This window comes from Rutilus rutilus (genome assembly GCF_951802725.1).
Source record: "Rutilus rutilus genome assembly, chromosome: 1".
NCBI lineage: Eukaryota > Metazoa > Chordata > Actinopteri > Cypriniformes > Leuciscidae > Rutilus > Rutilus rutilus.
This window is the reverse complement of record NC_140209.1, coordinates 59,454,509-59,526,597: the sequence shown is the minus strand read 5'-3', so window position 1 is coordinate 59,526,597 and position 72,089 is coordinate 59,454,509. Positions and strand designations below refer to the sequence as shown.

Here is a 72,089-nt window from a genome sequence, read left to right as displayed (position 1 = left end):
TGTATTTCTGAACGCACCACTCTCGCCCACCGGCCTCTTTGGCCCTGCGGTCAGCGGAATTGTGGATCGGTTCTCTGAAGTGCAGAAGGCGTCGCAGGCGATGAACCTCTTCCTGCCCCGCCGTTCGAGCCCAGCCACAGGCCGCCCTCAAACTCAGCCTCCTGTGCGCAGCTCTAACCAGCGCTCTTCCAGGCCTCCCAGCGCTTCGCAGCGACGCCAGGGCAGTCGCCCCAGGTCGCGCTCGACCAGCCGTCACAGACCGCCGCCCCCACGGGGCCCGCGGCCCAAGATCGCGTTGAAGCCCGAGCCCGCGAAGTCCTCCTAGCATCCGCAAGGAGGAAAAGATGGTTGAGTCCCGCTACGGCCGGACCGCCATAAAAACGTACAGCTCTGTCAGTCCCCTATGTTCAGGCTACTGCAGCAGCACACACCGCAGCCAACGAGCCAGTATTAACACTCGCTCGCCTGCACACAAACGCCGTTTTCACGGCGACCCAGATAAATCTCAAAAAGAGTATAAGTGCTTTAAGTGTAGAAAATGTGCCCACACCCATGTGCTCACTGCTTCACACAAGTACAATCCCCATGGTAACGCGCCCAGAGCGCTCTCTCATAAAGCGGCCTCACACCGCTCGAGCACTAAATGTAGTAAATGTGCCCACACTTCCGTGCTCACACCTACTCGCTGCTCGCTCTGTCACTCAGTTACCTCAAGTTGCTACGGCTCAAGCCGCAGGGGTATTAAGTGTAGAAAAAGTGCCCACTCCCGTGTGCTCACTGCCTCACACAGACCAGGTTCCCATGGCAACGCGTCCAGAGCGCTATCTCTTAAAGCGGAAACTTTCCGCTCGAGCATCAAGTGTAGAAAATGTGCCCACAGCCTTGTGCTCACACCTGCCCACTACCCGCTCTGCCAGACAGGTTGCAAACCTCATAAAGCCCCCAAACACTGGCCGTGTCATAAGTGCAAATCCCGCGCCAGCTCACGAGCACGCGCACCCACTTTCAGACACCATAATCCCCACGCCGCTCTCGCGCCTGGGTTATTTGACAGCAGTTCACGCTCCATCGTCCGAGATCGAGCTACTAAAATCTGCACAGTCGGCCAGCCCTGTTCTTCTGCCCTCGTGTCCGAGCATCGGCGGCACGCGCGCCGCCCCCATCTTCTCTGATACAGGTTCCCCATCCCGCGCAACGCGGCGATCTGAACCCAGAGACCATTCGACCCCTAGCTATGCATGCAAAGGCATGGGAGGCTATTCAGGGCGCGTCAGAATGGGTGCTCAACACCATAAGACACGGTTATTCGCTCCAATTTGCTTGTCGCCCTCCGCGTTTTCTAGCGCAGACGGAAACGAAAGTGAGTTTGGAAACAGCACATCTGCTTCAAGCAGAAATAGCAAAGCTGCTGCGAAAAGGGGCCATAGAACAGGTTCATCCTTCCTTGAGCGAGTCAGGCTTTTACAGCCGTTACTTCCTCGTTCCCAAGAAGGACGGAGCATTAAGACCTATTTTAGATCTGAGACATCTGAACAAGGCTCTCATGAGACGGCCGTTCAGGATGATTACAACCAGACAGATCCTTGCGCAAATTCGCCCAGGAGACTGGTTTATCTCTCTCGATCTGAAAGACGCGTATTTCCAGATCCAGATAACTCCCCGTCACAGGCCATTCTTGAGATTCGCCTTCGACGGTCGAGCTTATCAATACACAGTCCTGCCGTTCGGCCTGTCTTTAGCACCCCGTACATTTACGAAATGCATGGACACGGCTCTCGCTCCCCTGAGGAGTCAGGGAATGCGAATTCTGAACTATCTGGACGATTGGCTCGTTCTAGCGCAGTCAGAGACAGAACTTGGGTCTCACAGAACAGCGCTACTCGACCACCTGGAGGGTCTGGGTCTAGCGGTCAACTGGACCAAGAGCTCGCTCTCGCCCCGGCAGTCGATTTCCTTTCTCGGAATAGAACTAGACTCGGTGGCGATGACGGCCAGATTGTCGGAGCAGCGCGCGCGCCGCATCCAGCGCCTCGCTGCATCCTTCAAGGAAGGCAACCGGGTTCCCCTGAAAGCATTTCAGCGCATTCTGGGGCATATGGCCTCAGCTGCAGCAGTGCTTCAGCTGGGTTTACTGCGCATGCGCCCGCTTCAACGCTGGCTGAGAACGCACGTATCCCATCGAGCCTGGGCGACCGGCGGCTCGCTAATCAGAGTGACTCAGGTCTGTGTCTCAGCCCTGCAGCCCTGGCTAGCAGCCGAATGGTATCACACGGGAGTGAATATGGGAGTGGTTTCACACCGGAAAGTTGTCTCAACAGACGCGTCCAACCTTGGTTGGGGAGCGCTCTTCGAAGGCAGACCGGTCTATGGCCACTGGTCAGACCAGGAGAATCTCCTACACATAAACTGTCTAGAGATGCTCGCGGTCGAGAAAGCGCTCATGCACTTCCTCCCATTCCTCCATGGTCACCATGTTCTAGTCTGCACGGACAACACTTCAGTAGTGGCCTATGTGAACCGCCAGGGCGGTGTCAGATCAAAGCAACTCTGCGCCCTGACGGAACGCCTCCTCGTATGGGCTCAGCACTCTCTGCGCTCTCTGAGAGCATCGCATGTGCCTGGCCATCTGAACGAGGGCCCCGACAGACTGTCCAGGGACAACGTTCCCCCTGGGGAGTGGTCTCTACACCCCCAAACAGTCCAGTCGCTGTGGCGCCGCTTTGGCAGAGCGAAAGTCGACCTCTTTGCGTCAAAAGACAACGCACACTGCCCAGTATTCTTTTCAAAGAGCGAGGACGCGCTGGCCCAGTCTTGGCCCAGCGGCCCGCTATATGCGTTTCCACCGGTCTCTCTGCTGCCTCAGGTCATCGAGAGAGTCAGGAAAGCGCGCCACACAGTGCTCCTCATAGCCCCGTTCTGGGAGAACCAAGCTTGGTTCCCGGAACTCATACAATTGGCAGACTCAGCCCCCTGGCCGATTCCGGTGCGGAGAGACCTTCTCTCTCAAGCCCGCGGCTCGATTTGGCATCCCCACCCAGAGCACTGGTCTCTGCATGCGTGGAGCCTCAACAATTACATGCTGATCTACCAGAAGGGGTGATGAACACGATCATACAATCTAGAGCCCCCTCCACGAGGCGGCTCTACACGTCTAAATGGTCGGTGTTTAACAAATGGTGCACTACCAGAGGGCTCAATCCACAGACATGTGGGGTCTCGCAAGTATTGTGCTTCCTTCAAGAGCTACTGGACGCGGGCAGGTCCCCCTCCACGCTCAAAGTCTATGTCGCGGCCATTTCAGCGCTCTCTGTCTCAGAGCCGGGCCGCGCATTAGGAAGGAACGAGTTTGTCATCCGCTTCCTTAGAGGAGCGAGGAGGATGAACCCCCCGCGACCCCCTTCGGTTCCTATGTGGGATCTTTCACTGGTCTTAGACGCACTGAAAGCACATCCCTTTGAACCCTTAGAAACTGTGGATATGAAATACCTCACGCTCAAAACCGTTTTTTTTCTGATAGCACTGTCTTCAGTAAAACGTGTGGGAGACCTGCCTCGAGTTCGGACCCAATGACTCTAAAGTTATTCTCAGACCGAGGCATGGGTACGTCCCCAAAATTTTGGGCACTCCCTTCAGATCGCAGGTCATTTCCCTTTCAGCCCTGCCGAATGCTGGCTGCGAGGCAGATAGTAATCTCCTCTGCCCAGTTAGGGCGCTGAGAAGCTATATTTCACGCTCCGCCGCCTTCAGGCGTTCAGAGCAGCTCTTTGTTTCGTTTGGTGGGCGCACCAAGGGTCTCGCCGCCTCGAAACACACCCTGTCCAGATGGATAGTTGATGCTATCGCAGCTGCTTACGCATCTAAAAACCTGCAGTGCCCTTTGGGCATTCGGGCACACTCCACCAGAGGCATGGCCTCATCGTGGGCGTGGTCCAGTGGGATTCCCATTCATTACATTTGTGCAGCGGCAGGCTGGGCCTCCCCCTCCACATTTGTTAGGTTTTACAACCTGGAAGTTCCCGCTTTGCAGGCCAAAGTGTTATCAGTCTAAGTCTCGCGTAAGCCAGCCCACTGTCTGTGCGCGGGCTACACTGCTGATTTAGCTCTACTGGTTGAGCTACACTATGTGGGAAGTGTTAGTTGGACCGGCTGTGCCGCTCCCTGCCCCATATTATGTGCTTGTGTACTGTGGTATCTTGGCCGCCCAGCTCCGCTTCGCGTTCCCTGGGCTCCCCATGGGATTCATTCAGGATGCTGGGCGCGCGCACGGCGTTGACAAGGGTGTTCCCGCAGCGTAAGCTAGCTTACGCAATACGAGAGAACCTCTCGTAAGAGAACGTACTCGGTTACTAACGTAACCTCTGTTCTCTCTAGAGAGGGAACGAGTATTGCGTAACCTGCCGTGCTCTCGCCACGAGCTCATTTTGCGTCATGCGACAGAAACCAGTGAAGCAGCCTCTGTTCCTTGCTTATATACGCTAGGCCACACCCCTAATGACGGGCTGTGACGCATTAAGTGCGCCAAGCGCGCTCATTGGACGTGACGTCACGCGCAAGGCTCAGCCATAGGCTGCTGCAGTTGCCGCAGAGCAGCCAATGGGCACGCGATTCGCCTGCCCTAGGTCTGCAGGCTGCCGCACTGCGTTGACAAGGTTAAAATTTTAAGGATAATTTTTGGCTTCAGTATCTCGAGAAAGGAGACTTTCCCGCAGCGTAAGCTAGCTTACGTAATACTCGTTCCCTCTCTAGAGAGAACAGAGGTTACGTTAGTAACCGAGTACGATTTATGGCAAAAGGTTTCACAAGACATCCTCTTTCCTGCAGATTTTAGGTGAAAGAGGTGTAGGAGTTAGTCATAATAACAACTTGTAAACTTGTCGTCATCTTTATCATCTCCTAATTACAGTAATTATTACAACATCTGGCGTGAACGCAACGCTCTGCTCCCCCAAACCTAATCAAACACACCTGAACAAGCTAATCAAGGTCTTCAAGAATAGACTACTTGAAAGCTACAGGCAGGTGAGGTTGATTAGTGTTGGAGTTACCCAGGCCTCCTTGGATCTTTAAAAACGCGTTTTCCAAAAAAAACACATACAGCAATATATATTGCGATTTGCGAGATTCAGCAGCACATGTTTCTGTTGTAGTTTTGTGCGCACGCCTGACGGTCTAATTCGTTGCGTTTTCCAGCAGAGTTGATTGTGAGATCGCAAGTCGAGAGGATGACAGCTCGAGTGTACTGCTCGTTTAGTTCTGTTTTATTGTGTCTGTATGCATGTTTGAGCACAACACACGCTGGAGTCGCAGGTGAGAAGATATTTTAGCTTCATTACACGGCCCGAAGAAGTGCCTTACAAAATATGACTTCTTTTGAACATGTAGCTACAGTACGTTTAGATGCAATAGTAAACTTGTGAAAAACATATTAACTGTCCATGTCTTCTATCTGCATTGTGCTTCTATTACACACCCCACCAGTAGTGGGGTAGGTTGTAACCGCACTCTTTGTCTTTAAAACTAATTGACAGTTAAGTGATAAATGGCAGTTCTACTTGATTTTAAGCTGATAAATAAAGTCAGACATGCATTTAAAAACCCCTGATTTCTAAATACTGAAACTGTTACAACTCTACTTGGTCCTCCTTAATGATCATCTTCTGTAGTGTCCGGTCAGTGTCCGGTGATGCTGACGGTCGTGCCGTCCCGCCGAGGATGTACTTCTGATAAAGACTGCTCTGGAGGACACAAATGCTGTCAATTCCCCTGTGGGCCCGCATGTGTGCCGCCTGTTTTCAGTGAGTTTCAATTAATGATGGATGCTAGAGGCCTCCCAAAAGAAACCCTGTGAATTTTCTTTTTTACAAACTTTCTCTCAGAAGTTGCTAGTAAACCTCACAAATCACTGCAAAGAAACAAGTAACCCATTGATGTAATCATGAATCTTTGTATAACAGCAAAGCCAGGAGAGTGTCCAAGCACCAAAACTGGAGGAGGAAATTGTGCTGAGATGTGTTACTATGGCAGTGACTGTCCGAACAATGAGAAATGCTGCAGCAATGGATGTGGACATGAGTGTATGGCTCCATATACAGGTAGTTGTATTATATTCGGTTATCTAGTGTTTGGGTCAGCTTTTTATTTTCCAGTGTGCCTTTTATAATTCGGTTGTCATATCCTACTCGATGACCAAAAATCCTGAATTTAGCACATGGCACAGTTTCACAGAATAGCTTTACTACTTTAATAAAGATGATGAATATTTAAAATGCATTTCACTCCGTAAGACTTGCTATTCATGATTTGAATTTTGTGCTGAATGCCACTGAAAGGAAAGACTAACTGTTCGTTCACACCAAACGCGAATAGCGCGTCAAATTCGCGCCTGCTGCGTCTAGTTATACGCTTAACCACTTTGTGTGCATTCGCGCAGAGGCGCGAAATCCGGAGGCGAAAGTTTCAAAACCTGTTGGCGGCCATCTTTTTTAGATGTTTATCGAGCATTAGCAGTAACATTAATCGAGAGAGTCACCGCTCGTATATGCTCTGGAGAGCAGAAACAGCTGCGTAGGGGACATCGTCGCTGTACTCGGGTCCACCCGACCCTCCGGAGGGTTTCAGGAGTTTCACAATTTGCTCCAGGAGGTAGGTTTGGTGGACCTAACAGTGAGGACGCTGACGAGGGCAGCGTAGGCCTTATAAGCCTCGGCCTCGAGTGGTCGCTGCCTGACGAGCCCGCGCTGTACAGCTCGGCGCGAGGTTCACCCTCGCCCGCACCTAATCTGTCATTTATTTTCGTTTTGATAATAAATGGAGCCAGCCTCCAAAAGTGAAACCTGTCCTGTGTTTTTTTTTTTTTTTTTTTTTTTTTTTTTTTTTTTTTTATACACTAAATTGTGTTTGTTGTCTTTACATTAGATTAATAAAGTTTCATATAATCTAGAATAGATATGGAATAAATAGCATTCAATAAAAAATAAGTATCTCTCATATTGAAATCGAGTTTTTATGTGAAAAATTTGCTTTGTTGTGCATTTTAGTCATATTACAAAATAATTTATTGAGGCCAAACATAAAATAACATTATAAACTGTCACTTCACCACGTGACAGCAGCAGCAAGCAGGCTCCTGATTGGTTAACGTGGAGCGAATTGATGCAGAAGTTCAGATTTTTCAATTCGGGCGGCAGACGCGAATTCGCGTCAAACGCGTGAATGCACAAAAAGCACTAATAAAATCATTCGCGCGTAACGCGCTTAACGCGCCAGACGCGCGAACTTGACGCGCGAATGAGGCATATTCGCGTCTACCGCGCCTCGCTCTACGCCTCATTCGTGCCGCAGGAATTTTTTACGCGCGTAACGCGTCTTTGCATTGACTTAACATTGAAATCACTCGCGCCTGACGCGCTATTCGCGTGCGGTGTGAACGCGCTATTCGCGTGCGGTGTGAACGCACCATAAAACTGACTATCTGTATCCCTCCAGTGAAGCCTGCGGCCGAACCTCCAAAGCCTCCAGTGAAGCCTGCGGCCGAATCTCCAAAGCCTCCCGTGAAGCCTGCGGCCGAACCTCCAAAGCCTCCCGTGAAGCCTGCGGCCGAACCTCCAAAGCCTCCAGTGAAGCCTGCGGCCGAACCTCCAAAGCCTCCAGTGAAACCTGCGGCAAAGCCTCCAGTGAAACCTGCGGCAAAGCCTCCAGTGAAGCCTGCGGCCGAACCTGTGACGCCTGCGGCCGAACCTCTAAAGCCTCCAGTGAAGCCTGCGGCTGAACCTCCAAAGCCTCCCGTGAAGCCTGCGGCCGAACCTCCAAAGCCTGCAGTTGAACTGCCGACGCAACCAGAGTGTGCCAGTCGCCACAGAGATCACGGTCACCACGGTCACGGAGATCAGGGGTCCCGGTGATCACGATTGCCAATGCAAGCCGTAACCATATTGATTTTGCCGAGCTCATGCTGGAGTTCTTTTATAGATCAATTCAATGCTTTATTCATTTGGAATGTTCCCTGTTTATCACCAAATAAATATATTTAATGTTTTTTGTTTTGCTTGATTGGAGCTTGTTTTGGTACTAAAAAACTTCTCCATTTCTGTGGTTGTCCTCTGTGCCACCAGAGAAGTTTCTTCCTCTGTATAGTCAAGGCAGTTGGTTTATCCTGTCTAATCAGTGAAGGTTGTGTGGTAAAAAAATAGGGTAAAAACAGTCTGCAGTGGCAGATTTGGCTCTCAGTCCTGCAGTGTGACTTTTCCTACAACGACCGTCAAATTGTCTTAGTTTTTCAAGACAAGCCATGACCAAAATTAATGTTAGAGATTTCTTTGTAGCCACCATTTCAATCCCGCTCACTATGAAGGAACGTGGCATTGATTGATGTAAAATTGCAGACAAGTTTTCTTGCGTGCATCCGTTTTTAATGCGTCTTGACTGTCGTACAGTTTGATATAAATGACAACAGATCTTACAGTGTGACATGGCTTACAGCAATGATCATGTTCGTACAGTCTGACAAGCAACAATCGTAAAGAACTATTATAAATCACACAGTGTGCACCTGTCTTTACAGTCATTATGTAGTATAGAGGACAATAACAGTACTGGATTGATGGGGGATAAAAAAGATAAAAATCACTCCGACCAGAGTAGCAGTGCTTCACCTTCTGAGAATATAGTTCCCAGTATGTATACGGTTAGAAGATGGCTGTGTCTCATGTGACCTTGTTATTTGTACATGCTGTGACTATACAAATCACAACATATAAATAGGAAAATGTTGGTGTTATTTTGTCACTTATTGGGAGCAGTATGCTAGCTGGAGCCATTTACCTCCAGTCTTTGTGCTAAGCTAGGCTAGCGGTGGGTGCGTCAGACAGAGTTACGGCACGCACGGAGATGAAAAAGGTATGTATGGACTTATCTAACTGGGGGATACGGTGAATAAGCTAAAGTCCCAAAAAGTCGGCGTGTTCATTTAAGATAAGTAGTATTTACTGCTATCATTTGTTAAGAGCACAGCAGAGATGAATGTCTGAATATGGTTGATTATGCAGATTGAGACGATCACATGACTGATAATGAACTACAGTGACTCAATGCCACATGAAAAATGACTATTATTTGATACAGTAACGTTACGATCTAAACTATGAGAAATACAATGCTCCTGATGGCCTGACATTCATATGATCCGACATCATGTGAATCTGGATTTTAAAGCTCATGCTGAAGTTCGTCTTCTAGCAGATGCAGTGAGCGGTGGAGATTTTCTTCAGTCCTGACACACAGGAAACTCCTGCTGTTGTAATCAGCTCTGTGTAAATCATCAGTTTCTGTGCTCTTTATATCTTTATATCATTCAACCACACGACCATTAACAGCAAATGTTCAGGGAATCTTCATCTGTACATGAACAGTAATAAAGGAGCAATAAATGAATTACAAATACTGGCAAGAAGAAAAGTAAAAAAAAAAAAAAAAAAAGAGCTTAAAATACTGTATATAGTTAGTAATGTAGTTAGTTTGTGACGTGTGTTTTTGCCTCTCTCTGTTTCTAACACTGATTTATGACGCGTTTTAAATATTTCAGAACATCAGGGGCTTTTTTTCTGATTACCTGAGTGAGCTAAGGAAACAAGCATGTTGCCGATACCGAAAAGCCTTTAGCAATAAGCATGTTGCCCTTACCCATTAACACCTAAACGAGTATGTTGCCAATACCCGCATAAGGCATAGCAACAAGCATGTTCTCACCAAATGAAAAAAGTCTTGAAATGAAGAAAGTGAAGATTAAGTTATCAAAATGAATCAGGCGCTGCTTGTTAATGGTTTGTATAACCGCAGTCCAAGTTCCAGTTGCTTTTGAGTGATGAATGCTGCTGCCTCCTTGTTCGGTTCTTTAAAAATCTCCCCACCGAACGGGGCGTCAGGAGAGGACACGTTGTTGTAACTCGTTGTGGTTTTTTATTTACTCTTATTAATTTTTCACATACAGTTGATTAGTCCACAAATAGCAGGTTATAAACCTGTAGAAATAGAAAAGCTATGGTGTAAACAACAATATTGATAGCCACATACATAATATACCATAAATTCTGAATAATATACAAATATAAATAAAATATAAATTTCAATATAGTCAGTATTTAATATTATAAATATTATAATATACTTAGTGTTTAAACTTAATGAATAAACAAAGCACATGCATCTAAACACAGAAATGCAACAATTTCACACACACCAAATGTACATCAATGTCAATGTTACACATTAAACCAATAGCCCTAAACCACAAAAGTGTTCTCAGTATGTTGGCTTAGAGTGAAAGACAGTGAGTGTAGTATTAAGTAGCAACGCTGAGCATAGCAATCCATTACCAATGTAAAGTGATTGACTACATTACCCATCCAGCACCGCAAACAGGAAGTAACTCGTGTGACAGTGAAACGCTCCAATTTCAAACATTTGCTGGAATATAGCCACGGATACTATCGAGCCGACAACGTTAAACATCAGACCGCAAACCAGGTTTTATCCGCGTGACCAAAGTAACAGTTATCAAGCATACAAATAGCGCACATATACAGCGGCAGCACAGTGGTAGCGCAAACAGACAAACAAACTTAAACCGCAGCTCAATGGATAGAAACAGCAGCTTACCGGTGGCGCATCTCTCCTGACGAGACAACATGCCAAAACTAGTACTCGCTCCCGCTTATAGCCCGTGCTCAATCAGGTAAGTGAACCTCCCACCTATTAACCTGCGTTACATTGCTGCTGAACACCTGTGACGTAGTGAACGCAACACCTCCCACTTGACCGACTGATCATGTGATTCAAGGCGGTCACAGACAAAACATTTCATTACACCACATAATATATAAATTTTTTTTTCTTTTTTTTCATCATCATGAAAAATAGAACTCCATTGTCACTGTTCAGGCACCTCCCCTGACAGATGTGTGGTATTCTGCCAGGTTTGGTCATATGGGGTATGTACTTTTCATTCTTCGTGAATGGTGGTGCAAGTAGTGGCAAAGGCAGCATAGATACGTACCAACCAGCGAGGGAGAAAGAGAGAGAGAGACCAAGAAAAAGAGAGAAAAAGAGAGGTATCCTGAGGTAATGCCTTCAGAATCAGGGGTTTGGGCGTTCTACCAGCTGAAGTGGTAGAACTGGTGACCGAAGAGATGAGGTCTAGGAGTCACTGGTCTTCCACAGGGATGAGGACTACCAGTCTTCTCGCGTCTCTCCGTAGGATGACTGACGTCAGCTGCTGAGGGTTCCTCTTAAGTTGCCCAACTATTAGGGAGGCAGGGGGGCCTGCACACGTCTTAACGTCTGCGTCTCTCACAAGTCCTTTCTTGTCGGGTACACAGCCTGGATCCGTCCAAGCCGGAACTGCCCTCGCAGTGCGTTTTGATCAGCAATCCAAACAATGTCACCAATTGCTACATTCCTTTGGGTCTGGTGCCACTTTGGCCGAATGAATAGGTTAGGTCCGGCTAGTTCACTCCACTTCTTCCAGAACATATCCACACCAATCTGGATGGCTCTTAGACGGCGCCAGGGATGAGTGCATAAATCAATTCCTCCTGTATCTCCTCCTTGCCTGGTTGTCCCGAGAAGCAGACTATTGGGGGTCAAATACTCTATAGAGTCTTCTCTATAGAGCCCTACCTTTCTTTGACAATGAAGAAGAAACTCCACTCCCAAACAAACAAGACATAAATCGCCACTCGTAATGTAGCGAAGGCAGGGAGGGACACGCGATTCAAATTGCTGTTTGGTTGCCATTATACTCTTGATATATATATATATATATATATATATATATATATATATATATATATATATATATATATATATATATATACATATATATATATATATATATAATATGATTGAGAAAATCAAACAATAAATAGACAAAGACAACTTCACACAGAGCTCTTGCTGAAGGCACAGAAGCTGACATTGTTTGGTCCAGGTGTGCTTTATAGCTTCCTGGTCATGACGTCTCCTGCCTATGACGTTCTGTCACGCTATTGGACTGTGATCGCACACGTGCTTCAAGTCACAATCCAGCAGAGCTGTTCCCACAGCATCATTCTCCACGCAGAGCTTGTTCCCTTGAAAGGGAATGTTGCTTTGTTTATTAAACTAAACTGACATTCAAGTATTGATAAAAAAAAGAAAGCATGAAGCTAGAATTACATTTGGAATTTATGTTGCTGCCTAAATGAATACATGATGTTAGTTAATTGCATGATCTATATTATCTTAGAACTGTACATTCTGACATATGGACATTACTTTGGCACAGTATTGTTCCACATATTACATACTGTATAACTACCTGGACAAAAACATGCAAGTAATTTCTTAAACCGGTTGAAATCGTATATGAACAAACTCTCAAGGTTCTAGATAAAAAGCCAAATAGTTTTCATTATTGTAGTATTTTCAGCCAAGTATTCCCTTTTAAGTTGGGAACATTTAATTCAATATGCTGATTTGGTACTTGTTTTTAAGATTCTAAATGGCCTTGCTCCCCCTGTTTTTAAGGATTATATTGATCAGATAACAGGATGGTATACACAAGGTGGTATTCGGGGTGATTGTAAGGTACCACTAAGAAGAACTACCTTTGGTCAGCTATCTTTGGCTTTTAGAGGAACACATGAGTGAAATAAACTTCCAACTAGTATTGGGTCCGAGTCCACCTTTGTCGAGTCCGAGTCGAGTCCAAGTCCTTGACGATCGAGTCCGAGTCCTTAACAGCCGAGTCCACAAAGATTACAGTTTTTCCCAATTGCTAAAACACAAAAAGTGAATGCCCAGATCAAAGCGTCAAAACCGTACCGTTTGCATGCATGTCTTACACACAGGCACCAAATGAATAAACACATTGTAGGCATTGCACTGCAAACAATTGTGCAACACACGGTGCAAAACACTACACACACAGTGTTGTATGTTACACACGTTGGAAAATGAGGAAACACTTTGCATACAGCACATCCATTCAATAATAAAAACACATGCGACAATAGCAACACCCCCGCACACACAGTAAAACACTTAACCGGTAATTGAACACCAATCAGTCACAGCTGTAGCACTATAAATAGAACTCAGGTATGCGCACCTGTCGTGATACAATTGCGAATATGGAGGCCGAAGGACCAAGGGGAAGGAGAAGACGAGGAAGAGACGGGGGAAGAGGGAGAGGAGAACGAGGAAGAGATGGAGGAAGAGGGAGAGGAGAACGAGGAAGAGACAGGGGAAGAGGCAGAGGAGAACGAGGAAGAGATGGAGGAAGAGGGAGAGGAGAACGAGATGGGGGAAGAGGGAGAGGAGAACGAGATGGGGGAAGAGGGAGAGGAGAACGAGGAAGAGACAGGGGAAGAGGGAGAGGAGAACGAGGAAGAGATGGAGGAAGAGGGAGAGGAGAACGAGGAAGAGATGGAGGAAGAGGGAGAGGAGAACGAGATGGGGGAAGAGGGAGAGGAGAACGGGATGGGGGAAGAGGGAGAGGAGAACGAGGAAGAGATGGAGGAAGAGGGAGAGGAGAACGAAATGGGGGAAGAGGGAGAGGAGAACGGGATGGGGGAAGAGGGAGAGGAGAACGAGGAAGAGACAGGGGAAGAGGGAGAGGAGAATGGCACCAACCTGAACGGGAACCAGGCAGACGCACAACTATCACTGACGACATCAGGGCCACTGTGGTGGACCATGTCATCAACCATGGCCTGACTATGAGGGAGGCCGGGCAGAGGGTTCGGCCCAACCTCAGCCGCTTCACGGTAGCCAGCATCATTCGGACATACCGACAAGAAAACAGGTATGTCCTGAATTAACGCCAAAGGACTGCACAGTACCCACACAGCAAATTGTCTAGTGTTAGTGTAGATTTTCCAGTGTTACAGTAATTTAACACTTTTACAGTGGTTTACATATAAACCCTGGGGGAGTGTTACATAATTTGACTAACTCTGAGAGTGTTAAATTTGCGTTTTCAAATTTGCTGTGCATCAGCGTTCTGGCTGAATCTGGTTATACAGTATTTCACCACGTACAGTATGACAGTACGGGATGGGGAACAGAACCTAACCATCGACACCAATCATGCATTGTTTGCAGAACTGCCAGGCGACCTGCCGTGGGAGGGAGGCAACGAGTGTTCACCCATGCCCAGGAACTGGCCGTTGTCAACCTTGTGGTGGCAAACAACACCATCACCCTGCGCCAATTGCGTGAGCGCATCCTCGAAGACCAGGCAATTTTCCACAATGTGCACAGTGTCAGTACGACGACACTCGCCCGGGTCCTGCGGGAACACCACGTCAGCATGAAACAACTTTACAAGGTTCCATTTGAGAGGAACAGTGTTGCAGTCAAGAACCTTCGCTATGACTATGTGCAGGTGAGTGCCACAGTACCACTACAATGGCAGTTGTGTGTTTACATGGATATATACCTTGCAGTCGCCCCCCTTCCATTGGTTGGAGGGACACTGCCAACATTTTGGTGATATCCGAATGTGTCCAACCCAATCCACAGTCATTGTGCGACATTGTAGAGGCAGTACCGCTGTATTCAGGAACACAATAGTGACATTTTGGTATATGCATGTTCTGTTACAGACTGTCCTGGCCTTCGATGCGGCAGCGCAGCAACATGAGTACATCTACATAGATGAAGCTGGGTTCAATCTGGCAAAAACCAGACGTCGGGGCCGGAACATCATCGGCCAAAGGGCCATCGTGAACATCCCCGGGCAGCGCGGGGGCAACATCACCATGTGTGCCGCCATTAGTGGTCAAGGGGTCCTCCATCACCATGCCACCCTAGGACCCTACAACACTGCACACCTACTGGCATTTCTCGATGCACTACATGCTGTGGTCACACAGGACAGACCAGGGCAGCCCATGTTTGTTGTCATCTGGGATAATGTCAGTTTCCACCGGGCTGCTCTGGTCCGGGACTGGTTTGCCAACCACGACCATTTCATAGTGTTGCACCTGCCCCCTTATTCCCCGTTCCTAAATCCGATCGAGGAATTCTTTTCGGCATGGCGGTGGAAGGTCTATGACCGCCTACCACATGTACGCGTGCCGCTCCTGCGAGCGATGGAGGAGGCATGTGGGGACATCGAGGTGGGGTCGATCCATGGGTGGATACGCCACACACGGAGATATTTTCCCCGTTGCCTGGCAAGGGAAGACATTGCCTGTGATGTGGACGAGGTGCTGTGGCCCGACCCCAATCGACGACGAGATCCCTGACATGGACCTGCAATAGAAACACCTACACCAGATGTTCAATACTTATAGTAGTTCTGCACCTGTACACTGAGTTTTGGTTGTGGAAATAAACACGGTTTACAGACTACAAATGTAGGCAGTGTCTTGAGTACAGTTGACCTGTGTGTTGTGTTTGCTTTGACTGTTTATATTGCATGTGCATGTGTGTTTCCTATCGATCCGAAGAGGGCCTTTTCAAGTTAGAGTGTTACGTTTTGATTGCAGAATGTTATTTTGCATTGGCAGTTAGATGTTGATCTCCAAGTGCTGTGTCAAGAAATCTTGTGTGTTGAGTTTTGACACAATGAGTCAAATTTTTTATTTTGTGTGTAAGCAATTGAAAAAAACTGTAAAATGATTTGAAATTGACCTTTCACAAAGAAAGTTACCCTGTTATCCCTCTTAGTTACTGTTGCTACGTCCGACAAACCATTCCGCTCTCACTCCACATGTTCTCACACAGTGAAAAATATATTGTGGAGCAAAGAGGACACTGACTGCGCCAACGGACAAGACAGAGCAGGCTACTTTTGGTATGAAATAAAGTCTCAGCTTTCAAATTTTGTCATTTTTATGAAATTCAAACAATACTGTTTCACGAGTTCACATCTACATATAATAGTACAATAAGTTTATGCGTATTTGGCGTGCTGTCCGGGGAGAGGGCTCCGAGCTCGGAGTTAGGCCCGAACCCAGAGTACTCCCCCCAGTTGGTAAGTGTAGATGGAACTGGAAGTGAGGAGATGGGGTGGAGGAGGGATGCTGACAAACTTTCAATGAACAGAGATAGGTCTGCTGTGAATTTATACTCTGTCATTGAGTTGATTACTGATTAATCTCCAGCTGTGCATGATTTGGTTAATTATCTGAACCTGCTCCTCCCGAACTTTGTTAATAAAACATCATTTTGTGGCACTTTAATGTGTAGGGCCTTGGTTCAAGCAGCACATTAACTGATAATCTATTCTAGTTATATCACGAATTAAACATGAATGACATCAGAACTGCAAAAAGACATCAGTACACACCATTTTTCAAGTTCAAGTCTGCTGACCTTAATCTACTAACTGGTTTGGTTTGTTTGTCGGACAAAAATGGTGGTTATCTGCATTATGATTGGTCAGATCGCCTGTCAATCAAATTCCAGCAAAAGGTCTCAACACTGAGCTCTTAAATTAATATTTTAACCCTTACAAAATGATTGCAATGTATAGTTACAGTCAGATGTTAACCTACTGTACATCTTTCAGAATCTGCAAGGTAATGCTCAAGAATGCAACACGGTGCATTAAGAGCCAGGGGTAAACTTTTGAGCAAGATGATGGTGATGTTTAATTTTTTTTATTTTGTTTTACATGCTAATATCTTATTTAGCCTCTGAAGGGCAGGACTAAATTAATTAATTATTTTTTTAAACAAAATAAGAACAATTTACACCAATGATCCAGTTAAAAAGTTTACACCCCCTGGCTCTTAATGCTTCCTTCTTGAGCATCACTAAATGTGTGCAGGGTTTGTAATAGTCATGTATGAGTTCCTCAGTTGTCACCAGTGTGAAAAATGGATCTCACAGTCACTGCTAGTAAGGAGTCAAATATGCAGAAGATACTTGAAAAGCAAAGAATGTGCAGGAGCTGGAGGATTTTTCTGAAGACCATTGGGCAGTTTAACTGTTCGGGACAAACAATGGACTCATGAACAACCATTAAAAAAAAACAAAAAAAAACCGGTTGTGGATCATTCAGGTAATGACACACAATGTATTTTGTCTTGTGGACTAGGCCAGGGGTTCCCAAACTTTTCCATGACAAGGCCCCCCAAATACCACTAGGTTCTGGCCAAGGCCCCCCTTTTGCAGGATGTGTTATTTGAACCCATCGACAATACTACGTCAAATGTAGAAATAAATAAATAAAACATCTAGGTGAACATCAGATTATGTGATGGTGTTTGATACCAGCCAATCAGAAAGATTATAAAGATGCACAGATTACAATTTTCTAGGCCATTCCTATTTTCCATTGAGTTTGACCGGCTGATGCAGATTTTAGCCGATTCCGATTTAATTTTTTCTAACCACCTTACAGCACACACAAATATTTATTATATATATATATATATTTATATATATATATATATATATATAAAACACTACTTTTACCCAAACTGATTAATAAAAACAAGCACAGAGGACAGAGAAACAGGTATGAACTGAGAGGGATTGATCACACAGAAATGAAAGTGTCTTTATTTACTCACTCATTTACTCATGTTGTTCCAAACCGGTTTGACTGAGTTTCTTCTGTGGAATATAAAAGATGATATTTAGAATAATGTCTCGTCTATTTTAGTTTATACATTGGAAGTGTGAAAGTCATTGTAAGTCAATGGAGTAAAAAAGTTTCAAGCTCCAAAAAGGAGACAAAAGCATAAAAGTAATCTAAACAACTAGTGGTTAAAGAAAGAAGTGCAATTAATTGTACTGATGTATTCAAATTAAAATGTTTAATTCCCTGTCATTGGTTTGTCCTCCAGAAACAGCTGAAGGAGACGCAAATGAAGATCCGTCAGAGAATCCAGCAGAGACATAAAGATCTTCAGCATCTGAGAGAGGCTGTGAAGTCTCATAAGGTGAGTCTGGAGAAGAAGAGAAGTTTGAGACGTCTCAGTTTGGACTCTGTCAGTCGTGCTGAAGCCACTGTGTGATTGTGATGTGTGTGTAACAGCGCTCTGCACAGACAGCAGTGGAGGACAGTGAGAAGATCTTCACTGAGATCATCCGCTCCATTGAGAGAAGCCGCTCTGAGGTCACACAGCGGATCAGAGATCAGGAAAAGACTGCAGTGAGTCAAGCTGAAGGACGACTGGAGCGACTGGAGCAGGAGATCAATGATCTGAGGAGGAGAGACGCTGAGCTGGAGCAGCTTTCACACACACAAGATCACATCCAGTTCCTGCAGGTAACAGAGATCTAGAAGAACAGGGTCATAGCGGACTTGAGCAAGATCCTGCACTGTAAAAAGTTTAACTATTATTTACTCAATTTTATTGGTGAAACATTTTTACACTCAAAAAAACGGAGTCAATTTTAAAGCTGTGAAATCAATTAAATATAGGCTACTGTATGAATTGAGTAAATGCAAGTAAAAAAAATACTTAAATCTGAGTAACTGCATCTGGATTAACAAATAAAATTGAGTAGAAATAATTTAACATTTAAAAAACAATATTTATGAATAATATTAACTTTATTTTCTCTAAACCTTTGTAAAATAGTATTCCACACAACCACCAGTATACATGACATTGGCCTTTATTGTCAATGAGTACAGGTGTCGAATTCAGTTCAGTCCAGTTCAGTTTATTATTTGTCATTGTTACAGGATAACAACGAAATGTTGTTAGAGCAAAAACAGACAGACAGGCATATAGTTTTAAGTTGTTCACCCATTTGCCTTATCAAGGCAGACTGCACATTAAGCAGCCTGACTGCATGGGGGTAAAGACTGTTGGCAAGCCTGCTGGTTTTGGCCCTGATGGACCTATATCTTCTCCCCAAAGGCAGTAGTTGGAAGAGGTGATGTGCTGGATGTAAATGGTCCTGGAGGATGTTCTTCACTCGGCTCATGCAGCGGGAGGTGTACACAGTTGGAATGTCTGGGAGGATGCCCCCAATGATATTTCCTGCGGCTCTCACCACTCTGTGTAGGGCCTCCTTCTCTGCGCTGGTGCAGGCAGCAAACCACACCAGTAACCCGTAGGTCAACACACTCTCCCCTGCACAGTGGTGAAAGTTGACCATGAGTCTCTGGGGCAGTTTTGCCCACCTCAGCTTCCTGAGGAAGAAGAGGCGCTGTTGGGCCTTCGCTGTGGCAGAGGCGATGGTTTTCCCCCACGACAGATCCTCCGTCACAGTCACACCTAAAAACTTAAAACTAGAGACCCTCTCCACCACCTCATTCCCAATGAGGAGTGGAGAGTGGTTTAACTGTCCAGTCTTGCGGAAATCCACAATGATTTCTTTGGTTTTCTTTGTGTTGAAGGTTAGGTTGTTGCTGCTGCACCATGCCGCCAGCAGTTGGACCTCTCGCCTGTATGCAGTCTCATTATTCCCGGTGATGAGGCCGAGCACTGTTGTGTCGTCGGCAAATTTTATTACGTAGTTGGATGGGGAGGAAGAACTGCAGTCGTGTGTGAAAAGTGTGTAGAGAAGTGGGCTGAGCACACAACCCTGGGGGGCCCCGGTGTTAATGATCAGGGTGGAGGACGTGTGCTTGCCTACTCTGACATATTGGGTGCGGTTTGTTAGAAAGTCCAGTATCCAGTTGCATAAGGTGATGCCTAGTCCAAGTCCATATAGTTTGTTACAGAGTTTGTTTGGCAAGATTGTATTAAATGCTGAGCTGAAATCGACAAAGAGAAGCCTTGCATATGTGTTCCTGTGCTCTAGATGTTCTAGCAAAGTGTGTAACACAATAGCTATGGCATCCTCTGTTGACCTGTTCTTCCTGTATGCAAACTGGTATTGATCTAGTGAGGGCGGTATGGCAGTTTTTATATGTGTAATGACCAGTCTCTCAAAACATTTTGCAATGATGGGGGTGAGTGCCACTGGCCTGTAGTCGTTCAGGCTTGTGACATTAGACTGCTTGGGGACTGGAACTATTATGGCCGATTTCAAGCATGCAGGGAGCCATGAGGTCGCCAGAGACAGTTTAAAGATGGTAGTGAAGACCGTTGTTAGCTCGGCTGCACAGTCTTTAAGCACCCAACCCTGTACTCCATCTGGTCCTGCTGCTTTCCTTGGGTTGATGTTGCGTAGGCAAAGTCTGACGTCATGAGTGCACAAGACTAGGGCCGCGTCATTAGGGGGGAGAGGGGGCAACACAGAGTCTTTGTTATCCCTGTCAAAGCGGGCATAAAAGATGTTAAGTTCTTCAACTAAGGTGGCACAACTGTTGACAGGGAGGGATGGCACTCCCTTGTAGTCTGTGATTGCCCTAATGCCCTCCCATACCTGCCGGGGGTTTGAGGAGTTGTAGAAGTGTGCCTCATCGCGGTTCTTGTATGCCAGTTTGGCATATCTGATGCCCCTTCTAAGAGCTGCCCTGGCTGCACTGTATGCCTCAGTGTCCCCTGATCTATATGCTATATTCCTGGCATTAATTAATGTTTTTAGTTTTGGTTTCATCCAGGGTTTTTGGTTTGGAGCTACACGGACCTGCTTCGAAGATGTCACGGTATCCACACAGAAGTTGATGTAATCCAAAACACATTCAGTGAATTCATCCAGAGAGCCCCGTGTCAGCACCTCCTGGCCTCTGAAGATGTCCCAGTCGGTGGAGTCGAAGCAATCCTGGAGTCTGGGGATTGCATCATCAGGCCATGTCCTGACAGACCTAACTAAGGGCCTAGTGGATCTGGCCTTCGGGGTATAGCAGGGGTATAAGAGGAGTGAAACATGGTCAGAGAGACCCAGGTGGGGGTACGCCTGAGCTCTGTATGCGTGTGCTATGTTAGCAGTGGTGGAAAGAGTACTAAAAAACTGTACTTGAGTAAAAGTATTGCTACTTAAGTAATAATTTAGTAGAAGTACTGAAAAATAATATGACTCAAGTAAGAGTAAATAAGTAGTTTGCTTAAAACCTACTCAAGTAGCCTAACTATTTTACAAAGTACTTTAATATTATTTTTCTATTTTTACCCAAAATGGGGAGATGATAGCGATATGGAGCGCTAAACACTCTCATGTCAATTCTGTTTCATTCATACTGGAAGCCCAGAACACACTGATTCATACCTCGCGCAGAAAGTCCAGAAGTGAGATTCATAGAAGAGATTCACTTATGACGTTTCAGGAAATGCCAATATGGATATAATAACATGCAAATAGAGATGAAACTGAAGACATGATAGCGATAATATATCTGTGTTCATCAAGCTATCTCAGGTATTTTCATAAGAATGATGTATGTCTTTAAAGGGATAGTTCACCCAAAAAGGAAAATTAGCCCCAGATTTATTCACCTCAAGTCATCCTAGGTGTATATGACATTCTTCTTTCAGACGTACACAATCAGAGTTATATTAAAAAATGTCCTGGCTCTTCCAAGCTTTATGGCAGTGAATGGCTGGAGAAAATTTGAAGCCCAAAAAAGTGCATCCATCCATGATAAATGTGCTCCACTTTTACTCCAGGGGGTTAATAAAGGCCTTTTGAAGTGAAGCCATGTGTTTGTGCCATCAGTTTGTTGCACAGCCCTATTTGTTTGAGCCGTGAGAGGCGTCTAAGCTCACGATACTCCTACAGTACATCCTACATCATACATGTGTCACAGGTTACTCTTGTGGCTCAAGTAAATTTGCGTAGGATGCCTCTGGCGGAAGCTAGTTATTTTAGATTATAAAGTTATAAATATGGGTATTTTTCAAAAACCCATGGCTTCGCTTCCGAAGGCCTTTATTAACCCACGGGAGCCGTGTGGAGTATTTTTTTTTAATCATGAATGGATGCACTTTTTGGGGTTTTAAATTTTTTCCAGTCATTCACTCCCATTATAAAGCTTAGAGGAGCCAGGACATTTATATTAATTAATATAACTATTCGTCTGAAAGAAGAATGTCATATACACCATGACTTGAGAGTAAATCATGGGCTAATTTTCATTTTTGGGTGAACTAACCCATTAATGCAATGTTAATCAACATAGCCTGTATTATAGAATTTAATAAAATAATATATTCTCACACATGAAACCACAGAAGTGATTTCAAGTCATTTTGATTTCGAAGCAAAACATGATATTAAACTCATAAATTGTAGTTTTTGACGGTATGTTAAGCAAACATACTAGCTTTCCCTGTTGTCAAGAGCAAATGTTTTATCACTAATCTTTAAATGTAAGTCCAGGTAAGATCATTTGAATCATTTCATAATTGAAAGCAAAGAAGGTTAAGTGATTTAAGTTAAGTCTGATAAAAAAGAGAGATGTAGTAGGCTATGAATAAAAAAAGTGCCAGTAAAAAATAAAATAAAAAACAAGTGGGGTATAACATTAAATGCTCTTTTTTTTCCGTTCTACCAAAAATGTGCTGGGAGCTGACTATTGCTATAGTAACGAACTACACTGTTACATGCATCTGATTGACAGATAAATCATGAAATCTCATTTCACTGTTGTTGAGGGTTTTTCAGCTTTGTACAAAGTTTGCTTCGTACATTTAGTTTAATTGTATTGTTAAAGAGGGTGAGCTTTACCTTTCAATTGAACTGTGTTAATGTTTTCAAGACACTTACATTGTTTTTGCTCCGTCCATGCAATAATGGTGTCCATGTTATGAGCCGAGTTTTTCTTTCATCAATGGGATGACCCATTTCAGGAGTTGTCACAATTACATTTTAAAATTAGAATATGAGCATAGCTCACACTTACATTCACTAAAATATGGAAACGTTAGCGATACAGATTCTAAACACGAGCGCCAGTGATTGAATGTCAAATCGCGGGTTGAACGCCCCGCCCCCCAGCTGAACTGGAAGTTTGACCTGTCTGTTATTGGCTGAAGCGCTTTCAGAAGTGTCTGTTACTGCATGAAGTGGAGGGCTGAGGGCTCAGCCTCCACCGCACGCAGTAGTTTGAAAAGTATTTGTGAAATGTTAGCTCGCCCTGTAGGTCCGTCGGCATCAAAGTACTCTGTACTTTTGGTGAATAATAAATGTAGCTAAGTTGAATACTTTATTTTTATTCTACTCAAGTAAAAGTAAAAGTACCACAATTGAATTATACTCAAGAAAGTAGAAAAAATAAAAAAATCTACTCAAGTACTGTAACGAAAGTATTTGTAATTAGTTACTTTCCACCACTGTATGTTAGTATATACCTGATCGAGTATATTATTCCCTCTGGTTGCACATCTCACATTACGATGGAACGTGTGAAGTAGGCTACAGTCTTTAAGTTGGCATGATTAAAATCCCCCGCCGCAATAAAGGTACTGTCAGGGTGTGCAACCAGACATTTGTGTATACAGTCATGAAGCCTTGTTAGTGCTAGTTTGGTATTTGCATCAGGCGGAATGTAGATCGCGCAAATGTAAACAACACTGAATTCACGGGGAATGTAAAATGGTCTGCATTTAAGCAGCAAGAATTCCACGTCAGTGCAGCAAAGCTGTTCAACTACAGTGCCCAGTGTCTGAATTGTTTGACCACTTTAGGCTACCAGATTTACTCTGTTTGACTGATCATTTTGAGCGTTGGGGTCGACGTGCTGCAATGTGGATACAGATATAACATTGCATTTAGCTCCAGTGTCTATTTTTAGCTTGACCTGTTTGTTACAGGTTGTTTTGAGAGTGGTGAATATTTCTCCTTAGTTTACAAGCAGGTCCGCATTTTCACAATGAAAATAATCTTGGTGGACTTCACTTTCCACTTCATTTTCTCTGTGGTAAATGGTCTACTTGTCGGTAAGGGTTGGTCTACTTCTCTGGACAACAAATGAACCTTGCTCAATATCTCCAATGCTACAAAACTACATAGATCTACAGTAGTGGGGCAGTTTTGAATATGGTAATGCAAAAACTTTTGCCATTTTTAATTTGACTTGTGACTGCATAAAAACACACAGAGTTTCATGATGTGCCCTCCCCCAAACTACCTGTACACGAACATGTTATCAGCAAAATACACTTATACACAACAGCCGTATCCTGATCATCCAGACAGATTTGATCATTGGTGGCAGGTGTTGTGTAGAGAGAGTGTGTGTGGACACTGTTACTGGGAGATTGAGTGGACTGGGAGTTGTGTGTGTATATCAGTGTCATATAAGAGCATCAGCAGGAAGGGAGATGGTTATGAGTGTGCGTTTGGATGTAATAAGTCCTGGAAGTTTGGACTGCTCTTCCTCCAGTTACACATTCATACACAATAAGATAGACACTGATCTCCCTGTAAAGTCCATCAGCAGAAGAATAGGAGTGTGTGTGGATCACAGTGCAGGAACTCTGTCCTTCTACAGCGTCTCTGACACAATGAGCCTCATCCACACAGTCCAGACCACATTCACTCAGACGCTCTATCCTGGGTTTTGGGTTAGTTCTGGATCATCAGTGAAACTGTGTTGATGTTTCAGAACAGATTGTAGAGAGATTTTACCCATAATACTTTGAGCTGCATGATAAATCATAACTGTGAGATACAGAGACTCTTATTTCCTCTTCATTACATTAATACTGATGAACTTCACTGAAATAACAGAATAAATGTATAAAATCCAGTAAGGACACTTTGTGTGTGTGTGTGTGTGTGTGTGTGTGTGTGCGTGTGTGCGTGCGTGCGAGCGTGTGTGTGTATGTGTGTGTGTGTGTGTGTGTGTGTGTGTGTTTGTGTGTAGCGTCCCGAGATAACAACAGAAAAGCAGATGGGAAATAATTAGCGTAGCTGCTGTTCATAATATTAATGCATTCGATCTGATTCAACTGTAGTATAAAAGGTAAGTATTATGTGAATGCTTGGCTAAAGAGATGTGTCTTTAATCTAGTTTTAAACTGGGACAGTGAGTCTGAGCCTCGAACAATATCAGGAAGGCCATTCCAGAGTTTAGGAGCTAAATGTGAAAACGCCCTTCCTCCTTTAGTGGACTTAGATATCCTAGGAATGACCAGAAGCCTTGAAGGAAACTCCTGCTGATATAATCAGCTCTGTGTAAATCATCAGTTTCTGTGCTCTTTATATCATTCAACCACACGAGCATTAACAGCAAATAATCAGGGAATCTTCATCTGTACATGAACAGCAATAAAGGAGCAATAATTGAATTAAAAATACTGGCAAGAAGAAAAGTAAAAAACAAAATGAGCTTAAAATACTGTATATAGTAGTGACGTAGTTAGTTTGTGACGTGTGTTTTTGCCTCTAACTGTTTCTAACACTGATTTGTGATGCATTTTAAATATTTCAGAACATCAGGGGCTTTTTTTCTGATTACCTGAGTGAGCTAAGGAAACAAGCATGTTCTCATGAATGCCATGCCGTCTTGAAATGAAGAAAGTGAAGATTAAGTTATCAAAATGACAGTCATTCCTCTCATGCAGGAGCAGATGTGCATGTTAGTTGCTGTAGTCTTGTGGTAAACCTTCATCCGTGCAAGTTATCGTTTAATAATATTTGCTCAAAATATGAAGATGGCTTCTCAATCGTGTCAGTACGAAACATGTCCTCATAATCACTCATCTCAGGAGCCTGTTGTTGTACAGCATGTACTTCTGGGATAAGTTGTATGAGATTTAACCTCATGCTGTCTGGTAAGCCTGAAAGGCTCTTAACATTTATATCCACTATGTGGAAATGCAGTTTCCCCCTGAAAGAACTAGAGTGGCAGTGCCCAGTGTCTGAATTGTTTGACCACCATAGGCTATCAGATTTACTCTGACTGATCAATCTGAGCGTTGGGATCAACGTGCTGCAATGTGGATACAGACATAACATTGCATTTAGCTCCAGTGTCTATTTTCAGCTTGACCTGTTTGTTGCAGGTTGCTTTGAGACTAGTGAATATTTCTCCTTTCTTTACAAGCAGGTCCGCACTTTCACAATGAAAATAATCTTGGTGGACTTCACTTCCACTTCATTTACTCTGTGGTAAATGGTCTACTTGTCGGTAAGGGTTGGTCTACTTCTCTGGACAACAAATTAACCTTGCTCAATATCTCCAATGCTACAAAACTACATAGATCTTACATTAGTGGGGCAGTTTTGAATATGGTAATGCAAAAACTTTTGCCATTTTAAATTTTACTTGTGACTGCATAAAAACACACATCATGAGTTTCATGATGTGCCCTCCCCCAAACTACCTGTACACGAATACGTTATCAGAAAAATACTATTAAGCTTACCTCTAATATGTCCGTGGCCGGTGAGCCCAATAGCGTTCCTTTTCAGATGTACTCTAGTCTGTTTTTTTTTGGTCCTTGACTTTACTAGGAACATAGAAGTCGTCTTCATCGAAATGTCTGCTACAGACACGGTAGCGCTTCTTCTTTAGCGTCTCGACAGGCGTCATGATGTCAATTTTGAGAACGACAAGCCACTGTTAGAAGCTCCGGGTCATTGCAGCGAAACGGCAGATCATGGAAGGTTTGAACCTTTTATCTTTTATACCGCAGCCGGGATAGATACATGTGTTTGGCATCTTGCCCTTTCTTTTAAATCACCGTGCAGTAGTCTGAAGTAACTGTGTCTGACTATCTCACAACAATGCTCTGCTCAGTCACAGTTGTTTCCGTCAACAAAGTTTCACGCGAGAGTATAAAAATGTTTAGCTGAATTTTGAAAGTTTTATAAATGCTTGTATTTTCAGAACAACACTTAAAAAGTATTTAGAATATCATCCAGTTATCAATCAATTTCTATGGAGTGTTAAATTCACTTACAGTTGTGAGGTTTGCACAGGACTTTTACACGCTTTTCCCAAAAAACGGAAGTGACCTCGACGGCCGGGTTAGCAGTAGCATGAGCCATCAGGCAAGTGTTATTTAAATAAACTCCTGATGTACTTACAAACTTTCCAATGCCTTGTTTTATGAGTACAGAACCTATTTTGTCTACTGTCAAAGTTTGGTACCATTCTGGGCATTATTAGTGGGGTAATTTACGAGATATATCCTTGGATCCATTAGCGCCTGCACTAAGCCATCCGGCTGATATCTCGAAATAAGCTCTAACTTTAAGTGTTAGGCTCAAGGTCATGGTGCAAAGGATCCTAGGTTGATTTTACTCCGAACCATTCCTTTAACATGCTATATAAAAATATCTGTGGGTATTTTGAGCTAAAACTTCACATACACACTCTGGGGACATCAAAGACATATTTTACATCTTCTAAAAAGGGCATTACACCACCCCTTTAATTTTTTCCATGATGCAGCATTCTCCATCTAAAGCTGATCTGGCAGACCGAACCTTAAGTCGTAGAGACTTGAAACTTTGTGGGCTAGTAGTACTCACTCTGCCTACAATGTCACCAAAGCCCGCCTCGATCGGCCTGACGGGGGCGCTACAGCGGTCAAAGGTATGAAATAGCTGATAACACTCCTAAACCGTTAGGTGTAGGCTCAAGTGTCTTATATCATTGGAATCCTTGGCTCAAGGCGGATTTTGCAGGCGACAATTTTGAGTAATTTTGGATTTTGTGAAAAACATACTTTTGCGCACTAGTCCTCGGCTTTTGGCCCGATCGGAACCAAACCAGTGCAGCAAGATTCTCTGGAGTCTGATTGTCAATAATTATCGAGACAATTCGAAATTTCGCTGCACGGTCGCTAGGGGGTGCCAAAATATTCTACTATTTTCTAAAACTCATGAACGGAACTAGACATTTTCACTAAACTCGGAACACATGTGTATGAGCTCAATCTGAGGTTACTTGCAAAAGGGGGCGGAGTTGGATTCTATTGCAGAGATAATCTACAATGCTCCATTGTTCTATCTAGGTCTGCCCCCAAAATGTTTGAAATCTTAATTTTAAAAATCCACTTTTCCAAAGATAAGTCACTAACAGTAGCTGCTTGTTATAGACCTCCTTCAGCTCCCAGTTGTGCTATAGATACATTATGCGAATTGATTGCCCCATATTTATCTTCTGAGTTCTTACTATTAGGAGATTTAAATTTGGACATGTTAAACGTCTCAAAAAATATACAGTCTAAGCTGGATGCACTCAACCTTACACAAATGATCAATGAACCCACTAGATACAATTTAAAATCTGTAAACAAAAGCACTTTAATTGATATAGCTCTGACTAATATGCCTTCCAAATATACTCCAGCGGTCTTCAGTCAGGATCTAAGTGATTACTGTCTCATCGCATGTGTTCGTAATGGGTCTGCAGTTAAAAGACCTCCCCTCATCACCATCAAACGCTCTCTAAAGCACTTCAGCGAACAAGCCTTTTTAACAGATCTTGCCCAGGTATCCTGGAAGGACATTGACCTGATATCATATGTGGAAGATGCCTGGTTCTTTTTTAAGGATGCTTTTATGTCTATCCTGAATAAGCATGCTCCTTTTTAAAAAGTTCAGAACTAAAAACAGATATAGTCCTTGGTTTACTCCGGAAATTGACCGCCCTCAGTAAGCACAAAAACATTATATGGCGGACTGCACTTGCCTCAATTAATCCTCATGATATGCAGCTTTTTCAGGAAACCAGAAACCGGTACACACAGGTAGTGAGGGAAGCTAAGGCTAGCTTCTATAAACATAAATTTGCTTCTTGCAGTACCAATTCTAAAAAGCTTTGGGACACAGTCAAATCAATGGAGAACAAGAACACCTCCGCCCAACTGCCCACAGCTTTAAAGCTAGGAGACATCGTCACCACCAACAAGTCCACTATAATAGAGGGATTCAATAAGCACTTCACTATGGCTGGCCATGCATTCCATCTGGCTGCATCCACCCAGCCCAACTACACAGCACCTACGTTAGCACCTGGCTTTAACCACCCACAATTCTCTTTTGCTGAAATTCATACTGAAGACGTCTTGAGAGAGCTACAAAACCTCAACCCATATAAATCAGCTGGACTTGACAATCTGGACCCCTTCTTTTTGAAGATGTCAGCTGCAATTATTGCCTCACCCATCACCAGCCTTTTTATCTCTCACGTGTTTCATCAGAGATACCTAAAGACTGGAAAGTTGCTTCAGTTGTCCCCCTATTTAAAGGGGGGGGACACTACAGACCCAAACTGTTACCGACCCATCTCGGTCCTGCCCTGCCTTTCAAAAGTCTTTGAAAGTCAAGTCAACAAACAGATAATAAGTCATCTTGAGTCCCATCATTTCCTCTCTGATATGCAATCTGGCTTCAGAGCTGGTCATGGGTGCACCTCAGCAACACTAAAGGTCGTAAACGATGTTATAACAGCTCTCGACCAAAAACAACATTGTGCTGCTGTTTTTATTGACTTGGCCAAAGCTTTCGATTCTGTTAATCACAGTATTCTTATTGGAAAACTTGGGTCCTGGGTCTCTCAAACACGTGCCTTTCCTGGTTTTCTAATTATTTCACTGACAGATTTCAGTGTGTTAAGTCTGAGGGTCTGCTGTCTGAGCCTCTGGCTGTATCTATGGGGGTGCCCCAAGGCTCGATCCTTGGCCTGATGTTATTTTCTGTTTATATTAATGATGTCGCTCGTGCTGCAGGCAACTCTCATATTCATCTCTACGCAGACGACACTGTTCTGTACACTTCAGGCTCAACATTGGAAAACGTTTTAGAAAAACTCCAAAAGTGTTTTGAAGACATTCAATTAGCCTTCTGTGATCTTCAATTGTCTCTAAACTCTAGTAAAACAAAATGCATGATTTTTAATCGGACACATTCTGTATCTTCGTGCCCAATAAACATCACCACCCTGAATGGGTCTAAGCTGGAATATGTGGAGAAATACAAATACCTAAGGGTCTGGCTAGACCCCTCGCTTCCCTTTCAAACCCACATAAACCATCTTCAGTCAAAGATCAAGTTCAGGATCGGGTTTCTATTTCGAAATAAAGCTTAATTTACCCTTCCTGCAAAACAGGCCCTTGTGAAAATGACCATCAACCCAATGTTTGACTTTAGTGATGTTGTCTACAGAACTGCTTCTAATTCTTTACTCAAGAAATTGGAAGTTGTTTACCACAGTGCTATTCGCTTTATTACTAAAGCCCCATACAACACCCACCACTGCACTCTTTACTCACTAGTTGGATGGCCTTCGTTACACAGCCGGCACCTAAATCACTGGTATCAGTTAATTTACAAGTCCATACTAGGCAAAACACCATCTTACCTAATTTCTTTAATAACCACATCAGTGCCTGTATTTAACCTGCGTTCGAGTAAATATATCTCTATAGACCCTACAAAAGCCCGCACCTCTTTTGGCTGCTCTTCTATTAAATTTTCTGCTGCAAATGATTGGAACACTTTACAAAAGTCTCTCAAATTAGAATCCATTGTTTCGATCACTACTTTTAAAGCTTTACTCTCAAATTTACTGACGGACCACTGTACATGTTGATGCTCTATTGATGTTGATGCTCTTTGCGAACAAAGCCTTATGTATTTTTGCACATATTCAACTGAATGGCTGTCATTGCATCTATATGCACATTACCAATTTACCCATGTTGGACTACACTATTATCCTACTGCCATTTCTCTTGCATTGCCATTTTACATTTTAAACTATCAAGTTTTTCAATTTTTATTTTTATACAATGTCTAGTACTTTTTAACTGAATCCGAACGTCTTCTATATTTATGACTGTGTATTTGAATGTTGGTATGTCATGTGTAATTTCATGTCGCCTTGTACCCTGCGCCTTATCTTGGCCAGGTCGCGGTTGCAAATGAGAACCTGTTCTCAACCGATTAACCTGGTTAAATAAAGGTAATAATAATAATTTTAACTTGGAAAAAATTGCGACGATTGCACACTTGGTGGCGCCAAAAAATATAAAAATGTCTATAACCACCCAACCATTAGTCCAAATGACTTGATAATTGGCATGTGCTGTCTTTCAACGAGGTGCCACGAACGAGGACACTGGTTTATCTAAAAAAAAATATGGCCGCCAATGAAATTTGAGTAGCTATCAGACAAGGTGAAGGTTAAGGTTAAGACTGATCAGAACGAAACTGTCACGGTTGATTTATGCACTGTTTCCTCTGTGTCTCGTGTCACTGTTTGTTTACATGTCTGTGAGTGTGCGCGAGTGGGCGTTGTCCCGCTCGCGTGATTGTTCAGTGCTCCAGCTGTCATCAATCACTCTCATTCCCTGTTTCAGGTGCAATCCATTCCCGCTCTCCATAAATACTCATTCACCTCTCCTTTCCAGTGTCCATCCGTTGTTTGCAGTACTGTGTGTGTGTGTTGTGCCGTCTCATCCGGATCTTGAACTTCCTGTGGATCGCGTCTTTTCTGTTTCACCGCACACGAGCACCGAGCACTGAGGATTTCACGGATTCACCGCACCCGAGCACTTCTTCACTTGACCATCGAAGTCCCTGCGAGAGTGAGCCTGATTGTCTTCCCCTGAGAGCGTCTGTTTGCCTGTTTCCTGAGAGCGTCTGTTTGCCGGTTTCCTGTGAGCATCGGATCGCCAGTCCCCAAGAGATCGTTCAGCATTGACTTTTGAGTGATATTACTTTTGATCTTGCTGTTCGAAATAAACACTATTTTACCTGCTATTGCTTCCAGTATTCTATCATGACAGAACGGATGGACCAAGACATGGAAGCAGCAGGTGGATCTTCAGCCTCATTGGAGGAGTTTATTTGAGTATGCATCGGCCGTATGGATGCACAGGAACGCAGCCAGGGGGAGACAGGACGAGCAATTCAGGCTCTTGCCTCGCAGGTGTCCGAGCTCACCCAGCGATTCCATCAGCTTCAACCTCCCACTGCGCCTCTCTCCCAGTCGGAGCCCAGACTCCCTACTCCTAAATCATACTCCGGTGAGCCCAACTTCTGTCGTCCATTTCTAACACGTTGCAGCATGCATTTCGCCCTACAACCTAAGACTTTCGAGAGAGAGGAGTCGAAAGTGGCGTTCGTATTGACGCTACTGTCTGGGAGAGCGGCGCTTTGGGGAACTGCCGTGTGGGAAAATCAAGACCAGTGCTGCTCCTCGTTCCAGGCGCTCGCGACGGAAATGAGGAGGGTCTTTGATCGTGCCGTCGCGGGAAGAGAGGCTGCCAGGGTTCTGGCAGAGCTACGCCAGGGAGATCGATCCGTCTCTGACTATTCCATTGAGTTCAAGACCCTGGCGGCCGAGTGTCGCTGGAACGAGGAGGCGCAGTGGGATTTATTCCTGCATGGGCTGGCCGAACGCGTCCAAAGGGAGATCTACGCCCTGGACCTGCCCCCATCACTAAACACGCTTATTGATCTGGCCTTGAGGGTGGACGCTCGTCTATCTCGGATCGGTCAACGAACGTCACCCACCAGAGTCCGTGGCAGCGTGGAACACCAGCGGTCCAGCGGCATGGACGCGTTCGGTCCCCACGATCCCGAGCCTATGCAGGTAGGGCGAGCTCGGCTTTCCCGGGAGGAAAGAGAAAGGCGGAGATCCCAGGGCCTTTGTCTATACTGTGGTGGCGCCGGACATTTCGCTCATTGTTGTCCAGTAAAAGGCCCAGCCCGACAGTAAGTATGAAGCTACTGTCGGGTGGGATCTCCGCAGAAAAGACCTCATCCACTTCCACCATCCTCCCGGTAAGACTGAGATGGTCAACTCACGATCACCACTGCAAGGCACTTATTGACTCGGGAGCCGAAGGTAACTTTATGGATTACAGTTTTGCTTTACAGTTTCATATTCCCCTCCGAACACTCCCTCAGACCATCACTGTAAATGCATTAAACGGACAAACACTACCAGCCATCTCTCAAGTCACCGAGAGCCTCACACTCATCACATCTGGTAATCACGCTGAGACCATTTCATTCTACATCATGGACTCCCACCTCACACCCATCGTTTTAGGACACCCCTGGTTAAGTTTGCATAACCCCCGTATTGACTGGAAACAGAGAACCATATCGGCTTGGAGCACTGAGTGTCATAATTCGTGTCTAGTGTCTGCTTGTTCTGTTGTTTCTGTCCCTGTGTTGCAGGAGGAAGCAGTGGATTTGTCAAACGTGCCCGTAGAGTACCACGACCTGAGGGCAGTGTTCAGTAAGTCAAGGGCTGCTTCTCTTCCTCCGCATCGTCCCTATGACTGTGCAATAGATTTACTGCCAGGTAAGTCTCCACCCAAGGGCAAGATTTATTCACTCTCGGTTCCGGATAGAGAGGCTATGGAGAAATATATTTCTGATTCTCTAGCAACCGGGTTCATCCGGCCTTCCTCTTCTCCAGCGGGGGCGGGGTTCTTTTTTGTGGGGAAGAAGGACGGCTCTCTGCGACCTTGCATTGACTACCGAGGGTTGAATAACATCACGGTGAAGAACACCTATCCTTTGCCATTGATGTCTTCAGCCTTCGAGAGGTTGCAGGGAGCGTCACTCTTCACAAAATTGGACTTACGTAATGCTTATCATTTGGTCCGCATCAGGAAGGGGGATGGATGGAAGACTGCTTTTAACACCCCTAGGGGGCACTTTGAATATTTGGTTATGCTGTTTGGTTTATCCAATAGTCCCGCAGTCTTCCAGGCACTCGTCAATGATGTGTTGCGAGACATGATCGATCAATTCATATATGTTTACCTGGATGACATATTGATTTTTTCTTCGTCTCTCCAGGAGCATGTGCAACATGTTCGACGAGTGCTTCAACGATTGCTAGAGAATGGGCTTTTTGTCAAGGCGGAGAAATGCGTTTTCCATGCACATTCGGTTCCTTTTTTGGCACACATCGTGTCGGTTGAAGGTATGCGTATGGATCCTGACAAAGTTAAGGCTGTGGTAGAGTGGCCAATCCCAGATTCCCGCAAGGCCCTGCAGCGATTTCTGGGATTCGCCAACTTCTATCGGCGGTTTATTCGCAACTTTGGCCAATTAGCCGCACCTCTGACCGCACTGACCTCCCCCAAAACTACGTTCAGGTGGTCAGACGCAGCTGAGGCTGCGTTTGCCAAACTAAAGAGCCGCTTTGTTTCAGCTCCCATCTTAATCGCCCCTGATACATCACGTCAGTTTGTGGTGGAGGTCGATGCGTCAGAGGTGGGGGGCAGGCGCAGTTCTTTCCCAACGCTCTCCTTCAGACGACAAGATGCATCCTTGCGCGTTTTTGTCACATCGTTTATCTCCTGCCGAACGTAATTATGACATTGGTAACCGAGAGTTGTTGGCGGTCAAGTTAGCTTTGGAGGAATGGCGTCACTGGTTGGAGGGATCTGGGGTACCCTTTATCGTCTGGACAGACCACAAGAATCTGGAGTATATTAGAACCGCCAAAAGATTGAACTCCAGGCAGGCCCGGTGGGCACTTTTTTTCGGTCGTTTCGATTTTACTCTTTCGTATCGTCCGGGGTCCAAAAACATCAAACCCGATTCTTTGTCGCGTATTTTTGATCGTCCCGAACACGAACCTTCTCCCGAGCGCATTTTTCCAGAGACCCTAATTATCTCTTCGCTCACATGGGAGGTCGAATCGAAGGTCAAGAAGGCCTTGGAAGGGGTAACGCCCCCGATCCAGTGCCCACCTAACCGCTTATTTGTGCCAGAGGGATTACGATCAGACGTTATCCAGTGGGGTCATTGCTCTAAACTAGCCTGCCATCCAGGGGTGAGTCGTACCATCTCTTTAGTTAAGCAGCGATTCTGGTGGCCACTTATGGCTCATGATGTTCACAGTTTTGTTTTGGCTTGCTCTAGTTGTGCCACTGGTAAGTCGTCCAATCGACCCCCAGATGGGTTTTTCAACCGCTGTCGGTGCCTTCGAGACCCTGGTCCCACATCGCTCTAGATTTTATAACCGCCCTCCCACCCTCCCAGGGTAACACGGTAGTTTTAACCGTGGTGGACCGGTTCTCGAAGGCGGCCCACTTTATTCCCTTGCCCAAATTGCCTTCAGCCAAGGAGACAGCGGTGGCAGTCGTAGACCACGTCTTTCGGTTACATGGCCTCCCGACAGACGTGGTTTCCGACAGGGGACCCCAATTTGTGTCCAAATTCTGGCGAGAGTTTTGTAAGTTGCTGGGGGCGATGGTCAGTCTGTCCGCTGGGTTCCATCCCCAGAGCAATGGTCAAACTGAGAGAGCCAACCAGGATTTGGAAAGAACACTACGATGTTTGTTCTCCAGGAATCCTTCCTCTTGGTGTCAACAACTTTCTATGGTGGAGTACGCCCACAATACGTTGCCAGTGTCATCCACGGGCCGGTCTCCGTTTGAGTGTAGTGTAGGGTACCAACCACCTGTTTTTCCTAGTACGGAATCCGAAGTCGCGGTCTCCTCCGCCCACGCCTTCATCCAGAGGTGTCACCGTACTTGGACGAGAGCCCGGGAGACACTCCTCCAAGTGCGGGAGCGCACCAAGGCCAAGGCCGATCGCCACCGGTCAAGGCCTCCTGTATACGTCGTCGGTTCCAAAGTGTGGCTTTCTACCAAGAACATTCCTCTCCGCTCCGTTTCGAATAAATTAGCTCCCAAATTTATTGGCCCGTTTTCTGTCACCAAGATTGTTAGTCCGGTGGCAGTCCGCCTCAACCTTCCTCCGGCGTACAGGAGAATTCATCCGGTTTTCCACGTTTCAAAAATAAAGCCCGTGTTTTTTTCACGTATTAATCCGCCAGTCCCGGTTCCCCCACCGCCGCGGCTCGTAGACGGGGAACCATCCTATTCGGTCCGTCGCATCCTGGATTCTAGGCGGAGGGGACGCGGGTTCCAGTACTTGGTGGATTGGGAAGGTTACGGTCCGAAGGAGAAAAGTTGGGTTCCTGCTCGTGACATCCTGGATCACTCCCTTATCGATGATTACAATCGACAGGTAAGGGGGTCTGGGAATGCCGTGAGGCATTCCTAGGAGAGGGGGTACTGTCACGGTTGATTTATGCACTGTTTCCTCTGTGTCTCGTGTCACTGTTTGTTTACATGTCTGTGAGTGTGCGCGAGTGGGCGTTGTCCCGCTCGCGTGATTGTTCAGTGCTCCAGCTGTCATCAATCACTCTCATTCCCTGTTTCAGGTGCAATCCATTCCCGCTCTCCATAAATACTCATTCACCTCTCCTTTCCAGTGTCCATCCGTTGTTTGCAGTACTGTGTGTGTGTGTGTTGTGCCGTCTCATCCGGATCTTGAACTTCCTGTGGATCGCGTCTTTTCTGTTTCACCGCACACGAGCACCGAGCACTGAGGATTTCACGGATTCACCGCACCCGAGCACTTCTTCACTTGACCATCGAAGTCCCTGCGAGAGTGAGCCTGATTGTCTTCCCCTGAGAGCGTCTGTTTGCCTGTTTCCTGAGAGCGTCTGTTTGCCGGTTTCCTGTGAGCATCGGATCGCCAGTCCCCAAGAGATCGTTCAGCATTGACTTTTGAGTGATATTACTTTTGATCTTGCTGTTCGAAATAAACACTATTTTACCTGCTATTGCTTCCAGTATTCTATCATGACAGAAACTCAGTGAGCATGTTCAACTCATGGCTCTAGATTTCTGTAAGAATTTTGAAAGAAATCGGCCCCTAGTTGGCGCTAACTAGTTTTATGTCTCTGTAATCACGTTGTTTTTCACACATACACACAATATTCATGCCATTTGCTCCATAGACAAAATAACAGCTGAAAAGTAATGTCAAACTAATGAGGGTGTTATGATGCTCGGGATCTGTAATGATCATAATTTGTGTGTAATCCTGAGTTTATCCTGATGGAAAAATAAAGAAGCCTTAAACTCCAACAATCTTTTGGAAACAGGGTGTTTTAAACACACAAACAGTTCAATTTAAATGAAGTGCCCATAGATTACAGCTCCATTTCAAGGGTGCAAATATCTTCAAAATTAATCAGATTCAGTTACCGCCCATGAGTGTAAAGCCTAACGTGATTGGTTGTAGTGAAAACGTGCTATGATTGGTCAGCTCAATTTGGCTATTATCTGATTGGCTTGAGTAAACGGTGGGTGAAGTCCACTTATTTGTGGATTTGTCTGCACATGGATGCTAGAACTGTTTCTAAATCCACAGATGCGTGAGGGGATTTAGGCTACAAATGCACAGAAAGCGGTTCACAAATAAATGCCAGAAGGAGTTGTGTTTGTGACAAAACACATTTTAATTTTAATTTTTTTTTTTGAAAATCTAATTTTATATATTTGTGAGTTTTATCATTTTTTTGTGAAACTCTTTACATTTATTTGTGGATCTTAATCTATTTATTTGTGAATTTGATACATTTTTGTGAATCTGTTTACATTTGTTTGTGAATCTCTCAATCTATTTAATTGGAATAATGCAACAATTCTAACCCCATAGTAGAAGCTACATATGTAAGTTTTACTCCTTCCAACAATGCTAAAAAATGTATGTTATAGCCAAATATGACGTGCTTCTGCAACACGCATCCCATGATCATCTGAGAATCTCTTCATCAAGCCGTGGAAGCCTTAAATTTAAGGAATTTAACAGATTGAATTATTCATGTTCTCAGAACTTGTAATTACGATGTTTTCGACTCCACTAGGGCACATAAACAGCAGTAAAGTGACTCTCCTTCACCAGGAATGAGGAAGCTGCTTTACAGACACTCCTGTTTTACACACGTCACTCAAACACAGAAGCAGGAAACTATTTCAACTCCTCAGTTCAGAGAAACAGAAACTGAAGTATTGTTGAGCTGTTGTGTGTTTGTGTCTCTCTGTATTCATGCAGTAAAATGGCAGAAGCCAGATTTTCTCAGAATGAGTTCACGTGTCCAGTGTGTCTGAATCTCATGAAGGATCCAGTGGCTATTCCCTGTGGACACAGTTACTGTAAGATCTGTATTACAGACTGCTGGGATCGGGAGGATGAGAAGAGAGTCTACAGCTGCCCTCAGTGCAGGCAGACCTTCAGTCCAAGACCTGCTTTAGCTAAAAACACCATTCTGGCTGAACTGGTGGAGAAACTGAAGAAGACTAAACTTCCTGCTGACTGTTACGCTGGAGCTGGAGACGTGCAGTGTGACGTCTGTACTGGAAGAAAATACAAAGCCGTCAAGTCCTGTCTGGTGTGTCAGGAATCTTACTGTCAAACTCATTTTGATCGTCATGAGGAATTTCACTCTCGTAAGCCACACAAAGTGATTGATGCCACTGGACGACTGCAGGACATGATCTGCCGTAAACATGATAAAGAGCTAGATATGTTCTGTATCACTGATCAACAGTGCATATGTGTGTGGTGTAAGGAGAGTGAACATAAAAACCACAACACTGTATCAACTGCAGCACAGAGGACAGAGAAACAGGTATGAACTGAGAGGGATTGATCACACAGAAATGAAAGTGTCTTTATTTACTCACTCATTTACTCATGTTGTTCCAAACCAGTTTGACTGAGTTTCTTCTGTGGAATATAAAAGATGATATTTTGAAGAATGTCTCGTCTATTTTAGTTTATACATTGAAAGTCAATGGAGTAAAAAAGTTCCAAGCTCCAAAAAGGAGAAAAAGCATAAAAGTAATCTAAACAACTAGTGGTTAAAGAAAGGAGTACACTTGAGTGTATTGACTTGCACTTGTAGTGTACTTCAAATTAAAAGTATATTTTAAAAAAACCTGTACTTGCAGATAATATAATATTAATGAAGTGAAAGGCCACTTAAGTGCACTTAAAGAGAGTCAACTTCCATGACTGTTTCATAAGTACACTTTAAAAAGTGTGTTTTTATCATTTAAAATGAAAGTTTTTCTTTAAAGTACTTTCTATTCAATTTAACTCAATAGAATTATGGGTAACACTTTAAAATACGGATCCTTCGTTAATGAATAACTACACAGGAACAAATGAGTAACACAATGTTAACAATCTAGTAACTACAGTTAACTAACAAGTAACTCTGATTAACGAATTAGTAAGTAATAGCACACAGATTTAAGTGGTAGTTCACTATTAACTAATCAATAACTACTATTTTTTAATACTTCCCAGAGAACTACTGATTTTTTTACAGATTTAAGTGGTAGTTCACTTATAACTAATCAATAACTACAATTTTTTAATACTTCCCAGAGAAATAATGAAAAAAATTCACAATTCATGCAAAACTTAATAACTAATGCAGGAAAAATTACTAGCACTAGATTAACATTACTGCTAGATACTGTACACTAATTATCAATATGTAATAGCGTAGCAGACTTATGATTTGGGAAAGCTGTCAATAATTAGCCTATGCACTGCTGTCTTTTAGAGAACTATTCATATTCAATTAGTGTACAGTATCTAGCAGTAATGTTAATCTAGTGCTAGTAATTTGTCCTGCATTAGTCATTAATTAGTTTTGCATGAATTGTGAATTTTTTTCATTATTTCTCTGGGAAGTATTGAAAAATAGTAGTTATTGATTAGTTATTAGTGAACTACCACTTAAATCTGTAAAAAAATTCAGTAGTTCTCTGTGAAGTATTAAAAAATAGTAGTTATTGATTAGTTAATAGTGAACTACCACTTAAATCTGTGTGCTATTACTTACTAATTCGTTAATCAGAGTTACTTGTTAGTTAACTGTAGTTACTAGATTGTTAACATTGTGTTACTCATTTGTTCCTGTGTAGTTATTCATTAACGAAGGATCCGTATTTTAAAGTGTTACCGAATTATGAAATTACATTATGTAACAACTGAGACAAGTCAGACACGAATATTTGTTATAGTTTAATTACCTGTCAGGGATCACTGGTGAACCTAGATTATTTTAGTTCAAAATATGTTTGAGCTTATATATCTCAATATTAATAACAGTCTGGTTAATTTTGAGTCTTGAACTATAAACTCTCAAGTGTTGGCTTTCTAAATGTATGTGTGTTATGTTTCTATTCAGAATTACTTATGAGCAGTAACCTTTTTATTTTGGGCATTTCATGTATGCAGCACTTGCCAAAATTGGGGGTGATGGGGAAGGGGTTAACAACTGATATTTAGAACTCACTCTGGGAATCTGCGTCCCATCCTCCAAACAGGACAAGACGGTCTCCGTTACCCAGACAACGATCAGATAAGGTTTTATGGGTGTTAAAGAATGTGGTCAAATGCAAGAGAGAGACCATGAAAAGACAGAAACAATCTTCCATGCAGACTTCGCTGCATTAGACAGAAACGAACTGATCTAGAAATGAACGTGCATTCCAGAAACTGTGTGAATGATTGTGATGTTTTGTGTACTATTATGTATACACCATGGTATGTATTTTATTATACAACCAACGGTCAGTGTAACTTTACCTGTATCATGTCTCCTATCTAATTACTCCTCATTTAATGACTCACACTTTGATGTACATCACCTTCTCTTAGAATGCAGTGTGGATTCGTCATATCTATCTGAGTATTAATGAACAGAAAATAGTACTTGAGACAGCGTCGTAAATCTCCCACAAAAAGGAAACTCCCGCCAGAAATTCCCTTTTTGAGCGCCTATTGAGATCAGAGGAGTGAGGTTTACTCGCACAGCAACTACCAGCTGGCCTCCGTTACACTGATACTGGGGGAAACCCCACCCCCATCCCTGGGGCCCTGGACCCTGGGCCCAGCAGGCCGGAGCACTGCCTGCCTCCCCAAAGGGAGACAGACTGCCTCTTCTTCAATCCAGAAAAACTGCAACTTTACCATCATTGAAATGGCAACGATCAACTCCTGGCCTTCTTGGCACTTCAGGAGGACGCACCGTCCAGCGTGCACTCAGCAGGCCAGGACAGCAGGCTTCGACTCACCACAGCCATGTGCTCGAAGCCACCATGCTAGCTCCGACCCACAACAGCTTCGGAACCACACGATGGCATATTGCACCATGACTTTTGACCCTCACGGACCCACCAACAGACTCATTTTTCAACGACTTCAAGAATTGTCCACGATTGCAACTGACCATGCAAGTATTTAATGAGGTGTTCTGAAAATGATCAGCTGATGGTTCTTTTCATACTAAAATAGATCTTGCTCCATAGATCTATTTCCTGCTTCCGGTTCCATAACACTCACCACTTGACCTATGCATGTATGTATGGATGGATGTATGTATGTTTGTTTGTTTGTTTTGTTTTGTTTTGTTTAGTTATGTTTGTGATTTAGTTAATAAAACTTGTGCACAATTATGCATTTGGTTTCTGATTCTCTGTTTGCATACAAAGTCCCTTTTACGATCTTGATCTTGTTACATGCTTTAAGCGTACAGGCTAGGTAATAATTATTTTTCAGTGACCATGAAAGATACATTGTTCTTAGAATAATTAATAATCAATCGGTTTGTTGGAACTGATTAATTGATTGTAATATTAATTTGGCTACCTCAAAGTTAATCTAATTAACCCAAATATTAATAATTAATCATAATTGGTAATTATGGATTATTATTAATATTTCCCCCTTTAAGCTATTATTATTACAATTATATACTTAAATCTTACTTAAGTGGGTCAAAAAGTCACTATTGAGTTCAGCTAATTCCTTTATATTTACATTTAAACTATAATACATATCATTTAATAGCAATTAACATGCAATTACGTCGTGTCTGAAAACATTCCGTTCAGTTCACACTTATTTCACAATTATATTCTTTTAAAGTATATCATTTCCAAAATAAGGGCAGTCTTTAAAATATGATACTTTTAAAAGAGCCAAATTTTTATTCACAAATCAAATCATTGATTAACTCATGTATGTGGAGCCCAAATCAAATATGACATCAAAAACATCAAACTTCACTGGTGTTTGTGTCATGACATCATGGTGTTTAGTCATGTGACTGTGACGTGAAAGAACCAATGAGGTTTGATGTTATTGACGTGTCACCATATTTTATTTGGCCTCTGTAAACCGCTGAGACATTCTTCTAAATATCTTCTGTTGTGTCTCACAATAGACAGAAAGTCATACAGGTTTGGAGCGACATGAGGGAGAGTAAATGATGATACTAATGATATAAAACTAGGCACTGATGAAATACTGCTGACATTCATTTCAGGAAACCATGAATCTGTGGTTTGAACCAGACAGTAAAAACTTACCATGCAAGATCTTTAACCACTTCACCAACTCTGGAATCATGTAACTTTAAAGTTTGTATGACAGTAGTTTATGTGTCATTCCCTGTCATTGGTTTGTCCTCCAGAAACAGCTGAAGGAGACGCAGATGAAGATCCGTCAGAGAATCCAGCAGAGACAGAAAGATCTTCAGCATCTGAGAGAGGCTGTGAAGTCTCATAAGGTGAGTCTGGAGAAGAAGAGAAGTTTGAGACGTCTCAGTTTGGACTCTGTCAGTCGTGCTGAAGCCACTGTGTGATTGTGATGTGTGTGTAACAGCGCTCTGCACAGACAGCAGTGGAGGACAGTGAGAGGATCTTCACTGAGATCATCCGCTCCATTGAGAGAAGCCGCTCTGAGGTCACACAGCGGATCAGAGATCAGGAAAAGACTGCAGTGAGTCGAGCTGAAGGACGACTGGAGCGACTGGAGCAGGAGATCAATGATCTGAGGAGGAGAGACGCTGAGCTGGAGCAGCTTTCACACACACAAGATCACATCCAGTTCCTGCAGGTAACAGAGATCTAGAAGAACAGGGTCATAGTGGACTTGAGCAAGATCCTGCTATGACAGAGAAACATTTCATGAGAGCAGAATGAGCCGTTGACTGAGATGTTGTCAGGAATTCAGTCAGATTCAGTCAAGTGTTGTGTTATCATATAATCATCAGTCAGACTCTCAGTCTCATCTGATCATCTTCTGTTTAAAGAGACACACTTACAAAGCCCTTGGAAATTTACCATTAAATATTAACTCATTTTTCCTTCTGGTTTCTTCTGTCTTGATGAAATCAGTGAACCTGATATTGATAATGTTGATAAAGTTAAACAAACAATTTTCTATAGAAATTACATTGAGTATATTTGAGTTTATCATACATGTGTGTCAGTTCATTATTATTAAGTGTCAAATACTGGAGTTTGTCGCATTAAATGATGAATATGAGGAGAATGTGCTGATTGTGTGAAAGTGCTGGATTGAAGCGAGTCACTGAAGAGAAGTCAAGTCAACAAGAGCCGCTCAGATCTGATATAGTGCAGGTTATTGGCTGAAGTGTGGAGATGATGAGTTTTGATTTCTGTTTTCTGTAGAGTTTCCAGTCTCTCTCAGCACCTCCTGAATCTACAGACGAACCCGACGTTTCCTTCAGTTCTCTCTCCTCTTTTGATGGCGTGAGAGAATCTGTCCGTCAGCTGAGAGTCAAACTGGAGGATTTCTGCAAAGAGGAGATCAAGAAGATCTCAGACGGAGGTAAAGTCCTGCGCCTCGTTTATACAGACGTGTGGAGAAAGATCCCAAATCTGAACGTACAACCGTTTCTGAAATGTTCCTACGATTTAAAAAAACATCCACAAAATGTCCTTAAATGCATCCCAGTTTTAAATCCCAGTTATTAATAAATTAAATTCAAGTCCATCAAATCCTCCTACAGAACGGCCACAAATATCTCTTGATGATTCAGAAATACGGACTCATCATCGTGGACAACCGTTTATATATACACATGACGGAGGATGAATTTAGGATCAATCCGATGTGTGTGTTTTATAAATGAAGCCCCTGGAGATTATTAATCTGCTCTCAGAAATGAGTCCATCATCTAATATTATAGAACATCTTATTAGAAATGTCTTAGAAATGAATGTATTTTATCTTGTAATTTCTCTTCACACTGTTCATGTGTGTTTATTTCCACAGTCACTTTCACCAACATGAATCCCAAGACCAGGAACGACTTCCTACAATGTGAGTCACTAGAAAACAAGCAGAAAAACTCACTGAATGTGTTCATGTTCTTCCTGTAGAAGGAGAAATAAATCATGATAGAAGAGTTTTATAATTGATCATGTAAATGATGATTTGCACAGGATATTTGGTCAGCTGTACTGAGACACTGATGATACACTGAACACTGATTCATGAAGAGTTCAGATACATTAAAAGATCAGACAGATTCATAATTCCTGTTTCTGATGTGTTTTCTCTCCATCAGATTCCCATCAGCTCACTCTGGATCTGAACACAGTGAATAAACACCTCAGTCTGTCTGAGAGGGACAGAGTGATTACTAACATTGGCACAGAGCCGTATCCTGATCATCCAGACAGATTTGATCATTATCCTCAGGTGTTGTGTAGAGAGAGTGTGTGTGGACGCTGTTACTGGGAGATTGAGTGGACTGGAGATAAAGGTGTGTATATATCAGTGTCATATAAGAGCATCAGCAGGAAGGGACGGAGTAATGAGTGTGCGTTTGGATATAATGATCAGTCCTGGGGTTTGGTCTGCTTTTCCTCCAGTTACAGATTCAGTCACAATAACATACACACTTCTCTCCCTGTAAAGCCCATCAGCAGAAGAATAGGAGTGTATGTGGATCACAGTGCAGGAACTCTGTCCTTCTACAGCGTCTCTGACACAATGAGCCTCATCCACACAGTCCAGACCACATTCACTCAGACGCTCTATCCTGGGTTTGGTTTTGGTTTTGGTTATGGATCATCAGTGAAACTGTGTTGATGTTTCAGAACAGATTGTAGAGAGATTTTACCCAGAATACTTTGAGCTGCACGATAAATCAGTAACAGTGAGATACAGAGACTCTTATTTTAATTTTCTTTAATATCTTAACTTCTGCCACAGAAAAAATAGAATGTGTGTATTAAATCATTTAAAGAGACAATAAGAATGATGTGTGTGTGTGTGTGTGTGTGTGTAATGTGTGCCCTTGTTTATAATACATTGTGGGGACCAAATGTCCCCATAAGAATAGTAAAACCTGAGATCACCTACATTGTGGGGACCAGCCAGCGGTCCCCACTTTTCAAAAGGCTTATAAATCACACAGGATGAGTTGTTTTGAGAAAGTAAAAATGCAGAATGTTTCCTGTGATGGGTAGGTTTAGGGGTAGGGTTAGTGTAAGGGGACAGAATATACAGTTTGTACAGTATAAAAACCATTACGTCTATGGAGAGTCCCCACAAAGATAGTGAACCAGACATGTGTGTGTGTGTGTGTGTGTGTGTGTGTGTGTGTGTGTGTGTGTGTGTGTTTATCAAGCTATAATTGTATATACATAAACATATACATACACATATAGGCTATTAATTAAATTACTATAAACAGTTTTAACAGTGTGTGTGTGTGATAATAATAATTAAAAAAAAGAATCATTCACAATTCATATAGACAGAATCAAAACAAATTCTGCTAGTTTTTCCAAACATATTTTTCTTACACAAACACTTCGCTTCGCCTCAGAAGAAGGCCTTTGTTAACCGCCGCAGAGCCATGTGGAGCACTTCATGATGGAGAGATGCACTTTTATGATGATAGATGCCTTTTATGATGGAGTGATGCACTTTTATGATGGATAGATGCACTTTTATGATGGAGTGATGCAGTTTCATGATGGAGAGATGCAGTTTCATGATGGATAGATGCACTTTTATGATGGAGTGATGCACTTTTATGATGGAGAGATGCACTTTTATGATGATAGATGCCTTTTATGATGGAGTGATGCACTTTTATGATGGATAGATGCACTTTAATGATGGATAGATGCACTTTTATGATGGAGTGATGCAGTTTCATGATGGAGAGATGCAGTTTTATGATGGAGTGATGCAGTTTCATGATGGATAGATGCACTTTTATGATGGAGTGATGCACTTTTATGATGGAGAGATGCACTTTTATGATGGAGTGATGTACTTTTATGATAGATAGATAGATAGATAGATAGATAGATAGATAGATAGATAGATAGATAGATAGATAGATAGATAGATAGATAGATAGATAGATAGATAGATAGATAGATAGATAGATAGATAGATGCACTTTTATGATGGAGTGATGCAGTTTCATGATGGAGAGATGCACTTTTATGATGGAGAGATACAGTTTCATAATGGAGAGATGCACTTTTATGATGGATAGATGCACTTTTATGATGGAGTGATGCACTTTTATGATGGAGAGATGCACTTTTATGATGGATAGATGCACTTTTATGATGGATAGATGCACTTTTATGATGGAGAGATGCGCTTTTAACATCGAGAGATGCACTTTTATGATGGATAGATGCACTTTTATGATGGAGTGATGCACTTTTATAATAGATAGATAGATAGATAGATAGATAGATAGATAGATAGATAGATAGATAGATAGATAGATAGATAGATAGATAGATAGATAGATAGATAGATAGATAGATAGATAGATAGATAGATAGATAGTAGGGCTGTCCCCGACTATGGATTTTCATAGTCGAATCAGAATCGTCATGTCTTGCCTATAGTCGACTAATAGTCGAATCATGTGTATGGGGGTGGGGCTGGGGGCGGGGCTTTAACGTTTCAAAGTCGCGATGTACAGAAAATCACATAAAACTATAGAAGAAAATGTATAAAAACATTTTGGATCAATAAAACTAAGAAAAAACATAAATAACTCCAGAAAGGCCACACTGCAGACAGGATTTAAAATTCAAATTAAATCGGCTAAATTACCTGTGCGAGCAGGCCAGCCTACAGCACAACATCAATGCACCGAAAAAATTAACAATTAATTTAATAAATTAAATTAGAACAGAATATACCTTTCTAATAAATAAAAATACAAAACGAAATAAATCAGAATCAAGTCACAAGATGAGCAAATGTGTGCAAAATGCCTAAAGTGCAGAGGAATATATATTCAAAACACAAGCCACAAATAGTTAGATTAGATAACCCTGACAGATTAATAAATGAAATAAAAATAAAGAAATTATTAAAATAACGATAGTAGCCAGAATTTTCAACTTGTATTTTTAGCTGCAGAAACAACAATAAATGCTAATCTGGAGAGGCAGTCTTTTTAGCTAAAAATGTTCACAGCATTCAAAAATCCAATTAGAACCGGTGTGGTATAGTATTCGGTAACCCTATAGTATTCGGTAACCCTGAGGACCCAAGCAATCCGATTGGTTCAAAGCACGTTTTATGGGTAATCGCTTTAGTGCCTGGTTATAAATCATACAAAAGTATGTTATTATAGAAGACGTTTGTACTACGTTTTAACGAGTCATTAATGTATTTAATGTATTTTAAATGATACGTTTCATATACTAGTATTTAACTGAAGCTATAGATTGTGAAATTAAACATTTCTCGTTGTTCGTGTGTTTTTTAGTTAGCTTAGATAATAGCATAGCATACAGCTAACGTTATCCGATGATCGTGCTATGAGCTTAAACTGCACTGATACTGCCTTACCATATTCACAGCCATTCGTAATGCAATTATAATTATGTAATTATTTTTTATCCTCAATAATCAGCGCAATATGTTACAAGTACACTTTTATTTATTAAAAGAGCCATAAAATAATATTTATTTGTGTATATTACTATTTTTGCTATTACATTTAAATAAATTACAGAATGCTAGCTATGTTTTGTGGGCATAAATATTAATTGGTTGTCTAGCCTTGACTAAAGAACACTATAATGTAATTATGGAATCACAATCTTAATGTAATTAATCAAACACCTTAATTCATATAATAATCTTTATTTTAAAGAAATAACATGTTAAAGTATGTTTTGTGACGAAATTATTTGTTTTAAAGAAATAGGGCATAATATGTTTTTTTTATTACAAGCATGTAATTTGTGTACTAATGCATATGATTTATGTCATAATAATTCTTAATACAGAACATCATACAACACAATAACATTTAATCTAATTAAATTAGAGAATCAAAACTTATATAAAAATTGTATTAAATTACACAATACAATACATAATGAATTCTGAAACTGAATTATGAGATGTAATATATTACATTTTTATTAACACAAAACTACAAGCAAAATGCACATCGTTTTAGGACATTTATAGAGCTTTTTAAAATACACAACAATACAAAGCAGCTTTAAACAAACATACTCTAGTATGTCTTTACTTTCCTAAACACTTTTGTGATAGTCCTCTGGCTATAGATTGTGAAGATTTAAAAACCATTAATGTTGAGTTAGCTGTGTTAAAATATTTAATGAATTGTAAGGTTAAAGTTTTTTGAGAGCTAATGAGACAAATAGATGCAGTGTATTTTGCTGTATGAAAAGTCAAATCTTTAGTTTGAAGTAAATTCATGTTGTCTAGGCAAGTCACCTTTATTTATATAGCGCTTTTTACAATACAGATTGTATCAAAGCAGCTTCACATTGATAAAATGAAAATAATACAACAAAGTTTGTTTCTAGAAGAAAATTGCATCATTGTCCACCCAAATTAGACAGATCAATAATATTGTTGAATATTAAATGTCCCCAACTAAGCAAGCCAAAGCCAAGGCAACAGTGGCAAGGAACCAAAACTCCATCAGGTGACAGAATGGAGAAAAAAACCTTGGGAGAACCCAGGCTCAGTCGGGGGCCAGTTCTCCTCTGGCCAACCAGCGAACAGTGTATGATTATGATCCAGGCAGCATTACAGGTCAGAGGTCAGATTGGTTGTGTCGATGAGGTCGGCACTTCAGGGATGCGTCATGGTTGGGTCCACGTGCAGGTCCACCATCTAGTCTGGATACGGCCGGAGTCCACCTCACTTCAGAAACGGAGAGACTGGTTGACAATTCAGCACTGCGTTGTCGTCGCGTCCAGGCGTAGGTCCTTCATCTGATCTGGATACGGCCTGGATCCGGCGGACTGCGGTAAACCTCGGTATAAGCAGAGAGACTAATATTAACGTAGACGCCATTCTTCTTATGATGGAACGAGAACATCAGGATTTATGGGAAGTGTTCCCGGTTCCGGCTGGCCTAATCTATGCAGCCTAATATGGAATTATAGAAGTCTATAATGTGTTATGTGAATGCTAGGTCAAAGAGATGTGTTATTAGTCTAGCTTTGAACTGACAGAGTGTGTCTGCTTCTCGGACAATGGTAGGAAGACTGTTCCAGAGTTTTGGTGCTAAATAGGAGAAGGATCTACCGCCAGCAGTCGATTTTGATATTCTAGGAATTATCAACTGGCCGGAAATTTTGAGATCGCAATAGACGTGACGGACTATAATGCGTTAAGAGTTTGCTCAAGTACTGGGGAGCTAAACCATTTAGTGCTTTGTAAGTAATCAGCAATATTTTTAAATTTGTGCAGTGCAGTGTTGACAGAACCGGGCTAATATGGTCATACTTCCTGGTTCTGGTAAGAACTCGAGCTGCTGCGTTTTGGACTAAGAAAGGAACTCTGCAAAAACACACAAACAACACGTCACGTGCAACTGAACACTTGCAGTCTTTAGTGCTGTGGAACACCACTCACTGTTTTTGCTTTGATATGCAAGCCCAAAGGTGCAACGCAGCAGCAGACGCAGCTAGCCCGTTGAACCTGAGGTGTCATGGATGGACTGACTTGAGGGAACTCTGCAAAAACACACAAACATGCTACAGCACGTCACGTGCAACTGAACACTTGCAGTCTTTAGTGCTGTGGAACACCACTCACTGTTTTTGCTTTGATATGCAAGCCCAAAGGTGCAACGCAGCAGCAGACGCAGCTAGCCCGTTGAACCTGAGGTGTCATGGATGGACTGACTTGAGGGAACTCTGCAAAAACACACAAACATGCTACAACACGTCACGTGCAACCAGAGCCGGACAGTAACGGAGTACATTTACTTGAGTACAGTACTTAAGTACAATTTTGAGGGATCTGTACTTTACCCGAGTATCATTTTTGGGGAGTACTCATGACTTTACTCAAGTACATTTGGGAGGCAAATATTGTACTCTTTACTCCGCTACATTTCTATCCATAACCGTGAGTACCCGTTACTTCTTCAAAAAAAAAAAAAAAAAGGAAAAAAGAAAAATCTTGGAAACCCTCAATTTGTTGTTTCCCTCTCAAACGTGATTGGATTGTGCAGGCGCCACTGATTGGGACAGCCTATCAGCAATCACCTTCAGCTTTCCGCCAAAGTCAACTCCATGGTCAGATTTAGATAAGAGACGAAACCATGGACGAAACAATGGATGAAGACGCAGCAGGTCCGTCCCGGGAATGTGCCAACCCGTGGCCCCACCTCGCCAGACTATTTCAATTTTCTGAACAAGTTAATGATAGTTTTCGCTTCAAGTGTTTGCTGTGTTTACCAGTGTAAGCACTGTGGCAGTAGTAATGCAATATTTAGAAAATGTACTCTTGTACTCTTGATACTCAAGTACTTTTAAAAACAAGTACTTCAGTACTTTTACTTAAGTAGACATCTGACTGTAGTACTTTTACTTGTACTTGAGTAAAATTTAGCAAGGGGTATCTGTACTTTTACTCAAGTAATGAAGCTGTGTACTTTGTCCGCCTCTGCGTGCAACTGAACACTTGCAGTCTTTAGTGCTGTGGAACACCACTCACTGTTTTTGCTTTGATATGCAAGCCCAAAGGTGCAACGCAGCAGCAGACGCAGCTAGCCCGTTGAACCTGAGGTGTCATGGATGGACTGACTTGAGGGAACTCTGCAAAAACACACAAACATGCTACAACACGTCACGTGCAACTGAACACTTGCAGTCTTTAGTGCTGTCGAACACCACTCACTGTTTTTGCTTTGATATGCAAGCCCAAAGGTGCAGCGCAGCAGCAGACGCAGCTAGCCCGTTGAACCTGGGATGTTGTGACATTAAAAGGCCATTTTAATGACACACTCCACAAGATAAGATATATCAGCCCAAAAGTGACTGAAACCTTCCGTTCGTCTCAGTATTATAAGGCTGATCTGTACAACAAAAGATAAAAAAAACAATTACTTAATGTTAGTTTAATGAGTTAGTTAACCAAAACATAAAAATCAGCCATCAGTTTCTCCCAACATATTATCAAATGATACCAGGGTGAGAAAATGTGTTTTTTTGGTGATATAAAAAATTCGAGTACTTATTTGTACCAACACGATCCCATAAAATGCTTACCTCAGGAATCAATTCACACATTAAAAGGTCAAAATGTTCAAGTTTTTTGTCCTTCTTTTGCTCAAACACAATGTTGTCAATGTGTCCTAAAAGTTCCTCAGCATGTGCTGACAAGGCTGGATGAAAGCTCTTAGGTTTTGCCATTTCCCCAGTCTTCATTTGCCACCATTTGTTCCACGTGGGTTTCACCGAGCCTTTCACAATTCCTTGAAACAACTCCTGAAAAAAATATTTCGTATAGCAAACAATATCTAGCCATTTTAAATTTTGTAAAGTCTTATATGTACCTGAATTTCAGCATCACTGACAAGAGAACAAATTCCTTTTTTTTTCACCTCCTCGACTGTCCTAAATTTAAACCCACAGTTGTTAGAGTCAGCCAGCCTCCACTGTTCTGGGTACTCAACAGTCCATTTTCCCAAGTCCCAAGTATTTCGGAAGGCATTGCTTTTGTACAAAAGAAAAAAGAAATTAATACATGTACATTAGTAAATAAAGATCACAATTTTAACATTTATATGGCACATAATACCATAGTATAGCCAGGTCCATCGCAGAAATTGACTTGTAGTTGCCAGTGGGGTCGTAAACTCGAATACGATTCAGCAAACCATCCAAGACCTTTACAACATAAACAGAAACCGCTTTAACCAGAGTAACAATTGTTGAGTAAAAATGTATTTTCTTAATCCACACATACCCACAAAATGAAGTGATTTCCCTTTTCGGGGCTCTGTCCACCAACAATTCTTGGAATAATGACCGTGTCATTCTCATCAAGGTCCTTTAAATTATTTTTAAGTAAATAAGTAAGTAAATGTGTCCCCTGCCACTGAAATTTAATTAATAGATTTTCATTTACCCTCAGACAAGAAATGTGACTGTCATCCACATGTTTCTTGGTAGTGAAGGATCGCCACCAGAGAACGAACGTGTGCACCTGTAAAGCAGTTCCACCATGTGCTTTACAGAGCTGTGCAATCCTTGTGTCGAGAATCTAAAAGAAATAGTAGATTTCAATTAAATGTTTTGAAAAATATAAGTAGTATATATGGAGGTTCGTGTACAAATGACCATACAAATAAGCTGCCATTGGACGCATATGGAGGGCTCGCTTGAGTCCCAAAATTTCTTAAAACTCTAGAGCCTTCCAGAGCTGAGATATGGAGATTCCACAAAGCATTTATTCCATTGGGGCAGACAGTGAAATTTGGGGATAAAATTTGGCCCTTTTTGCAGCTTTTTGTTTAACCGTTTTCTGGAAACCGGGACTAATTAGAGCTATTACAAATATGTTTCAAAAATGTTATCAAATTAAAATTCTAACGTCGTCATTCAGCCATGGGAAACTTTTCTTCTGTGGACACAGTGTCTCGAAATCTTCAACTGTGGCCTGGCATCTCGGAAGCTGAATGAGTGGCCGCTTTCTGTCGGTTTCCTCACTCAAAATCCTCATATACATTTCCTAGAAAAAAAAAATGCTTTGTAATTGTCTTACATATATAATATATAACAGACTTCCAATTATTTGACATCTTACCTCTTCTAGCTCCAAGATGCGAAAGCGATCCACTGAAAACTGATTTTTTTTTTTCAATTTCTGTAAACACATTTGGATCAGTCACAAATCTTTGTCAAAGTTACTTATTCAACTTTTTTAAAAGCAAATCAAAAAAAGCATACCTGTGCGTGATGCATCACCTCCTGCCATGTCTGTCTTCAGGCAGTAAGAACCATGGTCATCATGAATAGTCACTAAAAAAAGGTTGTACATGTAATATTTTAAATTTGCCATAAACATTTACTACAAAAAGTGGACCATCTACTGGCAGGAATGGTTTGAGTTGGGACACATTGGTTTTCTGGCGGAGAATGTTGCCTGATTTGTCCGCAAGTGTAGCAACCCCTTTTTCGGTAATGTCTTTGACTACAAAAGGGCCTGTCCAGTTCCCCTCTAAACGTCCCACCTTTGCGTCCCTCTTTTCTTTTGTTTGCTTTGAGTACCTCCTCTCCTTCGTGGATGTGAAATGATTTAACATTTTTTCTTTTCCGGGACTCGTACTCTGCCTTTTGCTTCCCCTGTGCTTTTTCAATGTTATCCCGTGCCTTATAAAAAATAATGTTTAATAAACAGATTTAATAGAATACCTTAAATAATGTGAATTATTACTTAATTATAGTGCATACTACGGACAATTACCTTTGCCTGAACTGCTGTCACCTCTACTATCCGTGTGGGCATAACTATATTCGGATCCTCTGCTACAAAGCAATCTGTCTCAGATACTACCTTTGTGTTTAGAACCTCTGGCGTGTTTGGGTGCCGGTGAAACATCAAAAAGAATGGTGTATACTTTGTAGAGCCCTAAAAAAAAGTGTTTCAACAAATTACATTTACATATTGCATGTAATCTTTTTTTTTTTTTCAAGCAGTTCCAATCACCTGCTTTGAGGTGTTGATGGCATGCACCACATCCTCCAGTTTTGTGTCCCAGTTATTCTGCATGTCATTGCAGTACTTTGACAATGACCTCTTTATAGTCTGATTAGTCCTCTCATCCTGTCCATTTGACTGAGGGTGGTAGGCTGACGTAACACACTGCTTCACACCCAATACCTTAAATATGTCCTCATTTAGCTGTTATCAAAAAGGTATGCAAGTCATGGTAGATTCTTATAACATATAGCCTAAAAATGTAATAATTAAATCTTCTTAACTAAATAATAATAACCTGATTCACAAACTCCCTCCCCTGGTCTGTGATTATTCTTTCAACCAGTCCATATGCATTAAATGCTTGTAAGACCCCTGTAGCCACCTCAACTGCGGTCTTACACTTCAGGGATTTGGCGAAAACCCATTTGGAGAAGAGGTCAGTCATTGTGAGGACATAAATGTTCCCCTGAGGAGTGGTTGGAAATGGTCCCATCAAATCCATTCCTATTACAGTCCAGGCTTTAGTGACCTTGATAGGGTGCAACACTGGAGCGACTGTTTTAATAGTATCAGTACGCTGACACTGTGGACATTGGGCAATCTAAAAAAAAAATTGTAGGTATTTGTAACATTATAAACAACAGAAACACATTACTTTGTACAACTACATAAGTGGTCTCAAACTCAACATAGGATCTTGAGGACACGACTATTAAAGAGGCTACATGCGAATTATCTTACCCACTTTGTGACGTCCGGAAAGATGCCTTTCCAGTAGTATGCGCTTGCAATCTTATTAAATGTCCTTGTTATCCCCTGATGCCCACCAGTAGCTGGGCTGTCATGACAGTCCCGAAGGACTCGTTCCTTCTGTTGCTCATCCATGCCAACTAGACGGTTTGATCCGTCTGCAGTCTTGTAATAAAGATGTCCACCTGTGTGTTAGAGACATAAAGAGGTAATGTGAGGGAACGCAACAGACAGTATTTAAATCATGTTATTTATCGAAGAAAATATTATATAAAATTAGTTGTTTTATCATAAGCAAACGTAGCGGATACTGTAAATTACAGAATACATAACACATTAAAAGGCAATTTTTTCTACTTCCCCTGCACAATGAACTTCTTAGCAGAACGCCTGACAAATCTCTTGTGTCCGGTGTCGGCGTTCCCTTGGTAAACTCCACGCTCCAGGTACTCCTTCACCTCAGCATGCAATGCAAACTGTAACATAACTTTACCGCAAAGCAAAAGTAATGATATTAGGTTGATGAAGCGTATTAATTGTGCAGTCAATCGATCTAAAAAATTAACTAGATTAAATACACTTTTTTTCTGATTAAGTGCGATTGATCGCAATCATAAACACTCAAGTTTCAGTATAATAACGTTTAGTTGTAAATCATTTAGTAAATTAGTGGTTAGTAAATGATTAACTAATCATTTACAAAACATGAATATGCGCTTCATACATGTTCAGTGTGAGGGTATAGACAGCTGTCTTCTGTAGTGTGTACTGCAGTGTAAGTGCTGACTGGTGAAGGTATAGACAGCTGTCTTCTGTAGTGTAGTGTGTAGTGTAGTGTAGTGTGTACTGTACTGCAACTGCAGTGTAAGTGCTGACTGGTGAGGGTGAGGGTATAGACAGCCGTGTTCTCTGAAACATATGGAGTCTTTAACCACTGTTCACCTGATGTGAGCAAAACATACAAAAAATGTAACATAATGAACATTTATGAAACACATATTCATGTTTTGTAAATGATTAGTTAACCATTAACTAATCAATTGTAAATGGCTTATAACTGAATCTACACAACATACATAAAATAATGAACATATCACTTATTAATCATTTATGAACGCATAGTCATGTTTCATAAATAATTAGTTAATCATTTGCTAATCACTTGTAAATGACTTGTAACGGAATTTAAAAAACATACATAAAATGTTATTATATCACTTGCTAATAATTTATGAATGTTTTGTACAACTGAACGTTATTATACAGTGTTACCCAAGTTTCTATACGTTTTTACTATATTTATCATTTAATAAATTCACATTTAATCTCCAGATTAATGTAGAAACAACATAAAATAACTAAATAAAGACATTATATTTTAAATACTTGTTTAATAACATTTTTATATATATATAATGAAGGCCAGTATCACTGATACTAATACAGTTACTGATGTCTTGATAAATATGGGAAAAACAAAGAAATTGAATAAAGCGATCAGACACTCTGCACTGCATAATTTATAAATTAGATATAAATTAATCCTTATTAAAGCTACAAAGGTTCTTTAGTTAGGAGCAGTGAGTAATTTTCTCTGTTCCCTTTGTTATTTGATTGACCTCGAGTGAGACAGCTATATTGGGTGCTGTCCCTTTAAGACTTGAGTTGCCGACTGCCAACTGCTGCGTGTCAGGACCATAGACTGTAAAAGGTCAGGACACGTGTGTGTCTTTTCGCGCTCGAATGTTTTAAAACCATTTGCTTTAATAGCATGACCAATGTAACGCTAGCTAAAGGATGACAGAAAAAAAATAAAATAACTTGGATAGCACGAGTTATTAATATATATATATATAGCCTATATATATATATATATTCAATGCAATTATGCGCAAGTGCGTTTTGTGCGTCTCAAACTCGTTTTGATGTATTTATGCAAGTGCCTATAACGTTAACGTTACACGAGCTGAGGCCTTTAATTTTTAATTCTTCATTCGGCAACAAATACTTTCGTCCAAATTGTATTTGGCCTATAACATTGCAAATAGTTTTTCCGAAAGAAAATCATGCTCATGCAAGAATTATGAACTTAGTTTTAAGTATCTATAACGATAATAATTATTACAGGCCGATAATTGCGTTAATATTAAAATATAACTTCAATCAAACATTACTAAAATACACCGGGTGATGGATATACTTACTGAGATGTTGGATGATGAGAGGGAAAAAAAACAATAATTAATGTGAAGTTAAATTGATAATTAAATTGTATTTTTGAAATAAGTAAGGTAAATGTGGTCGCAGAGATGAAATTGTCCAGAGATGTTCGGTCACAGAGATGAAATTGTCCAGAGAGATGCTCAGATGTCCAAAAGATGAAATTTTCGCAGAGATACTTGGTAGAATTTCTGACGAAAGAGACCTGTGAAACATGACAATCGTATATATAGTCCCGCATTTAAAAAAAAAAAAGTGATGAGGCATTCTCATTGGTCATTTTCAAGTGTCTTTTAAAATGACAATATTTTAATGATGAGTCGCGTTAAATTGTTTTTAAAAACCTGCGTAATATATATATATTGCCCTTTCGATGTGTGCAAAAATATTGTAGATGGTAAAAAAACGTTATCTCTAATAATTTTTTTTTTTTGTAATGTACAAACTGCATGGCAATATCATTAGTCGAAAGCTGATGACGTAACATGTAGGTAGGCCCGCCCTCACGTGATACTGATTGGTCGATTGATAAGCTTAAATCTGATTGGCTAAAGAGTACGACTGCTCTGTGTTACGAGTATTATGCTGCCAGGAAAGTCTCAAAAACACACACACACACACATATCTAAGGCGATTCGTACGTGAATGACGATTTGCACATTCAAATGCAAGGATACACTCGTAGATTTTAAACATTCAAAGGTTTTTGTGCACAGTTGTATATCTACGAATTGTGTTTTGCATTTGTGAAATGTATTTTATGAGTATATAATTATATTTTGCCCATGTGAATTGCTTTTTGTGAATATATATTTTTTTTCACGCACGTGGATTTTTTTTTGTGTGCACGTGAATTAGGTTTCATGCATGTGAAATTGTCTACGCATTTGTGAATCATGTTTTTTGCGTGAATTATATTTGAGACTAATCTGCCTCCATAGAAATCAGACATTGAGCGCCCTCATATAGCCAAAGTGGCATGATCCTCGTTTCATTAACACCTCCGCGAAGATTCGACCGTGAGATCGGTAGTCGAATCAGGCTCCTCCTATCGAAGCATCGAATCTTCGACTATTCGGGGTCACCCCTAATAGATAGATAGATGCACTTTTATGATGGAGTGATGCAGTTTCATGATGGAGAGATGCACTTTTATGATGGAGAGATGCAGTTTTATGATGGAGTGATGCAGTTTCATAATGGAGAGATGCACTTTTATGATGGAGAGATGCACTTTTATGATAGATGGATGCACTTATATGATGGATAGATGCACTTTTATGATGGAGTGATGCAGTTTTATGATGGAGAGATGCAGTTAGTTTTATGATGGAGAGATGCAGTTTTATGATGAGAGATGCACTTTTATGATATACAGATGCACTTTTATGATGGAGAGATGCACTTTTATGATATATAGATGCACTTTTATGATGGAGAGATGCACTTTTATGATATATAGATGCACTTTTATGATGGGAGATGCAGTTTTATGATGGAGAGATGCACTTTTGTGATGGAGAGATGCACTTTTATGATGGAGTGATGCACTTTTATGATATATAGATGCACTTTTATGATGGAGTGATGCATTTTTATGATATATAGATGCACTTTTATGATGGAGAGATGCACTTTTATGATGGAGAGATGCACTTTTATGATGGAGCGATGCACTTTTATGACGGAGTGATGCACTTTTATGATGGATAGATGCACTTTTATGATGGATAGATGCGCTTTTATCATCGAGAGATGCATTTTTATGATGGAGTGATGCACTTTTATGATGGAGAGATGCACTTTTATGATGGAGAGATGCAGTTTTATGATGGAGTGATGCAGTTTCATAATGGAGAGATGCACTTTTATGATGGAGTGATGCACTTTTATGATGGATAGATGCGCTTTTATCATCGAGAGATGCATTTTTATGATGGAGTGATGCACTTTTATGATGGATAGATGCACTTTTATGATGGAGAGATGCACTTTTATCATGGAGATATGCACTTTTATGATGGAGAGATGCACTTTTATGATGGAGCGATGCACTTTTATGATGGATAGATGCTCTTTTATGATGGATAGATGTACTTTTATGATGGAGCGATGCACTTTTATGATGGAGATATGCACTTTTATGATGGAGTGATGCACTTTTATGATGGATAGATGCACTTTTATGATGGATAGATGCGCTTTTATCATCGAGAGATGCACTTTTATGATGGAGTGATGCACTTTTATGATGGATAGATGCACTTTTATGATGGATAGATGTACTTTTATGATGGAGCGATGCACTTTTATGATGGAGCGATGCACTTTTATGATGGAGATATGCACTTTTATGATGGATAGATGCACTTTTATGATGGATAGATGCGCTTTTATCATCGAGTGATGCACTTTTATGATGGATAGATGCACTTTTATGACGGAGAGATGCACTTTTATGATGGAGAGATGCAGTTTTATGATGGAGAGATGCACTTTTATGATGGAGAGATACACTTTTATCATGGATAGATGCAGTTTTATGATGGAGAGATGCAGTTTTATGATGGAGAGATGCACTTTTATCATGAATAGATGCACTTTTATGATGGAGAGATGCACTTTTATGATGGAGAGATTCACTTTTATGGACTTCAAAATAGAAACAGCCATTCACTGCCATTATAAAGCTTGGAAAAGTCAGGACATTTTTTTTTTATATATAATTCCGATTGCATTCGTCTGAAAGAAGAATGTCATGTACACCTAGGATGGCGTAAGGGTGAGTAAATCATGACGTAATTTTAATTTTTGGGTGAACTATCCCTTTAAATAAAAAAACACGTATTTTACCGCTTTTCGCGCATGCGCTTCTCGCTCGGCTTCTTCGGCTGACCTGGAAATAATTGGTTGGCATTAGCAACGTTTCGGCCGAGCCAGGCCTGAATACAGACATAGCAGAAGAAAGAGAAACAAACAGACAGGTTTGAAACTCTCAATTTATGCGTTTTACATTGTGTGAATATTAGTCTGAATGTTTGGCGATGCATTCGCTGTGTATTCGCTCAGATTGTGTGTGAAGTCAGCATCAGTTTAAAGCTATGAAAACAATGCTAACACACACTAGCTGCCAGTGTCTCATAAACAATAACAAACACTGAGTCACTGAATTACCTTCCGATCCTTTCGCTTGTACCAGAAATATAGTATCAACACAACTCATTCTTTTATATTGTATATTGTACATCAAGATGTACATGTTACAGATATAAGTAATTTATTGATGTTGCTGCTGCTCTGATCATATCAGTTAATAAACTCTGTGTGTCATTGATTTAGTGGATCTTTGACTCAAATGCAGTTTTGTGACAACTGATGTGTTTCGTCTGAATTACTTTAATCTGACTGAAGTGTCTTTCCCCTTAGAAAGCACACTGACGAACAGGCAAACTTCCCTGTTAAGCCTCAGACTGAGATTGTGAGGCAAGAGACTATAACAGAATGACAAGGTAAAGTCATTAGTCCTTGCTTTGCTGATGAGTCATAACCTGCAATTTTCCCTTTTCCACGAGAATCAACGTATGTTATGATCGACTAACGATTATACACTGGCCGGGAAGCCGATATTTAAAAGTGAAGCGTTTGTTTACCTCAGGGTAAATAAACCAGCGCGCGTGCACGCGCACTCAAATAGTCAGGGGGCCAAAACTGATATTAAAACTTTGTTGGACACTTTTTGGTACAAGTATACAACCTATCCAGTATTAATATTTAACCCCTCAACATGTGTTCTAGCCAGGTTGTCAGCTTAGAAAATGTTTTTTGTCCATTTTAACACTATATTCTTAAAAGTGGTAAAAGCGGATTTTTTTCCCAAAGTGCTTCCATTTTCTTCCATGTTACCTATTGTAATTTTGGGCAAATGTGCAATATAATCCAACTTATGTGCAAGCATGATCATTAAAAAATAATAAATCAATAAATACCACAAGAGTATCACACCACAAGGGGCACTGTTGTGTCAGCACAGCTGTGATTTGGCAGCAGATTGAGGCAGCAGATCCAGAGAAGATGATCACAGCAGGTGTCAACAGTGCAGTCTGAACAAAACTTTATAAAGGAGTGAATCACACAATCACACAACAGATTAACTAGATTCTACCATTCTACCATCAAATGTTGCCAGAAACAGGTAAGTTAAACTGTTTTCCAAACAGCTATATACTTACCAGACATACACTCACCTAAAGGATTATTAGGAACCCCATACTAATACTGTGTTTGACCCCCTTTCGCCTTCAGAACTGCCTTAATTCTACGTGGCATTGATTCAACAAGGTGCTCCCATACACAAAAGAATTGTATTTGAAATATATTTTCTGGATATGTTTTGGAATATATGCAAATATTTGAAATTGGCCCAATAAATATATTTCATACTTATATTTCATATATTTTTGTTATATTTCAGAATATATTTCAATGTATTTGGAATATATGCCACATATATTTTTGACACTTTTTGTGACCCGTACAGAAAAAAATACATTGAAATATATTCTGAAATATAACAAAAATATATGAAATATAAGTATGAAATATATTTATTGGGCCAATTTCAAATATGTGCATATATTCCAAAACATATCCAGAAAATATATTTCCTTTGTGTATGGGCTGAAAGCATTCTTTAGAAATGTTGGCCGATATTGATAGGATAGCATCTTGCAGTTGAGGGAAATTTGTGGGATGCACATCCAGGGCACGAAGCTCCCGTTCCACCACATCCCAAAGATGCTCTATTGGGTTGAGATCTGATGACTGTGGGGGCCATTTTAGTACAGTGAACTCATTGTCATGTTCAGAAAACCAATTTGAAATGATTCGAGCTTTGTGACATGGTGCATTATCCTGCTGGAAGTAGCCATCAGAGGATGGGTACATGGTGGTCATAAAGGGATGGACATGGTCAGAAACAATGCTCAGGTAGGCCGTGGCATTTAAACGATGCCCAATTGGCACTAAGGGGCCTAAAGTGTGCCAAGAAAACATCCCCCACACCATTACACCACCACCAGCAGCCTGCACAGTGGTAACAAGGCATGATGGATCCATGTTCTCATTCTGTTTACGCCAAATTCTGACTCTACCATCTGAATGTCTCAACAGAAATCGAGACTCATCAGACCAGGCAACATTTTTCCAGTCTTCAACTGTCCAATTTTGGTGAGCTTGTGCAAATTGTAGCCTCTTTTTCCTATTTGTAGTGGAGATGAGTGGTACCCGGTGGGGTCTTCTGCTGTTGTAGCCCATCCGCCTCAAGGTTGTGCGTGTTGTGGCTTCACAAATGCTTTGCTGCATACCTCGGTTGTAACGAGTGGTTATTTCAGTCAAAGTTGCTCTTCTATCAGCTTGAATCAGTCGGCCCATTCTCCTCTGACCTCTAGCATCAACAAGGCATTTTTGCCCACAGGACTGCCGCATACTGAATGTTTTTTCCCTTTTTGGGGCGGCAGTGGCTCAGTGGTTCATGTAGGTTGTCTACAAACTGAAAGGTTGGTGGTTCAATCCCTGGTTCCACCTGACCAAGTGTCGAGGTGTCCATGAGCAAGACACCTAACCCCAGCTGCTCCCGACGAGCTGGATGGCGCCTTGCATGGCTGACACCGCAGTCGGTGTATGACTGAGTGAGTGAATGGGTGAATGTGAGGCTATGTAAAGCACTTTGGTGGCCATAGGTCTGTGAAAGCGCTATATAAATGCAGTCCATTTTCACACCATTCTTTGTAAACCCTAGAAATGTTTGTGCGTGAAAATCCCAGTAACTGAGCAGATTGTGAAATACTCAGATTGGCCTGTCTGGCACCAACAACCATGCCACGCTCAAAATTGCTTAAATCACCTTTCTTTCCCATTCTGACATTCAGTTTAGAGTTCAGGAGATTGTCTTGACCAGGACCACACCCCTAAATACATTGAAGCAACTGCCATGTGATTGGTTGATTAGATAATTGCATTAATGAGAAATTGAACAGGTGTTCCTAATAATCCTTTAGGTGAGTGTATAGCTAGGCTAATTTACTTTCATAATTACTAGCATACTTACTAATAGGTAAATTAAGTTTTGTGCAGATGTGTAATGGAAATATTATGTTTTTAATTTATTTTCTGCACAGCAGCCTATTTTACAGTCTGCTATAGCTAAAAGTGTTAATAAGTTTGTTAGATAGCAAAGCCCTCAGCTTATGTCAGAGGACATTGTAGTGATCCACTCAGAAACCAATTAGACTAGTGTAGTGAAAAATTTATTTGCCTTCAGATGAGATAACATGGATCCAGAGGGAGCTGTAAGCCTAGCGGTCAGAAGAAAAACAAATAGGAAGAGATATTGATTGGGAAAAATGTTTCATTTGTCAAGACAAATATGGAAAATACAGCCAAGATAAAGCCCTTTGATTGAAGTGATTTTTCAGGAAGTGGTGTCTTTGTGCTCTTTCTGGAGATTATTATAGTGTAATATTGTGCAATATTTTTGCAATATAATAGACACACCATTATTTGCATTGCGCTTAGCTTGACACTTGCTTATTAAATCTATTCAGTCTCAAAGGGATGAGACTGCCAACCTGAGAGCCAACCTCTGCCAACCTGAGAGCCACTGCTTTGATGGGGAAAACATACCTTTGCCATACGACTATTACATAGTTATTACTACTAAATAGTTACTAACCCCTAACCCTAAAGAAGTGAGAGAGCAGTTTTGTTAGGATGGAATTAATAACTATAGTGACATGTGAATTAAATATAATGGTAACACTTTAGAATACTGTATCTTACTTACTGCATAACTAATAAGGAATTATTGAGGAACTAATAGATAATTATTTATTAACACTTAAGTCACTACTGTTAACTACTAAGGAAGATGTGTTAACTAATTAGTATGTAATAGAATTGTATGATTGTGTTAAGTTTCAGTTAGTTAATCAATAACTAATGAATTATATCATAACTCTTGAAGAACTATTATTAATTATCTATTAATTAATGTGCAAGAAAAATAACTAAGAAGTAACTACTAATGAACAGTCATACACAGTGACAATAAACCGTTTTATTTTAGCAGTGGAGTGGTGGATGAAGTACACAAATCAAGTACTTGAGTAAAAGTACAGATAACCCAATAAAATATTACTCCAGTAAAATGATAAACTATTGGCCTATTCATTTTCAAACTTACCTTAGTAAATGTACAAAGGTAATTACTTGAAAAGTAAAAAGCACTGATCAATGTTTTTTATTTTATTTTCTAACCAGTTTTAGTCATTCTTCAGCACTAATAAGAAAGATAAGTGCAGACATTTACTAGGCTATATATTGATCTGCAAATAAGCAAACTTTTTATTTAATTAGCAAAATGTATCATAATGTATGATAACTTATCTATTTTACAAAGGTTTAGATAATACCGTTAATAATGTGTTTTTTTCAGTAAGTTTGATTTGAGTCAGAAGTATGTGGTAATTCTGTATTAATTACTAATGAGTTCCCTATATTCTCACTTTAGAATACTGTTCCAGGTTCCAAGTAATTCCTGAAGAATTATCTAATAATTATTTGTTAATTACCAATTAATTTCCTTCTATGTTCACTTTAGAATACTGTTTCAGGTTATAAGTAGCCTAATTCCTGGATAATTATTTGATAATTATTTATTAATTACTAATGAGTTCCCTATATTCTCACTTTAGAATACTGTTCCAGGTTCCAAGTAATTCCTGAAGAATTATCTAATAATTATTTGTTAATTACCAATTAATTTCCTTATATGTTCACTTTAGAATACTGTTTCAGGTTATAAGTAGCCTAATTCCTGGATAATTATTTGATAATTATTTATTAATTACTAATGAGTTCCCTATATTCTCACTTTAGAATACTGTTCCAGGTTCCAAGTAATTCCTGCAGAATTATTTGATAATTATTTATGAATTACAAATAAGTTCCCTATATTTTCAGTTTCCCTCAGTCATTGCCTCAAACATGAATTTACTCAATGGCATTCTATGCTGAGGAAAACAGACACACACAGTACTGTATATAAAATATAAAAACTAATCTGAGGTTAGTTTTGTATGACTGTTCATTAGTAGTTACTTCTTAGTTATTTTTCTTGAACCTTAATTAGTAGATAATTAGTAGAAGTTCTTCAAGAGTTATGACAGAATTCATTATTTATTGATTAACTAACTGTTACTTAACACAATCATAAAAATATATTACATACTGATTAGTTAACACATCTTCCTTAGTAGTTAACAAGAAGTAGTTAATGAATAATTACCTATTAGTTCTTCAATAATTACTTATTAGCTATGCAGTAAGTAAGATACAGTATTCTAAAGTGTTACCAATATAATTTGTGTTACAACCTGGTACACTAATTAAGTAAAATAGCACCATAGACCATCATCTACAGTTCTAAATTTCCGCCTTGACATTAAAGTATTATAACTTGTGCAGCATTGCACTCTCTCTCCCTACAAGCTTTAAACTTGGCTTGACTCATTCCCATAGATATGGGTACTGATTGATAGAGGTTTTGGGATACTAGGTTATGTTTCCAAGCTGATATTCACTTTGAAAACTGGTTCTCTTTAGGCGGAGATAGTTTTTTTCATATTCTAGTTCTGTTGTCTCTTACACTGTACAATAAATGTTCATTATGACACTTCAGCAGACATCCCATGAGTGTTGGCTTTCATTTGATACCATTTTTTATGAATATGGTCCTTGTGGTTGTGGAGATATTCAACATTTACTGTTGGCATGTCGTGTTGAGCAGGAAACCAAAACATTGGCCTGAAATTGCTTGTACAAGTCACAAAAAAAAAAAAAAAAGCTTGACAACCACCCTAATATCTTACCTATGGGTGTCTTCTAACTAAAAAAATAGGGTGACAGCTTGTACCAAAACATGTCCGCAAAAGTCTTAACGGAAGCCCTTTTCAGAATTGGCCCCCTGACTAAAATACGAGATTTTGATTTCAGCTCCCTCTTGACGTCATGAGGTAGTAGGATATACCATATATGGACACCGCAGCAGGAAGACTTCCCCTCTCCCCCTCATATTCAGTTCAGTCGAGAAAGATGGAGAAACCGAATGCACACCGGACTTGCTCTGTGGTTGATTGCCATAAAAAACATGTAAATGTGTTTTATCTCCCAAAATCGGACGAAACTATCAGGGACCCGTGGATGAAATTCATTTTTAATGACGCTGTCCCAACAACCCTTTCAACTGGCGTGCAGAGCCATATAGAGCGTCCACGGCAGCCAAAACACCGCATTGATCTCGCGAGACAATAATGCCTTCAGAAATAAGGGTAAAAGTAGGTCTGTGTTTATTTTTTTTCCACTTTTCTTTTTTAGAAGGGCCTGAAAGACTATAATACAGCAGTAGGTATCCAATGTAATACTAGGTTATGACTCCTTTAAGATATAGTCACTGTTGACTTGACAGCAAACACAAATTGGTAAACAATGGACTCTTTTCATTGACTGTGATAGTATGTTTCCACAGGCATTTGTATTTTCATTTTTAATAATGTACATTTATAACAAAGTACTTTGTGTTTTATTATCTTGCCATTAAATTACACCACTGGTCCAAAGTTTGGGGTCAGTATGATTTTTTTTATGTTTTTGTGATCCTTGGTGAGCAGAAGAGACTTCTTTCAAAAACATTAAGAAAATCATAATGATTTCAAACTTAAAGGGGTGGTTTACTGCTTTTTTTCTTTGCATGATTGTGTTTATGGGGTGCAATATAACATGTCTTCTTCGTGTTTTTTTTGTTTGTTTGTTTTTTAAGCCTTATTTTCATAAATTTCACCTTTATTGTAAGCCGCTTTCTCCTCTGTCATTTGAACGACCTGTTGACTTCCCGATTCTATGAAACCACTCCCTCAGAAACAGGCAATGAGCTCAGATTGGTTAGTTCGGCCGGTGTGTTGTAATTGGCTAAACTGCGTCCGGAATCTTCACGCCCATTACCTTTATGGGCGACAGTTACATGTGCTCCTGGCCCGGTCAAATGTAATGGTGTCAATATTGCCTCATCAGTTTGAGCCAGAATCAGACCCAGAAAGCGGCAATGAAGAGAGTCAAGCAGAACCTCCGCAAACACGGCTCTTACAAAACGTTTCTGAATGGTACATTTTATTATTATTATTATTCTATTCTATTCTACTATTATTATATAAGAATTTCGATACTATGTTACTTGAAAATGCTACTGCTGCTTGTTAGCTTTTGAGATACGTTTTTCTCCTGATTAAACATTTAATATAACTGAATACATGACTGAGTAATAATTTTTTGAACTTTATATACACAAAATAGCATCGAACTAACTGGCTACTATAAACAAACAGCATTGGCATTGGTTTACGTTCTTGATCAAATCGAAAAATTACGTCATAAGTATACATGGAAAATACATTTACAAAATTAGTACATAATTACAAATTCAGGTCCAAAATGTTTGTACGCGTTTGTCATAGACACAAACTAGCATAACTAAGTGGCTACTAAAGCCAGCGCTGGCATTTGTTTACGTCCTTGATAAAACTAAAACATTACGTCTGAAATTATACATGCAAATACATTTACAATTATTAAGTCTTACTTACAGGTTGTGGCCCAACAACTGCTGCCTCTGGTTTTAAAGTTGGAACTGCTTCATGTTTTAGTAACAGTTTCTTGTTGAATCCGGCATTGAATTCATGTAGATTCTGGAAGCTGTCTTCCGTAAAATGCGCAGCACAGAGAGCTAAATTACGATTGTAATTTTCAGGAACATAATCAAACATAAATTTTAGCCATTGTTGATGAACTACAGCGTCCGTAGGAAGCCCGAACACAGAAGACCTGACAGCTGGGTGAAAATAACACACTTTCGACGGCATGGCTACAGATCTCCACTATAACTCTTCCTCTTCGACAAAGCCGCAGAAATATGACCATACCCCCTTTTTTGCATATTCCGGAGGGAGGGTTGATGTGGGTTAGTTACGTATAAAACCCGGGAAGTATCTCGTTGTAGTCCCATTCGAGTCGTTTTTGTAGGCATTAAACTTCCTGATTTTTAAAAGACGATATCTCCGCTTACGTTGAACTTTCAGCGCAGCAACTTTGCAGATACTGTTCATACACCAGCAGCAGCAGTACACACTATTTAAAATGAAAAAAGTGAAATCGCAATCAACCACCCCTTTAAACGTGTAACATACAAAACAAACAAACTAATGAACACTGCTGCAAGTGTTTCTAATAAACGGCTCTGAGGGAATGATGGTAAATTGGACATTTCTCTTTCAGCTGTAATCAGTCCCTCTCTGTCTCTTTTCCTGTTTTGAAAAGTAGTGGAAACTTTGTCTTTTTTGCTATTGGAGCAAATGGGAACGCATTAATCATGTTATCTGTTGTCTCCCATTCACCTCTATGGACGTTTCTATCATGACTTCTGTGAACCCTGGAAATGTGCAACTTAGGCTTCATATTCAAATGTCAAACTACTGTAAAAGCAGCTTCTGCTGAATTTAACTTTTCACAGTTTCAGGAAACAGGTTTCAGTTTAACATCTTGACACGCTCTACATATCTAAAGCTTGGGCAAAAATGACTTTTTAATATGTAGCAAAATAGCTCAAAAGGGAAATATGAATAATGAATCATAAATCGTTATATTTATATAATATATAAATATTTGGATCAGTTAATCGAATTAAATTTGTTATGGAAGCGAAAGGAGAGGAAGATAGAAGGGTAACAATGAGTTTATTGAAAACAGCAGAGGATGATGGATGATACTGTGGGTGACAAGGCAGATAAACACAGGTAGGAATGGAGACACGGTGGAAGGACGAGGCGCTGGAGACAGGGAGATCGCTGGAGACAGAAGGTGAGTAGTCCACTTCGTATAAACGAGATCGGACCAGGAGCTGGGGTGAGGTGTGTGCAATTAATGTGGCAGTAATGAGGGTGATGATGAGGTGCAGGTGTGACAGTACCCCCCCCCCCCCCCCCCCCCCTCCCGGAAGGTGCGTCCTCAAGCCGTGTAACTTCCCAGGGGTGGGAGAGTGGGAGCCGTGTAACTTCCCAGGGGTGGGAGAGTGGGGGCCGTGTAACTTCCCAGGGGTGGGAGCCCTGGAGGCTGACGAGGAGGGGGAAGCCGGAGTCAGCGGTCCAGGAGACCAGGACGGAGCCAGCAGTACGGGCATATGGTGCGCCAGTGGCCATCTTGAATGAGGGCTCAGACACGGCGGTGGCCATCTTGTGACGAGATGGAAGTATTCTTATTATTCTGAAATCGTTGAAGAAAAGGAGAAGAGAATTGTCGTTAAGTGTAGATTATGTATAGGTAAAAAACTCTTGTAAACTGCAAAAAAAAAAACGGGGACACTATACTGTCAAAAGAACACCATCCTTTGGATGAGACGTTAAACCGAGGTCCCGACTCTCTCTGATCATTAAAAATCCCAGGATGTCCTTCGAAAAAGAGTAGGGGTGTAACCCCGGCACCAGGTACAACAATTAGTTCGACTGAACTCAACAAATTGGTTGCAGCTTTTATTGTTGAGGAGATGCAGCCACTGTGCAACTGTGGAGGCGCCGACATTTCAAAATAAGCAAAATCTCAGTGACAGGCAAAAGGACGGGTGGGTGCTGTCTGATCGCAAAACCTTTACAAGCTTTTTGGACGATGCATATGTAAATGGAGACAGACCTGAAGAAAACTTTTGCCGACCTGGAATATGTTTCCACCACTGCAGATCTATGGACTGCTCAGAACAAAAGTTTTCTGGGAATTACTGAACACTGGATCGATCCTGCTACTCTGCATCGCCAAAAGGCTGCAATCGCATTCAGACGATTTCATGGGAGACATGCGTACGATGCCATTGCAGCGAAGAGCAAATTTACAGCTCATTTGCTCTTTGTGGTAAGATAACTGCCACTGTAACGGACAATGGTGCGAACATTTGTAAAAGCATACAGAATGTTTCGATCTGATGATGATGAAGCAGAGAATAATGAAGACGAGGTCATAATTACGGACTCGCGCGAAGTTTTACGGGATGACAATGAGACCAGGGAAAGATATGTTCTCCCTCCACATCACCGATGTGCATCCCACACCCTTAACCTTATATGCACGAACGATGTAGTTATATTTGTGTGGGCGAAGGTAGATTGCAAAGCAGTGAACAGGAGTGCAACTGGAAAGTGTTCAGCCTTGTGGTCAAAAGTTAGTCGATCAACTGTGGCATCAGAGATCCTGGGGGAATTCAGCAAGAGAAAGTTGCTGGTCCCTGCAACTAAAAGGTGGAACTTGTTTCATGATGCGCTTAGAGTCACAGACATGCCCTTAGTGGACCTCAATCAACTTTACACTCGCCTGGATATCAGATGCATTACAGAGAGAGAGTATCAGTTCCTTAATGGTGATTTGTGTTGATGCTGATGCAGATGCTGATGTTGCTCCTCCTGTGCTGAACATCCTCCGTCCATCCAGAGAAGATCTGATCAGCTCCAGTAAAGTCACTCTGGTGTGTCTGATCAATCACATGTCTGTGGCTTTTGCTGATGTGCGCTGGCTTGTGAACGGGAACTCTGTTTTTACAGGCGTCTTCACCGGCTCTGCTGAACAGCAGCCTGATCAGAAATTAGAGATGAGCAGTTATTTAACCATTGATTTGCAACCTGTTTAATAAACCGCATGTTAAACAATAAGTTTTCTTATTGATTTTTCATTTTAGTAGAGAAATAAAGCATTTAACAATTCAAAATGTATGAACTACTTCTTTACTAAGTCAGTTTTCACTTCTACAATCAAGAACGAATAATAAAAGTAGTATCATTGTGTAAATACTCACATAAACCATGTCTTCAGTTTAAAATATATGAAACCTCTGATCTTCAGTGGAAAGAGCAAATTAAAGTGTGTTACTGCTAGTAAATATCATTTGTTAAGAGCACAGCAGAGATGAATGTCTGAATATGGTTGATTATGCAGATTGAGACGATCACATGACTGATAATGAACTAGTGTGACTCAATGGCAAATGAAAAATGAGTATTATTTGATACAGTAACGTTACGATCTAAACTAAGAGAAATAAAATGCTCCTGATGGCCTGACATTCATATGATCCGACATCATGTGAATCTGGATTTTAAAGCTCATGCTGAAGTTTGTCTTCTAGCAGATGCAGTGAGCGGTGGAGATTTTCTTCAGTCCTGACACACAGGAAACTCCTGCTGTTGTAATCAGCTCTGTGTAAATCATCAGTTTCTGTGCTCTTTATATCTTTATATCATTCAACCACACGAGCATTAACAGCAAATGATCAGGGAATCTTCATCTGTTCATGAACAGCAATAAAGGAGAAATAAATGAATTACAAAAACTGGCAAGAAGAAAAGTAAAAAAAACAAAAAGAGCTTAAAATACTGTATATATTAGTGAAATTTGTGACGAGTATTTTTGCCTCTCACTGTTTCTAACACTGATTTATGACGTGTTTGAAATATTTCAGAACATCAGGGGCTTTTTTTCTGATTACCTGAGTGAGCTAAGGAAACAAGCATGTTCTCATGAATGCCATGCCGTCTTGAAATGAAGAAAGTGAAGATTAGGTTATCAAAATGAATCAGGCGCTGCTTGTTAATGGTTTGTATAACCGCAGTCCAAGTTCCAGTTGCTTTTGAGTGATGAACGCTGCTGCCTCCTGCTGGTGTCGACAGTCATTCCTCTCATGCAGGAGCAGATGTGCATGCTTGTTGCTGTAGTCTTGTGGTAAACCTTCATCCGTGCAAGTTGTCGTTTAATAATATTTGCTCAAAATATGAGGATGGCTTCCCAACCGTGTCAGTACGAAACAAGTCCTCATAATCACTCATCTTGGGAGCCTGTTGTTGTACAGCATGTACTTCTGGGATAAGTTGTATGAGTCTGGTAAGCCTAAAAGGCTCTTAACATTTATATCCACTATGTGGAATTGCAATTTCCCCCCTGAAAGAACTAGGGTGGCAGTGCCCAGTGTCTGAATTGTTTGACCACCATAGGCTATCAGATTTACTCTGTTTGACTGATCAATTTGAGCGTTGGAGTCAACGTGCTGCAATGTGGATACAGACATAACATTGCATTTAGCTCCAGTGTCTATTTTCAGCTTGACCTGTTTGTTACAGGTTGTTTTGAGACTGGTGAATATTTCTACTTTGTTTACAAGCAGGTCCACACTTTCACAATGAAAATAATCTTGGTGGACTTCACTTCCACTTAATTTACTCTGTGTAGGTTTTTTTCACCAGTTCCACTAGATGGCGCCATCCGCCCAGCTGAATATTGAGGCTTGAATCTACAACACTTTAGCCTGGCTGCCAGCCCGAACCCCGCCCACAACATTTTTTGGTCGGGAAGTTCGGTCTGGACTCGCTCCGTTGAGGAGCTATTATGCCCGAACAAAAATTGTTCGGACCAATCAAATTGTCAGGGCGGGCTTTATACGATGATGGACAGATGAGCAGCGCAACGTAATCGTCCACGTCACCAAAGAGCGCTTGATTTGAATTAGTTTACAACAAAGACGACTGCTGCTGGAGAATTGAGAT

General features: G+C 41.3%; 2 protein-coding genes and 1 long non-coding RNA gene across 6 annotated transcripts; 2 read left to right on the top strand and 1 right to left on the bottom strand.

Annotated features, from left to right (window-relative positions):
- The first annotated feature begins 5,091 nt into the window (after nt 1-5,091).
- On the top strand, nt 5,092-8,034 carry LOC311294839 (uncharacterized protein). Of its 2 annotated transcripts, none has more exons than XM_084415882.1 (4): nt 5,092-5,307; nt 5,664-5,795; nt 5,955-6,092; nt 7,486-8,034. In XM_084415882.1, the coding sequence occupies exons 1-4, from the start codon at nt 5,223-5,225 to the stop codon at nt 7,899-7,901; spliced, it is 771 nt and encodes a 256-aa protein (XP_084272008.1). In that variant the 5' UTR covers nt 5,092-5,222; the 3' UTR covers nt 7,902-8,034. The 2 variants fall into 2 exon arrangements, with proteins under 2 accessions (XP_084272008.1, XP_084272007.1); XM_084415881.1 differs by having other exon boundaries at nt 5,122-5,307; nt 5,955-6,095; nt 7,486-7,915.
- Nucleotides 8,035-37,568: 29,534 nt separating this feature from the next.
- On the top strand, nt 37,569-45,225 carry LOC311294738 (tripartite motif-containing protein 16-like). 3 transcript variants are annotated; one of them, XR_014628110.1, is made up of 7 exons: nt 37,569-38,257; nt 42,122-42,217; nt 42,313-42,546; nt 43,125-43,284; nt 43,732-43,779; nt 44,027-44,755; nt 45,033-45,225. XR_014628110.1 is itself a non-coding variant. In XM_084415766.1 (6 exons), exons 1-6 carry the CDS (start codon nt 37,685-37,687, stop codon nt 44,551-44,553), a joined length of 1,638 nt encoding a protein of 545 aa, XP_084271892.1. In that variant the 5' UTR covers nt 37,569-37,684; the 3' UTR covers nt 44,554-45,183. The 3 variants fall into 3 exon arrangements, 1 of the variants encoding a protein (XP_084271892.1); XR_014628111.1 differs by having other exon boundaries at nt 44,027-44,748; nt 45,033-45,161; XM_084415766.1 differs by having other exon boundaries at nt 44,027-45,183.
- A 2,635-nt stretch (nt 45,226-47,860) lies between these two features.
- Nucleotides 47,861-50,809, bottom strand: LOC311294884. The gene is made up of 5 exons (XR_014628126.1): nt 50,632-50,809; nt 50,449-50,549; nt 49,543-49,643; nt 49,360-49,460; nt 47,861-48,754 (listed from the first exon to the last, which is right to left on the bottom strand). It is a non-coding gene; the product is annotated as an uncharacterized lncRNA (long non-coding RNA).
- Nucleotides 50,810-72,089: the final 21,280 nt, after the last annotated feature.

Bases quoted from the DNA above. Each gene is read 5' to 3' on its own strand.
- LOC311294738 (XM_084415766.1), top strand. From the start codon at position 37,685: ATGGCAGAAGCCAGATTTTCTCAGAATGAGTTCACGTGTCCAGTGTGT. The intron at 42,218-42,312 runs GTGAGTCTGGAG...TGTGTGTAACAG, and splicing joins AGGCTGTGAAGTCTCATAAG to CGCTCTGCACAGACAGCAGT. The intron at 42,547-43,124 runs GTAACAGAGATC...TGTTTTCTGTAG, and splicing joins ATCACATCCAGTTCCTGCAG to AGTTTCCAGTCTCTCTCAGC.
- LOC311294839 (XM_084415881.1), top strand. From the start codon at position 5,223: ATGACAGCTCGAGTGTACTGCTCGTTTAGTTCTGTTTTATTGTGTCTG. The intron at 5,308-5,663 runs GTGAGAAGATAT...CATCTTCTGTAG, and splicing joins AACACACGCTGGAGTCGCAG to TGTCCGGTCAGTGTCCGGTG. The intron at 5,796-5,954 runs GTGAGTTTCAAT...TTTGTATAACAG, and splicing joins ATGTGTGCCGCCTGTTTTCA to CAAAGCCAGGAGAGTGTCCA.